The sequence below is a fragment of the Puma concolor genome, chromosome A1 (assembly GCF_028749965.1).
Source record: "Puma concolor isolate L17-30 chromosome A1, mPumCon1.1.hap2, whole genome shotgun sequence".
NCBI classification, from domain to species: domain Eukaryota; kingdom Metazoa; phylum Chordata; class Mammalia; order Carnivora; family Felidae; genus Puma; species Puma concolor.
Window position 1 is genome coordinate 1,033,969 of NC_141667.1, and position 70,484 is coordinate 1,104,452.

At 55.4% G+C, this 70,484-nt stretch overlaps 1 long non-coding RNA gene across 4 annotated transcripts; it reads left to right on the forward strand.

Moving 5' to 3' along the window:
- The first annotated feature begins 216 nt into the window (after positions 1–216).
- LOC147583978 (uncharacterized) lies at positions 217–36,784 on the forward strand. Of its 4 annotated transcripts, none has more exons than XR_015240312.1 (4): positions 217–417; positions 1,934–2,155; positions 3,581–3,766; positions 35,497–36,784. It is a non-coding gene; the product is annotated as an uncharacterized LOC147583978 (long non-coding RNA). The 4 variants fall into 4 exon arrangements; XR_015240316.1 differs by lacking the exon at positions 35,497–36,784 and adding an exon at positions 25,968–26,184; XR_015240318.1 differs by lacking the exon at positions 35,497–36,784 and adding an exon at positions 21,350–22,334.
- Positions 36,785–70,484: the final 33,700 nt, after the last annotated feature.

Consider the following 70,484-nt stretch of genomic DNA (forward strand, 5'->3'; position numbering starts at 1 on the left):
AAGGGCCCTTCCCCTCCCCGCGCCCTCACCTTCCTTAAGACCTTCGGAGACCCCCGCCCCTCCCCCGCGACCTCTCCGCCCCTCCCCCGCGACCTCTCCGCCCCGCCCCGCACAGCCTTTCCGCGGCTGCGCAGTGGCCCTGCGCCGACCCCCACCACCCCACCCTGCGCCGCCGCGGGCTCCTCCTCCCCGCACAGTCCCGCCCCCGTGCCGCCCCTGTCCCCTCGGGTGCGCTCCTCGAGTCAGCCCAGCGGTGTCGCCGTTGCCCTTGGAACCGGGCCACCCGCGCAGCCCCACTTTGGGGGTGTCGTTTCCAGCAGAGACGGGACCCCAGGGTGGGGGAGCGTGAGGTCAGAGAGCGCGTGCGGGGAGAACGGACCTGCGGTCCAGGGCGTCCGCCTGGAGTCAGGGATCAGGGTCAGTCCCGGGGAAGCAGGGTGGGGCTCACAGCCCTTTGCTCCCCGCAGGGGATTGCGGGTCCCTGTGAGCGACGCAGTCCTGGGCAGGTGTCCGCTGGGCAGTGTGTGTCCCACAGCTGCCTCTCAGGTCAGAGCCCTGCCGGCTGGACTGTGGACCCTGCGGGCTGGCGACAGGACAGCCATCTGCCCAAGAAGACAGGAGCCACAGCCACTGTAGGGGAGACACTGCCCATCTGGAGGGGCCTGGGGTGGCTGGACGGTCAGAGCTTCAGCTAAGAAGTTGAGGGTGGCCCAGGGGAGGGAGGACGTCGTTGGCGGAGCCCTGCCGAAGGCCGTAGCCAGGTGGTTGCTGTGTGATGTTTCCAATCTTTAAAAAAGGTATTTGGGGAAATCTTTGTTGGACGCAGTATTCTTTGCATTTGGTGCCCTCTCCCTGCCCGAATTTATTGGGCCGTGGTTGACAAATAACATTAAGCAAGTCACAGATGACAGTATTGCAAACTGGTGACCATAGTAAGGTTGCCTACCATCCACCCGCCCACATAGTCACTGTGAGTGTGTGTGTGTGTGTGGAGAGGACTCTTGGCAACTTCCAAATACGCAAGGCAGTTTGGCTAACTGTAGCCCCCGCAAGGATCCCTGGGTCTCCAGGGCGTAGTCAGCGTAGGCCTGGAGTGCCCGGCTCTGTGGCCAACGACCCCCAGCCTTCCCCTCGCTCGGTTTTTGGCACCTGCTGTCCCGTGTGGGGTTGTCTTTGCCTTCCTTATTCCTCTTTCGTATTTCTTTCAGTTTCTCTCCATCTCCTCACCTATTTTTATTACGAGAACGCTCCCCCTTCCAATGTGAATTGTCTTGTCATTATTTTACTCATTTTTGTGTTCCTTGTATTTTAGCTCATTGCTCGCTTCTGGGATGTTTTCCCTTATTTCTTACGTCCTCGGCAATATGAGCTCATTTCTGAATTGTCTGATTTTGAACGCTCTCGTCCCCACGTGGCGTAACATTCATCTGTGGCATTTACTTGGTTTTGGAGTCGGGAGGTCACAGTTTATATTTGTGGTGTGGGCACGTCTTCACGCGTGTCTTCACCGTCTCTAGGGACGCTGTTGTGTTCTGTGTCCTTTGTCATGTGATGACTCGGTATTCTCATACTGATTTCACCTTGATCCTCTGCTGCTTATGTTTTGTGTAAAACTGATTTCCCTAAACTTTTGGAAGGAGGCATGCCCAGCACTCCTCACTTCACAGAATTCCGTCTCCTGTTTTCCTGCAGTTTGAAAAAACTACAGTGGCCCGAGGCTGCCTGACTCTGTCCCTCCTGTTGCCCCTGACATGGGGGCCCTGTCCTGAAGGAGGGCCCTGGGCATCTATCTGTTTTGCAGTTTGTTTTCTCAAAATGTGTAAGCAAAGAGTGGAAGCCGCCTGAAAGGGACTCTGATTCTTACGGCGTTCTTTTCCAAAAATATGTTCTGATTCTGCATCTTGAGTTCTGTGTCTGGATTGTCACACTGCAGGATCCTGTCATAGACACGTGTACTATTGTGAACGGTGCCTGCCCCGCCCCAGCACACACTAGTTTCTTCATTGGGACACAGCGAAGGACGGTGCCTCTTTTCCCGTGGCCCCTCTTGAGGAGGACTGTCTGCGCTCAGGCTGGATGATCCTCGTGCGGCCCAACAAGTGTGCACGGGAGCTGAGGCCGCGGGCACATTCTGCAGGTGAACAGCGTTCTGCAGGTGAGCGAAGGCCGGCTCTCCTGGCCAACAGGGGAAGCGGTGCACCTGTTCCTCCCTTCCTTTCTGGAGCTGCCCTCTCCCGCCACGTCAGAACCCCTGTCCTGTGCATCCTGTCCCCGCCTGGCCCTCTGTGCTCAGCTGCTTTCCCGTGTGCCGGCCTGGTGAATTATGCCCCGTCACCTGTCCATGGGTCCTGTCCTCACGGATGGGATATGTCCTAAGGATCTAGCCACCATATGCTGGCTTTTCAAGGAGGAACATTCTGGAAGGTGTTAGTAACTTCCTTAAATCTGGGTCAACATACTTAGCAAATTTCCTGAGGACCATTTCCTGGTTGTTTTACTTGTTGGATTTTAACGTGTGTGTGTGTGTGTGTGTGTGTGTGTGTGTGTGTGTATTTAATACTGTATTTTCAATTGGTACATGGTGGTGATTAGGTTCCTGTGTTCAGGTAGCCAATTAGCTGAGAAGTTGGTTTTGTGTGAATTTATTTAAAAGATGCTCTATATTGTAATTAATTGTATTAAATAAATTCGTACAAAGCTTAGTGAAGCCGGAAGACTTACACAGCCATCTGTTCAGGGGAAGTACCCTGTTGATGTCGTAATCCTTTATGGAAATTAGTAATAAAGTAATTACATTGACCTTTCAGGTTAGGTTGCCTTTTTTTAAAGTAAACTTTTATTTTGGAATAGTCTTCGATACACAGAAAACTTTAAAAAAGAACAGACTTCTCATGCCTCTTCTCTCAGGGCCCCGTACACACTTATCACCACTAGGGAACCGGCCTTGGGACATCCGCTAACTGATCTCCTTTGTTCTGATCTTACCAGTTTTTCCAGAATATCTTTTTTCCCCCGTTTTTGGCTCCAGCATCTAATCTGGAATGCCACATTGTATTTAAAATTTTTGTTATTTTTGACGTGGAGTTCTGTGGAAGCATGGGTGAACAGTTAGAAGAGACTTTGTAGAAGAAAGGAAAAGCCCGCTCGGGGCGCTGGCCTCACACCCGGGACGTGACTCTGCCGGTCCCTCCTGAGGCCTGGAGCTCCTGCGACAGCACGGAGATTTCACCTTTTAGCAGAAGAGTGGGTGTGCGTACCATAAACGGTAATCCTGAGCAAGATGTACCCGAAGGTATATCGTGTTTCCCAGGAAGCTGTTCCAGGTTCGCACTGAGGCAAATAAGTCACGCACGCTTAGGGCGGTCACCCTCACGGAGGGGTCTTTGGGGGTGACCTCTGCACGTCTTAGGTAATGCACGGACCCCCTCCCCCATCCATGTGGGCCCCTCTGTGCCTTGGCCCTCGCTTGGCCTTCAGGTTTAAGGGTAAGGATTGAGTCCTACGGAGGCTTTGGCCGTGAGACGGTATCAGCCTGAGAAAGTGATGAGCGGGGCTCCCTTTCCTTCCCCTCAAACCCCAGGTGTCTGCCTTCGCCTTGAGCGAGCAGAATCGGCGTGGCCGGAGGCTGGGACACGCAGCCTCACGGGGGACAGGTGCACGTAGCGGGGAAGCGGACAGCCTGTGGAAATCCTCAGTCTGCTTCCGTCGATCTCGAAACGGAGATGGCTTTGACCCAGCACACAGAGTCACATGGAAAGTTCACCAGGTAAGAACGTAGGTGCCCACCTGGACGTCACGCTCTCTCGGGTGGTGTCTAACAGCCCGAAGGAGAGCTCACCGCGGGCTCAGAGCGGGAGAGGAAGCGGGAGACGGGAATGAGGACGACCGGAGTCCTTTTTTCGTGATGTTCCTGAAGGAAAGGGACGCAGACGATAAATAATACTGAGCGCAACTCCTCACCTACGTGCGCGGCCCCCACGCAGGCGCTGTCCCCGCCCTCCCACCAGCCTGGCACCCAGTGCTTCTAGTCTGCCCCCCCGGGGGCTTATTTGTACGGAAAGGGGCCCTGCACGTGATGGTGAATCTGCTTAGAGACGACGAAGGCTCGACTGGGTGGCAGTTGAAACGTTTGTGACATACTTTGCCGTATTTCCAAACCCGGTGTCACTTGCGTAGTTAATCGTGACGTTGCGCCCTCCGGGAGGAGCGAGGGTTCGCGTCGTTTGTTCGTGAGGAAGAGACACTCCGTCCGGAGAGCCTTCCTGTGTTGCGCTGGGGCGCTCTCTTCCGAACGGCACCTCTGTTGCCCAACCGTCGGAGAACAAAGCACGTTCCTCCCCAGTCGGGAAACAGAGCCGGACTTCATCCTACCCGAGTGTGTTCCCTCTGGGACTAGTGTGATGAGCCGGGTGGTACGATAAGGGTTCCTGGGGTGAATAGGCCTCTCCGATCCCCGAGAGACGGAGAGCAGATGGGCAAAGGGGTCCAGTACCTGGGCACGCGTGGGGTGGACACGGGCTCTCCTGCAGCACTTTGGGGCTCCCCCTCTCAGGTGAGATTTGGCTCCGCAGCAGCCTTGTCCTAGCGCCAAGAGAGCGCTCTGTGTTTGGTGCGGAGAGATAGAGGCTAAGGCGTTTCGTCGCCATATTATTCAATGAACCGCCCAAGCGTGGGCCGTGTGGTTAGAAAAGATAGAGAGGCTTTGAATTCTTCTATAGTGTTGACCAATAATGTCACGGACCCGAGCTAGAAGATTTTCCTGATTTCATGCTTGAAGTACCAGGCACAGCCTTTGGCACCGGCCCCCAAAGCTCCAGCGACTGCCCAGACAGGCTCTGATGCCTCGCGGGTCGAACTGGAGGAAATTTCGTTTCCCGGAGCCAGCAGCAAGCTGGAAAAAGGTAGGGCGGCCAGAGAATCCCGTTCATCGAGCTTCTCTTAAAGCGAAAGCTCGACAGGCTGCTGGTGTCAGTTCACGTGTATCACCCAGCCTTCCTTGTCCCAGGGGCAGCCCCGCGTGTCCCAGGTCGGTGGTTCGGGTGGCCCTGCTGGAGCCGTGTGGATCCCAGCGTTAAAGCGTTGACAGGCGTCTAGGACCGAGGGCGTGTTCCTGCCATTGAGAGTTGAAGCTCTGCTTTCTAGGAGGCTTACTCTTCTCGCTCTTCCGTTCATCAACTTAAAAAAATTTTTAATGTTTATTTTTGAGAGAGACAGAGAGAAAGAGAGAGAGGGAGACAGAGCATGAGCAGGGGAGGGGCAGAGGGAGAGGGAGACACAGAATCCGAAACAGACTCCAGGCTCCGAGCTGCCAGCACAGAGCCCGACCTGGGGCTCGAGCCCACAAACCATGAGATCATGAGCTGAGCCGAAGTCGGAGGCCTAACTGACTGAGCCACCCAGGCGCCCCATTTTTTTTAAAGTAGGCTTCACATCCAGCACAGAGCCCAACGTGGGGCTTGGACTCATGACCCTGGAATCAAGACCTGAGCTGGGATCAAGAGTCAGATGCTGAACTGACTGAGCCTCCCAGGTGCCCTATCCATTTCTCAACTCTTGTCAAATATGTTCCCTCTGGTTATCTTTTTCCCCAATTTATGAAGAAGATCACCCAAATGAGCACTGTATTTTTCTTAGTCTACCCCGGTAGTGTGCCTGTAAATCTCCAGCAATTGGACTTTGGGGAGAAGAAGCATGATTGGTCGTTTTTGCTGAATGCTGTGGTGTAAATACTCCCACCAGGCTGATTCCAAGCCCCCCACGTGCCGTCACCCAGCAGGCAGGCGGCTCACTGCCCCCCAAGAGCCCGCAGGAGCCGCCGTGTTGCACCCGCTCACCACTGTGCTGCTGCTCGAGGGTGAGCCTCCAGGTGAGGGCCTGGCCTGTGACTGCGCCTCCGCCTCCGAGGGACAGATGACCTTTTCTTGTTTATGGTTATGTATTGGGCTTTGTTTTCTAAGAAGGTGCTGATCCTAGAAAGTATGGCTGGGTCCCCCTGGGGGTTGGAAGGACGCCCCACGCTGGTGGTGGCGAGTGATGAACCGTGACCTATTGCTGAGAAATAGTATAACTTTCCTTAGTTCATTCACCGTCATGGAAACGTGTTGTTTTAAAACCACACGCTGGGTCATCGGGACCTAGCGGTAGGGGTCGTGCTCACCAGGATTAAAATCCTAGCTCTCCTTGGCCTGGAGGACATTACGTGAGGTGAGTTCTGAGCCTGAAATGCCACCTCTTTCGGCGTTGTGAGGGTTTGCTGAGATAACATACGCAAAGCTCATCGCCCAGGGCCCGTCGCACACTCCACGCTCAGTAAGAGCTAGTTTGTATCTGAAATCTGCTTTTTTCACAAGGGAGTAGCCGTAGAAATCCTGCAGAACATCTATAAAGGAATGTGAATTCACCCTCCAGGTGCTAATAGTCCAGCAGGGAAGTGACGGTCACCGCGGTGTCCGGGGAAGGCGTCCCGGTGCCATCTGTTGAGTGACTCAGGCAGGCAGGCGCCGAGTGCCTGGCTGCTCAGGGGGACGGGGTCTTATCGGCCGAGAGGGTGATGTGTGCGGCCAGCCGTGAAGCCGGGGTGGTGTTGTCATGTGCGGAGGGGAGACTACGCCATGATAGAGATCGTGAGGTTTGTTTTCCAGAGAGAGATTTGAGGTTTGGCATTTGTTGTATAGAGGCTCCCACGAAAAACCTATTTCCATTTGTTTCACATTGAAGTAGGAGATAAAAAGAAGCTTAGGTAGGAGTTCCTCAAATTGTAAGCATTAAAAAAATTGAGATCAGAAAACAGTATTTTGTGTTTCGAAGATGTATTTTTGTATCATTCAAACGCCGCGGCACACTGTAATTTGAGGTCGACAGTAGCTGAGTGTTGAGTGTTGAGGTCGAACACTCGGGGCCGGGACGGGGCTCGGGCCCAGCTGGATCCGGTGCGGCCACACCTGTTCCCTGGGTCGTCGCCGGCTCAGCTCTCTGCTGTTGCTGACACCTGGCTTTCCTGTGTCACAACCGCATCTGAGTTTCCTGCTCTCTCCCCACTCTCTGCTCTGTCACTTTCCCTGCAGGAATCTAGCAAGACGTCATCTTACCCAGATCTTGGTGTCTTTGTCCAAGAAAGAGAGAGTAGAATCTAACTCATGGGGAGATTTTGTGGACATTAAAAATTTTAAATGGTTGTAGACATTTAAAAGTGCAACATAAACGTTAACGACTATTGATATTGTCATTTTAGACCCTAAAAATAGAGTCAGGACTCATTCTTCTTTTTTTTTTAAGTTTTTTAAATGTTTTATTTATTCTTGAGAGAGAGACAGAGAGAGACAGAGTGAGCAGGGGAGGGGCAGAGACAGAGGGAGACACAGAGTCCGAAGCAGGCTCCAGAGTCTGAGCTGTCAGCACAGAGCCAGACATGGGCCTCGAACCCACAAGCTGTGAGATCATGAGCTTAGCCGAAGTCAGATACTCAACCGACTGAGCCACCCAGGTGCCCTGACTCTCCCTTCTTTTTAATGGAGTTCTTCTGAACTGACCAGGGGAAAATGTCCTTCCTCGATCCCACAGACATACAGTCTCATCAACCTTGAGACACACATCTCTGTTCAGCCAAAGTCCATAGAAGAAGGTCCATAAAGGACTCAGAAATTGGAATCATTGACCATGGATCATAAAATAACAAGTTAAGAAGAGGGTTGGAAATATTTGCAGGGATCAGGAAAAATTTTAAAGTGGCATAACTAATTTGTACAAGAATTAAGTAGAACTTTTAGAAATGATATATTTAAAAAACTGATGCATATAAAAAACCCAATAGATGGGTTTAATATAAAATTAACACAGCGAAAGAGAGAACTAGTAAATTATAAAATAGGCCCCAAATACGCCCCGAGCAGAGAGATAAAAAAGGGAAATACAGAGTAGGTAAGTTTCATTGCGTGACTGAGGAAATGAGAGATGTATTTAATCAAAGCTTCTCAAGCAGGGCTCAGAGGGGTTGGAGCAGAGGAAACGTGTGAGGGGCAGGGGTTCCCAGAACTGCTCGGAGATGCTGGTCTAGAAACTTCAGAATCCCAGCGAAACCCCAACATGGAAATTGCAGAAGGAAAGTGAACTTGACCTGACGAACGGGAAGTCCCCAGACTGAAGCAAGGAAAGAAGAAAACCAGGGCTAAGAAAAGAGCGGCTCCTTGTTGACTTGTGGGTTAACATCAAGAAGCCTGGTAGGTGTGTAATTAGAATACCGGGAAAAGAGGAAGGGCAGAAATATTTGAATAAATAATGACTGAATTTAACTAAATTGAGTACATAGCGACATAAGCTGTGAACTCGTGGAGACAAAAGGACACTAGACAAATAGAGAATTGCAGGTGAAGGTCCCGCCATTCTCGCTGTGGCGGGGTCAGCGGCGCCCCATGGCAGGTGCATGTTTGGCCCGCGGTATTGTCTACCTGGCACTCCAGAGCCGAGACAACAGACCTCAGCCCTGCCCCGTCCACAGGCACGCTCCGTGGAGGAGGGGACACGGACACCTGGCGACAGGTCCCAACACATTTAAATGGATTGAAATCACACAGTATGTGTCCTCTCACCGCAAAATACTGAAGTTAGAAATCAAGAACGAACAGGCATCAGAGAATCCCCAAACAGTTGAGAATTAAGTGATGTGTTTCTAAATAACCATTGTTTCAATGAAGAACTCACAAAGGGCACGAAAAACATTTTGTATGAGTGATAATGAGCGGTTCATGGTCTGCAAGAAAGCAGTGCTTAGATGGAAATTTATAACCTTAAATACCTACATTAGGAAAAAAGAAAAGATTCGAATCAATGCCGAGCTTCCACCTGAAGACTCCGTAAAGGAAAGGTAAATTGAACTGGAAGTAAGCAGAAGGAAGAAATAATAAAGGTAAAATCAGAAATCAATAACACAGCCAGAGAAAATTAATGGCCGTAAAAGTTGTTCTTTGGAAAGGTCAATGAAATGATAAGGCTCGGGTAAACTGATCAAGCAAAGAGGTGGAGAACACAAGTTACCCATCTCAGGAACACAAGAGGGGCCACCGCCACAATGTTTCATAAATTAAATCGATAAGGACACACTGTGGGAAATTACGACAATAAATTAAGCCGCTTCGGTGAAAAGGACAAATGCACAGCCAGGCACGAATCACCAAAGCCGACGGAGAGAAGCGGGAAACACGAGCCGTCCGCGGCTCAGAACAGGTGCGCGCTTTCCAGGTGTTTTCATCGCGGTCTGCAGCTCACAGTCCGCTGCTCTGACTCGAACGACCGTCTTGGCCGCGGTTCTTCGTGTCTACGCTTGAGATCAGACCCCGCCTGACTTGTTTTCCCATTTGTCTGAATCCTGACTCACAGTCAGACCCAGCTCGTTAGATCACACTTTCTCTAAGAGCGTTAGATCAAACAAGGACGCTCTCTCTTCCCGGTGTCCCTCGTCAGAGAGCTTAAAAACGAACTCTCAGGGTAACGTCCAGGAAAACCAGGCTGAGCCAATGTGCGTTACTGCCACAGTGTGGCTGGTGCCCGCGGCGTCTTGTGACCGGCCAGGGGAGATCACGGTGGTGCCCAGGACTGCTTCGACCCATTTATCACCATCTCTTAAAACCTGGCGAAACCGAGGGGGCAAAGCAGGGGGCTTGAGGGGAGCAGCCGCGACAGGGACAGGAGGCCAGCGTCTGCGGGTCATTACCTGGCCTGTTCACGCCCAGGTGCAAAGGCAAGAGACAAGTCTCCTGGCTCTGGCTCCACTCACAGCTTCACAGAATTCGCAGGAAAGCGCCTGGGGAGAGACCCGTTCTGCCCCAATCTTTCACTTCACTGTTTGCTCTGTTTTTGGGCCATCTGCAAAGGCGTTTTCCGTTGATTTTGTGCGTCTCTGAAGAGCTGGAGGAAGCCATACGCAGCCGCCCACTGGAGGACGTGGTTTTGCCGCAGTGTTTCTTGGGGCTTACACTGGGCACTCCACGGGAAGGTTAAACTGCCAGACGTAATTAGCAATGCCTCTTTTAAATTCTGGATGGTTCCAGGGCCTCTTGTGACAGGCTCCGTTGCAGCAGGCTCTTGGCTGTGACATTTCACATCCTAAACATTCTGTGTTCCTTAAGCACTGCATACAAATGACTAAGATTAAGAGAATGTCAAACAAGAAGCGATGTGGGCTTCCAGAAATAGAATGTTGTAGCAAACGTGCGGGCCTTCCCGCCTCTGACTACCTGCACGTGTGTGCGTGTGTGCATGTGTGCGTGAGCGCAGGTGTGTGGTGTTGTGTACAAGTCTGGTGCAGAACTAGCAATAAGCGATTCAGTGAAGTAACCTACTTTCCCCATCATGGCCCCACGACGCCACGGCCATCACACCGTGTCACCCCACGTCCACGCGGCCTGCGGGCTGCCCCTGAGCCTCACCTGTGTCTGCCCGTGACCTGCACAGCTCAGCCTCTGGTTGAGGGGGGAGCAGTCGATGGACGGAGAGGCCGGAGACGGCAGGGTGGGCAGGTGGTGAGCAGCAAGGCCCCGGGGCCGGGCGGCCCGCAGCGGTGGGCCAGCCTTGGGCGGTGGCTCCCTGTGGTCTCCAGGGGTCATCCAACTGCCCATTGGGAAGAGGACAAGGGCTCAGCCTCCGGAAGGGAGCAGCGTCCTTGGGAAGAGAGCGTTGTGTGCGTCCCCAAGCTGGCAGCAGAGCGGTGGAGGGTGGCCGTGGGGCCTGTGGTCACCAAGGGCACGAGAGGGCATTTTCATAGCACTCAAGGTGACGGGGCGAGGAGGCCTCGGTGGAAGAGGCCCAGCTGGCACGTCGCGGCCCACGTCTAGTCTGAACTAGTGCTCCAGGGCCCAGAGCTGTTGTTCGGCGTCAGGGTGGGGGTGTCACAGGGCTGGTGGCCCCCGGGGCTGGGGCCGGGCCGGTTTAGCAGGTGTGCTACTGGACCCCACACTGCACGTTCAGCCCCGAGGGCTTTCCTTTCTCCCTGGACCACAGCTCTCTGACGGCTCAGGACGGACGAGGGCAGAGCCCGGCAGCCGGCAGCAGCGAGCCCCGTTTCCGGGCCTGGCCCGCTCTCCGGGGAGCCCGCCTGGGTGACCGCATTCTCTTAGATGGCCTTGCCGTGCAGCCCGCGCCTCATAAATAACCCACCAGCCACTCTTCTGCTCCATCACCCCAGCCGCAAGCAGAGAGGTGACGTTCCTCCTAGGAGTCCAGGCGAGCTAGACCACAGACAAGCGGCCGGGTGCCGCGCAGGAAGCTTTTAGCGGCACGGCTTCCGGGGGGCACCCTGAGAGCCTGGAGACCTGTGTCCCCTCTGGTTCTGCAGGTGACACGTGGGGCCACGCCGTGCAGCCCCTGAATCACAACGTTTTGTTGGGGGGGCAGTGATTTTCCCCACACACCTCCAATGTGGTTTACTGTACCTGTGTTTAACCTCCCTTGAGGGGACCCAGGGTGGCCCATGAAAGTGACACCGGTCCCCCAAGGGCCCCTTACCCCCTGTGGCTGCGTGCCCGCAGCCCAGTGCGTGGAGTCTGCCCCTTAGAGGGAGTGTCTGCAGCCTCACGAAGAGACACTGGCCAAGAGAGCAGAACATGGCTCTGCAAGGTTTGGGCCTTGACCTCCGTCTCCTGGGGTCACTGGTCACTCACTGGTCTCAGGTCCCCGAAGCCCAGGGACCAAGCCCGCGCCCCCACGGTCCAGGCGGTGCCCCTGCATCTGGGCTGACCTGTGAAGCCACGGACCCACAGGCTCAGTGAGGGAAGCGTGTCAGCCCCTGGGGGCCCCTGGCTCGTCTGTGAGCTCTGCGTTCTCTCCGTCCGTCCCTCCACGGAAACTTCTCTCAGAGCAAAGCCAGGAGGCCATTTTCTCTGCGGGATGTAGGATGTGTTGTCCTAACCTGGGGATCCATCCAGTTTGGGGATCTAAACACTCACTGCATCAACACTGCAAAGCCTAGCGGCCTCGGGGACTGGGGTGGCCAGGCCGTGGCTCCCTGAGACGCACGTGAGGCCAGCCCTCCGGTCCCTGGGTGACGACGCATGGAAGGACTTGAGGAAAACCGGTCAGCCTTCCCACTGCTCCTCGGCTGCCTTCTTTCTTCCGATTCCCTTTTCCGGTCCACCTTCTACCAACCTGTAGAGAAGCCCTAACCCAGCTTGCAAGGCCCCCAGTGTGGGCAGCGTAGGGGAGCAGAACTGCTGGTCTCAATGGGTCGGGCGTCCCGGAAGATGTTAGAACCTGGCATGTGTATTTTCCTCAGACTTCGAGAAGGGTGTGGACGTGCCCAAATGCTAGAATATGACCGCAGCTCTACCGTGGAGGCAGGGAGGCCGACCTTATTCACTCCCATGCGGCGTGGCTGGGTGCGTGTGCATGCCTGTGTGTGCAGTAGCAATGAGGGAGAGGGGCCGCCTGGCTCCCCCTGCACGTGAATTTGCCAGGAAGCCAGTCTGGCTCCAGTCTGGTTCAAGCTTCAGGACCCCCACTCTCACGGCCCCTTCTAAGGCAGTCCCTAATGTTCCGTTCATAATTGTCAGTGCTTCATCTTGAAGAGGGGCCCAAAATGTGTAAGTTTCAAGCCCTGAGAAACCTGGGCCCACCCCGCCTCCAAGTCAAGAGATGCCCGTGGCAGATGAGCTGAGACCACGGCCTCGTGCCGCTGTGAGCTGTGTTGTTACGGCTTTCGAGTGTGTGCTTCACAGATGATACGGATGGGTCCTCAACCTGTCCTGACGGCCTCCACCCTCACCCCGCTGGGAGGCTGGACATCCTGTCACCAGGTGTAGGCGGCTTTCCTCCCCTGTCTACCACCGTGTCCCCCAGCCTTGTATCTTTATAATGAGTCCCTTCGACATGTATCTGTTTCATGACACCTGAAAATTAGTATGTCGTGAGTCCACCGAGAAGAGTGATTCCCAGTCAAGACAGGACCCTCAGTTTCTCTTTTGGAATCTTTGGGTGCCCAGCAAAGACATTGCTAACTTTTATCAATTTATTACTCAATTCGTGGGTCAATAGGCTGTCAACCCACTGAGATAATCTGTGAGAAGAGCAAGGGCCAGGACTGACTGGGAGAAACAGGGATACCACCAGGAAGGAGACAGGTGGCATCACTACAGAGCCTACAAATGTTAACTGGACAATAAGCGAATGTTACAAACAGCTCTTATCCCTACATTCTCTCTGTGTCCCATTGGGCTACATAGCCATCTTCCTGCCAGTACCTGAATTAACTGTTGTAGCTTTGTAGGAAGTCTCCGAATCGAGTAGCTCAAGACCTCCAACTTTGTTCATTTTCTTTAAGATGGCCATGATTTTCCAGATGTTTCGCATTTCGACATAAAGTATAGAATCAGTTTGTTGGTTTCTACAAAAGAATTTGTTGGATTCTGACGGAAACTCCATTCAGTATATAGAGAAATATAGGGAAAAATTAATATCTTAACTTTTTTTTCATTTTGCGGTCTGTAACTGTGTTATATGATTCCATTTATTTAGGTCATCTTTAATGCCTCTCAGCAGTGTTTCGTTTTAAATGAATAGGTTTTGCACATATGCCGTATATTTTGATGCTATTGGTATTGTTTTAATTTCATTTTCCAGTGATTTTGTTGGTAGCATATAGAAATATTCCTAATTGAATTTTCTATGTTGGCCTTGTATCCAGTGGTCTTGCAAATTTAATTCTGATATTGTAGACTGTTTTAGATTTTTTTATGTACATAAACACGTGAGCGATGTCAATTTTGCTACGTTCCAACTTTACATTTATATATGTATTTTTTAATTTAAATTTGTGCTTTCTTTTATTGTTCTGGATAGGGCCCATAGAGCAATTTTTTAATGGAAGTAGTGAGAGCACATTCTTGTCTGTTCCTGACCTCAGGGGGAAACTGTTCAATATTTCACCATTAAAGCTGACGTTAGCTGCTGTAGTGTGTGTGTGTGTGTGTGTGTGTGTAAGGTGCTCTTTAATTAATGAAGTGCTCTCTTTGTATTCCTAGTTTGCTAGGCGTTTGAAACATGAACTAGTATTGAGTTTTATTTTTCTGCATCTGTTGGCTTGATTACATCATTTTCCCCTTTATTTTATTAATATGAAAACTTTTGTTTATATTCCTAAAGTTTTATTATAAACATTTTCAAACATAAAAAATAGGAAGAATTGTATAATGAGCACTCACTGCCTCGGGTATTTTTCTGTATTTGGTCTATCACATGTATATCCATCTCTTTATCCCACCTATCAGTTTATTGTAAATCTTGATGTGTTTCGAAGGAAGTTGACACGCACACACTGGATTCTTAAATATCTTGGTGTGTATATAACTAAGTACAGTCAAATATTTACGTGTCCGGTTTTGTTTTGAGTCAAATGCACAGTTTTTGAGTGCACATGTAGTCATTTTTGACAGATGCGTATGTCTGCACAAAACAGGCCTGTGTCATGAGTCAGAATCCTGTCTCCACCACAGGGGATTCTTCCATTCCCCCTCCAATCAGTACCACCCCCCACGGGCCCCAAGTAATAGTGTTGGGGTTTGTTTTCTCTATAGGACGGTTCAAGTTGTGCTGCAGATCGACTTAGATAGCGTCCTTCGGCGTGTGCTTTTTGTGTTTGGCCACTGTCATTTGAGGTCATGTGTCTGATGTGCATCCGTGGGGTTGTGTCTGTTGGTGACCCATTACTTTTGTTGCCCGGCAGTATTTCTTGTCCTAGTGTATTAATCTGTTGACCCATTCTCCCGTTGCTGGACACCGAGGCTACGTGTCACTTGTTGCCCTCACGAGTGAAGCTACCGCAAACACTCGTGGACACATCCTTTTGTGGATATGTGCTGTCACTGTTCTTTGGTGAATACCTCCGAGTGCATTCCAGGGTCACAGGGTCGTTGTCGGTTTTTTTTATAAGATGTGGTCTGACATTTCCAAAACGATTGTACCAGTCTACTTTCCTGCCAATTCCTTTGCTCTCCAACCTCACGAATGTTCGGTATTGTTGGACATTTTTGTTTTAGCCATTCCGAAGGGGGACTGGTTGTGGTTTGAATTTGCACCTCCTTGATGAGTAATGACACTGACTTGTTATCCGTTCATATACGCTTCAGTGATGCAGATGTTTAACTGGGTGCCATGTTCATTGTGGTCTTTGTTTACAAGCTGCAGATGCTGTTTGTTCTTTATACATTCTGAATGTCGACGCATCGTCAAATATACGTAGTGAACATTTCCTCCCAAAATACAGGTTGACTCTTCATTTGAAAGTTGAGGTTTGGATTACATCTAACTATCCATTTTTAATGGTTATTGCTTCCTGTACTTTGCCTGTCCCCAGGATGTGAAGGCATTCCATGCTGTCTTCTAGAGGCTTTATGGCTTTCACTTTTACATTTAGGTCTGTGATACACCTTGAGTTAATTTCTGTGTATGCTGTGAGGCCAGGCTGGGTTCGTTTTGTGTGTGTGTGGATATACAATTGCTCCTGAACCATGTGTTGAAAAGTCTTTTATTTCCCCGTGAGATTGCTTTAGTCCTTTGTCAAAACTCAAATGTACAGAGAAATGTAGGGCTATTTCTGTGTCTTTCCCCAGCTTCCTTCAACTACTTGCTATTCTGTGCCCGCACCACACTTCCTTGATTACCGTGGGCTTCGGTAAGTCTTGAAGGCAGGCAGTGCAGTCCTGGGACTCCGGTCTTTTTCAGTACTTTGGCTCCTCTAAGTTCTTTGCCCTTTTAAATATAAGTTTTGTAATTAGCCAGTCAATTTCTACAAAGAAGACTGCTGGAATTTTAAGAGGGTATGTATGTATGTATGTATGTATCTTTTTGTTTTTAAGTAGTCTTCATGCCCAGCGTGGAGCCCAACGTGGGGCTTGAACTCACGACCCTGAGATCAAGATCTGCGCTGAGATCAAGAGTCAGATGCTTAACTGATAGAGCCGGCAAGGCACCCCCGAAAGGGTTGTATTTAAAATATGGATATATTTGGGGAGAATCACATCTTCGTTATGTTGAATTTCCTATCTAAAATATTCCTTATCTCTCCATTTGTTTGAGTCCCCTTGAATTTGTCTCAGAAATGTTTTATAGTTTACAATGTGGAAGTTCTGCACATTAACAAAGACACATACCAGAGTGCCTGGGTGGCTCAGTCGGTTGAGCCTCCGACTTCGGCTCAGGTCATGATCTCGTGGTCCGTGAGTTCAAGCCCCGCGTCGGGCTCTGTGCTGACAACTCAGAGCCTGGAGCCTGCTTCGGGTTCTGTGTCTCCCTCTCTCTGCCCCTTCCCCGCCCATGCTCTGTCTCTCTCTGTCTCTCAAAGATGAATAAACGTTAAAAAAATAAAATAAAATAAAATAAAATAAAATAAAATAAAATAAAATAGACACATTCCTAGTATTTGGGGGATTTTTGATGCTATTATAAATGGAAATTTAAAAATTTTATTTTCTAATTGCTGCTAGCATATAAAAACACAGTTGATTCTGTATTTTGACCTTGTATCCTAAGTTCACCTATAATTTCTAGTGGTTGTTTGAACAATAATGCATAATGTTGAATACAAGTGTTGAGGATAAATGTCTTTGCCTTGTTTCTGAACTTAAGGAGAATTTTGTCAAATGCCTTTTATTTTCTTAGCAAAACGATAATCTGTTTTTTCTTTTCTAGTGTGCTAATATGGTGAATCAAGTTAGTTGAATCTTCAATGTTAAACATCTTACATTTCTAGTAACCTCTTGATCATGGTGTATTAACATTCAGTGTTGCTGTTAAATCGATCATTCTTGGTATATCCTTTGTACTTTGCTGGATTTGATTTGCTAATAACTTGTTTATGAGGCATACTGGTCTTTTAGGTTTCCTTTTCTTGTATTATTCTTTGTCAGGGTATGGTATACAGATTGTCCCGGCTTCATTAAATGGGTTGGAAATGTTTTTGTCTGTCTGTATTCTCTGCAGAAGTTTGTATATTATGTTATTATTTCTGTCCAGATTGTTTGGAGGAATTTACCAGTGACGTTATCTGGATCTGGAGTAATTCTGTTAAAGAAAAATAACTGTTTAACACCTTTGATAGATAGAAGTTTTTTGGTATTTTCTATGTTGTCTGTCTCTTTTGGTTAGTGATTTGAAGCAATCTATTTACTTCTAAGCTGCAAAATTAGCGGTCGAAACTTGTTCATAATATCTTTATGCTAACTTCTTAAAGTCTGTAGGGTCCATAGTGATACAGTTTTTTTCCCTTTCAAGCTTTCTAATTTGTGATTTCTTCTTTCTTGTCCACTCTTTATAAGTTTTATTAATTTTGTAAATCTTTTTATAGAATCAATTTTTGACTTTTATTTTTTCTTGCTGCATATCTGTTTTCTGTGTCATTGATCTGTACTACTCATTTTATTATTTGCTTTCTTCTATTATTTTCTTAGGGTTATTTTTCAGGTTTTTCCCTAGTTTTATTAGGAAGAATCTTAGATAATGGATTCTTATTCTTTCCTATTTTTCAATACATGTATTTAAAACTTAAATACATTTTTTAGGTAGTATTTTCACCGCATCTCAAACGCCAATGTGTCTTTTTAAAATTATCTTTCAATTGAAAAGATGTTCTGATTTTCATCGTGATTTCTCTTTTGACCCGTATGTTACTGTTAGGATTCCTGGTTTGCTTATACCAAGCAGAGAACATACTCTGTGTGCATTCAGTTTGTAAATACAGCTTGAGACTTACCTAATGGCCAGATGTGGTCAGTCTGAGCAATTGTCCCATTTACACTGCTTACAAAATCTATATTCTCAAGTCATTGGGTAAAATGTTCAATATATGTCTGTGCTGTGTTCTTGGTTAGTTGTGTATTTATAATCTGCACTTTCACTGATTTTTGGTCTTTTTTTCCAATAAGTTATTGAGACATATGCCTTAAAACTTCTACCCATGATTGTAGGTTGGTCTATTTCTTTATTTGTATATTTTCTTTTCGTATTTTAATCTATGCATACACGTTAAGGTTTTTTTTAAATATCTTCCTGTTATATCCTCATTTATTATTATGAAATATCTCCTTTTACTTTATTCTAAGTTTTTTTAAATGTTTATTCAGTTTTTGAAAGAGAGAGAGAGAGAGAGAGCAGGGGAGGGGCAGAGAGAGAGGGAGACACAGAATCTGAAGCAGGCTCCGGGCTCTGAGCTGTCAGCACAGAGCCTGACACAGGGCTCAAACTCACAGACTACAGGATCATGACCTGAGCCAAAGTTGGACGCTCAGCTGACTGAGGCACCCAGGGGCCCCTCTCCCTTTACTTCTAACAATAACTTTTACCTTAGATCATATTTTAATCATATACTAATATAGTCTCCGTGCCTTTCCTTTCTTTAGTGTTTCTTATTCCCCAGAGTTTTACTTCAGCCCATCTATGTTATTGTATTTACGATATGTCCCTTATAAAGAGCACATATTGGGATTTTTTTCTTTTAAAAAGAACAGTCTGATAGGGACGCCTGGGTGGCTCAGTCGATTAAGCGGCCGACTTTAGCTCAGGTCATGATCTTGCGGTTCGTGAGTTCAAGCTCCACATCGGGCTCCGTGCTGACAGCTCGGAGCCTGGAGCCTGCTTGGGATCCTCTGTCTCCCTCTCTCTCTCTGCCCCTCTCCTGTTCGTGCTCTGTCTCTCTCTCTCTCTCAAAAATAAATAAAAGCATTAAAAGTTTTTTAAAATCAGTTTGACAAACTTTGTCATAATTGAAATATTTAGTCCATTCATATTTAATTTAACTACATTCATAGTTGGGTGGTTTGTCTAATATTTTGTGATTTGCTTTCTGTTCATGCTGTCTATTCTTTGTTCCTTCTTTCCTGCTTTTGTATGAAGCAAGTATTTTATTACTTCCTTTCCCTCCCCTCCTCTACTGACTTTATGGTTATATAATTTTCATTTCCCGATAGTTTAAAATATGTATAGTTGATTTATAAAAGATTACCGTAAATTACTACTTTTACAACTTTCTCAGCAATTGAGGAATCTCACAAAAGATCTCTGTCATGTTTCCCCTCTTGCTTTTTCGCCATTGGTGTTGCATTTTACTTCCTCCTTTGTTAGAAACACTGCAAAATGTCTTTACTGTTGTTGCTGTAAACGATCGATTCCTACCCTGAAATTTATCCTTTCTGGTGCTCTTCATTGCTTCATGTATTTTCATAATCCCTTTCCTTTCCTTCAGCCCCGAATTTTGCTTTATTATGCTTTGTAATACACGTCTGTAGGAGAGGAGTTTTCTGAAATTTTTTGTATGACCACATATTTATTTTGCCTCCACTATTTAAAGAATATTTTGTTGGGTATGGAATTATAGGTCATTTTTCTTGTTTCCATTCAGGACTTAAATAGATGGCATTCCATTGTTTCGTGACTTCCATAGTTTGGGGTGAAAAGTCATTCATTGGTCTTATTTTTCTTCTTTGAAAGTACCATGTCAGTTTTCTCTGGCTGATTTTTAGATTTTTTTCCTTTGTATTTGGTTTTCAACAGTTTTTTTTAATTTTATCTGTTAAAACTTACATCCAAATTAGTTAATATATAGTGTTTTTCAATAGTTTGACTTTAATGTGTCCAGATTTGATTTTCTCTTTTTCTTTTCTTTCTCTCTCTCTCTCTTTTTTTAAGATTTTTATCTTTAAGTGATCTCTACACCCAAATGTGGGGCTCGAACTTACAACCCCAGGATCAAGCTTGCATGTTCCACCAGCTCACCCAGCCAGGCACCCAGGGTTTCTTTTTACTTATTATATTTATGTTCATGGGATTTCTTGTATCTGTATGTTGGTATCATTCGTTTTGAAAAAATCTCAACCACTGTACCTTTAAATATAATTCCATTCTGTCCCTTTCTCCATGTGAATTGGGATTACTTGATAAGTAGCCATTTTAACACACTTTACTGTCCTTTATACTCTGCTCTGTTCTTTTCGTTATTTCTTGTCTCGAGTTTAAGTTATGGTATTTTTTATTGACCTGTCTTTTAATTAAATTAATTGTGTATTTAACTATATTCAGTCTATTATCAAGCCCTCCTAATTAATTCTTAAATTCAGATATTTCAGTTTTCATTTGTAGAATGCCAACTAGATACTTTTGTATAGATTCCTATTTTCTGTTGAAATATCCTGTATCTAACTCATATTATCTATTTGGCTGTTTGCTTTATTATATTTATTAGAGTTATTTAAAAAAATTTTTTAATGTTTATTTTTGAGAGAGAGAGAGAGAGAGACAGAGAGAGAGCAGGGGAGGGGCAGAGAGAGAGGGAGACACAGAATCCGAAGCAGGCCCCAGATTGAGCTGTCAGCACAGAGCCCGGTGTGGGGCTCAAACTCACGAACCACGAGATCGTGACCTGAGCTGAAGTCGGACACTCAACCGACTGAGCCACCCAGGCGCCCCTGGAGTTATTTTTAAGTTTTTGTTTAATAACTTCCAAATCTGAGTAATCTGTAAATATGTTTCTATTTTTTATTATATCTATTAATTTTTTATTATTTTGTTCTGCTTCTCTACATTTATCACAAAATTTGATTGTGTGCTGGACCACATGGTGAAAAGAACTACCAAGTCTAAATTGGATGTTACTCCTCTGCAGGCGGCTCATCCGCTTTCATATTAGGCAAATGGGGTAAAGGCTGATTGCATCCATCCAGCTGGGAATTAACTGGAAATGGGCTTGGACATGTCAGGACAGCCACTCAGTGCTCCTAGTGTCATCTAGATTCCTTGGATCTCGAAATCTGGGGAACATTTTAAAAAGGAGAGCTGCCTTGTTAGCTGTAGTCCCCCACTTCACTGCGACTTTTTCTCCTAAGTGCTGTGCAAATACAGGGAATTTCATTTTACCTGACTGGCCTAGCACTGAAGTTCTAGTTCATCTGCTTCTAAGTGCTTCTACTGCTCTCTAAAATCTTTAAATCTGATTTTTGTCATTTAGTCCAGTTTTTTTTCCTTCTAGATTTATAGTGATATGTACCCTGCTTATATTAAAAAAATTTTTTTTTTGATGTTTTTACTTATTTTTGAGAGAGAGAGAGAGACAGAGTTTGAGCAGATGAGGGGCAGAGAGAGAGAGATTGAGAGAGAGAGAGAGAAAGAGACACAGAATCCGAAGCAGGCTCCAGGCCCTGAGCTGTCAGCACAGAGCCTGACGCAGGGCTTGAACTCACAAACCGTCGGATCATGACCTGAGCAGAAGTCAGATGCTTAACTGACTGAGCCCCCAGGCGCCCCACCCTGCTGATATTTACTACATCTCACTTGGGAGTAAAAGTCCCAATGATGTTTTCAAAAATATACCTTATTCTAGATATATCGACTTCTCCTGATGGAGAGCATTGCTTGCGGCCAATCAGTGGCATCACCCGATGGCGAAAACCCTGTGTTCGTGGAGAGGCACTGGAATCTGGTGGGGGCCGCGTGGAAAGCATGGGGGAGACGGAGACGTCCTGGTTTCCTTTGCCTCCTCCACGCCACCGTGACGCGTCCCAGTCCTGACTGGCTCTCTTGCGTCGTGTTCAGCTGCGGGCGGGAGAGAGTCTGGGAAGACAACGGTGGCGGATTCCAAATGGGGAACGAGGAGAGGTGACGAGATGCCGGAGTGTTTTCACCGCTAGAGCTAGACTCAGAATCAGTGTCTCCGAATAGAAGCGGGGGTGTCCCTCCGGCCTCTGAAGTCCCGAGAGCCACCCCCCCCCCCCCGGCCACCGCCGTGACACTGACCGTGGTCCCCTCGCTCTGCCCGCAGCCTGAGCACGCCCGTTCTGGGCCGTCGGGGCAGGCAGCCGCTGATCTGCACGTTCTGCGCGGTGCCTCCCGAGATGGAAAGACAAGATTCTCCCACACGCCGTGTGTATCTCCTTGCTAAGCGGGTGCAGAGTGGGAGGTCCCCGCCTGGCACCTGTTAGCTGACTGCGCCTTGGGAAGACAAAGGCAGAGCTCAGCACTCAGGCGTCTGTTTGCCTGTGAACTGTGACAGAGACACGGAGAAGCAGTTCCCTGTAATCATCAGCCCAGGGAGAACCATTTGGAGGATGGAAATGCTAACCATCAATCTCCCTGTGCATGCGGTGTCTCTGTTTAATAGCTGATAGAGCGTCTCCAAAGGGCTTTTTTTTGCTCTTTGTTTAAAATGACATATAATGGGCCTGGACTTATCAGTGTCTCTGAATGCGTTTTCTGTGCTCTGTCCCCACGGGGGGATTCAGTCCATTCTAATGGATATGTGTGGGATTGATTTTGAGCTTGGTATAATTTAATCCATCAATTTAACATTAAATGAATATGCAAAGGGAGTCTCTTTGTGGATGAAAAACAGAAGAGGGACATTCTTATTAATTTGAAATGGGCTTGAGAAATGAAAATAGTCTGTTGCTATTAGTATCTGCCACGGGGTCCCACCACCGGCCCTCCAGTAGGCTCTGTGACTGCAGCAGCTAAAAGCATCCACGGCCACTCAGAGACGCTTGTGCAGCAGGGCGGGCTCACGCCCCTCGGGAGTGCACGGATGTGCTTATTCCCACTGCCACGCTCTGGGCTCTCCTGGGTGAGGCAAGCCGGCACCGTGGCTCTGAGCTCTGCAGCGTGGAACCGAATGAGAAGCTCGAATCCAGAGGCTGTTACGGGATCTAAAATCACATCAAATCCGCGGGACTGGATGACGGGGCTGATTGACATCAGATTTCTTTGATCCCAAAGGTGTGTCGGAGGCTTGGGAAAGTGGAATGCTGGCCAATGCGGGGGGAAAACAAAGGCCCTCTCCTGTCCACACAGCAGCCGGGGAGGGGCAGGGAGCCCCCAGCTGCACTCTGATGCTCGGAGGTGAGGGAGACCATGAGTGGGGCTGTGCCCACGATCTAGGGACCTGGCTGTGTCCTTCTCCAGAGGGTTACAGACAAAGCAGCCCCCATCTGGGGAGCCCTGTGGGGCCCCTTCGGTTAAGATCCCCTGACTTGTCCTCAGCAGGGGCAGCGGGACCCGCCTTTCTGTGGCTTTTTACTCTGAGCACGCCGGACCCCTCGAATGCTTTGCACACTCTGGTCGTGAGTTGGACCAAGCAGGGGCAATGTTGCTCACGGAGACAGGCGAGTGTTTCTGGCCTGGGAACCCTTCCACGCGAGCCCTGTTCCGTTTCGACGCGTGCTGCTCTGGGAGCCGCGTCCTGGCTCTCCCCGCGAAGTGTGGCTTTGCCACGGGAGCTGCGCCTCCTCTGGGGCCTTGAGGAGCGTCATCGAATCACCACAGTTCGTGTGGACTGGGTCCTGACCTCACAACAGTAAACAGGACGCACTCGAACCCCGTGCTTGTACAAACCACACTGCACAGATCTGTGCACTCCATTGCCGTGGAGGCAGGACCCTCTCACTGTTCTGGGTCCCTTTAAGAGCCTAGAAGCAGGTGCACGTTCTTGTGTGTTTCTGTACCAATTCCAAAAGGGAGGTTTTTGTTTGCTTTCTGAGAGAAAGCACCCCAGCTTGTGAGAGTTCAGTGCCCATAGGTCCTGTCTCCGCCTCGTGCTCTCGGGACCTGCTCTGACCAGCCCTCAGGGAAGCCACGCAGGGGCACGTGGACCCAGGCGGTCGGCTTCCCTTCTCTGTACCTTGTCTTGCAAGGAGCTCCAGCCTGCCCATGGACGGCGGGATGCCTGCTCGCTGACTCAAAATGAAACGATTTAGGTTTGGAGACGCACGCCCACGCAGGCGGTCAGAGGAGAGTGGGAAACTATGTCCAGGGCTGTGCCAATTTTCTGCTGTCTTAGCTTAGCTGGCAGGTACATGGCATTTGTTTGATGTATAAATTCCACAAAGACAGCGGTCTTGGAGACACCTGCACACGAACCCCCAAATACCCGCCCCCCAAGTCCGCAGAAATAAAGTGAACCGGGCGGAGCCCCCTCTGTGGCCAGCCAGAAGCGAAGGCCAGGCGCTGAGTGAGGCCAGCCGTTTCTAGAAAAACGGGACATCCTGTTTCTCACACAGGCCCCTTTCCCAGGCACGTGCAAGTGGGTTCCAGCACATTCCACGTTGTGCAGTTTGACTGGGCCCGTGTTGATAAGATGGCCAATAAGAAAGATTTCCTTCCCGTGGATCTCTCCGGAGTTTCCCAGGGAAGTGACACGCATCGGTGGTCCGTAAGCTTGCTTAATCGGTGATCGGGGATGCACACTCTATCTACGTGTTTGCGAACAGTCTTAGCAGGTTTCCTCTGCATGGTCCTCGCTGTTGATGGGAAACGATGCAGGTGGCCCCCGTTTACACCCCGTGGCGTGCCGTGCAGAGCAGACTCCCCGATTCCCAGCTGTCTGGAGAAATGCTCACTCTCTCACTCCAGGCCGTGCCTCTGCAAAGCCAAATGTTGCTCAGCTGTTATGGGCGTGTAAATGAGGACACTGCAAAGGAAGGTCCCCTGGGAGCTTCGGAACACAGGGGCTGGAAACACTGGTTTTCGCCGCGGGGCCCCGTGGAGCCCTGGGATGCGGGCAGCGAGGTCCGGGGCCGCTGCCGGTGGGGTCAGTGTGCGCGGGAGGCCATGGGCTGTGCCTCAGCCAAGGGCGGCCACGTGCTGGGAAAAGCCGGGGGGGGGGCCACTCCCTAAGCCAGCGCCCCCGGGGTGGCACCACAGGGAGACGTCCCTGCGGCAGGCGGCAGGAGGCCCCGCGGCCCCAACACAAGCCGGCCTGGCCTGACCGAGCGCGACTCTGCAGAAGCTGCGGAAGGACTAGACACGTGCTAGCGGCACCTTTGACTTACCCTGGTGTTGCCGCGAATGTCCTTTCTTCCCTCGCGGCTGATTGTAAATGGGAGTTCAGAGCACAGCGGGTGTGGTTTAAACCTGGCCGGCAGCGTGGGCTGTGCCCGGGCAGCTGGGGAACACTCACTCCGGGTCGCCCGTCCTGCCGGGTCTGCAGACTCGGAGATGGGGACCAGCCCCTCACAGGCCGGAACCTCTCACATGAAAGGGGGGGCTCTCTCCGGTGCAGGGTGCGGGAGGGAAGCTGGCAAAGGTGACAGGCAGTCTGGGGGGCGTGACCAGTGCCGTGTGCTGGAAGGGGAAGGAGGCTGTGTGCTGGTCCGGGGGCTGTGTGCTGGTCCCAGGGCCCCACGCCCTGTGCTATGGCACCCCTGTCTGGGTGCGCAGGGTGGCAGGGGCGTGCCCAGCACGCTGGGGGCAGCGGCCACTAGCCACAGGCCCCTTGCCCCAGGCACCTGCTGTCCACACAGGGGTCCCGGGGCCCCCCGATCTCAGCACCCTTTCTCCTGCCTCAGAGGGGGGACCTAACCGCTGGTGACATTATTTTCTTCTCTTTACCAAGAGAACGATATGTTACGTTAAGAGAACTCGTGGGAAATGATTTTGGAAGACAAACATTTGAGGGCTAATGCCCGTGGCTCAGTTTCTTGGTTACGTGTGAATGCACGTGCGCATGTGTGTGCGTGCATGTGTGCGTGCGTGTGTGTGCATGTGTGTGCGTGCATGTGTGCATGTGTGCGTGCGGGTGTATATGCATGCATGTGCGTGCATGTGTGTGCATGTGCACTCGTGTGTGTGCGTGTGTGTGTATGTGCGTGCATGTGCGTGCGCGTGTGTGCATGTGTGTGTGTGTGTGTGCGTGTGTATGTGCCTGCGCGTGTGTGGGGCGTCTCAGGGTAACTGTGCGTGTCATGTCTTTCTGGGTGGCGTGCGTGTCAGTCGTGTGTCTCATCACATCTCCGTGTGGATAGCGCGTGTGCATATTCCGCATGTGTTACACATATGGGTTGTGTGTGTCATGCGTCCACCTGTTGTGTGTTATGTGCACGCTGTGTGTCCGTGCAGTCTGTGTGGCTTGTGTGTGCCAGGCGTGCTGTGTGCGTGTGCGGTGTGCCAGAGTGTGGAGTTGGGCAGGGATCTAAAGGGCCAGGCTAACCTGGTGTCTCTCATCGCTGAAGGGCAACCAGAACTTTCTGCCAGTGGGGAAGTGAGCCGTGAAGGCCCGGCTGGGTTCTGCCCAGGTCCTTGCCGGCTGGCAGACGAAACACGGCGCTGGTGGACGAGCTGGGCGTGTGGTTTCGGCTGAGTCCTTCAGGCATGAAATCCAAGGTCAGCAAAAGGCTCGAGGCACTTGGTAGGTTTGTCTCCTGTTGTTTGTTGTTCTAACATGACCGTGGCTCCCCGTCCTCCTCGGAGGGCCGTTACGCACTCGGCAGCTTCTCTGCACAGGCAGATGCGCGTCTGGAGGGAGGGAGGGAGGGCTGAGTCAGGTGGAGTCGCGTCCATCCGTGCTCGTCAGGCCCGGCCCTGCCTCTCTGAGCCCCACGCAGAGGCGGCTGCATCCGGGCAGGCGGGGGGCCGGGGCACTGGAGGGTCGGCAGAAGACAGCGGGGCGGCGGGGGCAGCCGCGCACCCGGCTCACGGTCTCCTCTGCCAAAAGCCTGGTGAGGACCTGCCGGTCAAAGCCCTTTGTCCTCTGCGGCGGGCGTGAGGGGCCCCCAGACGAGGGAGAGGGAAGAGCCTCCCCCTTCCAGTCCTCACTCTCAGGGACAGCTCAGGGACAGCTCAAGACTCCCACCTACTGACAATGCCCCTAGGAGCGTCAGGCGAGTAACACAGGAGTCAGCCCAGAACTCATCTTGCTCGTGTGCCGCAGTGGTGACGGCAGCCCCGGTGTCCCCCGGGGTTCACTCTGGTGGCCCCAACCGGAGGACCTTCTGGCCCCTCGGGGAGGCTGTGAGAGCCCAGGCAAGTGCAGTAGGGTGGACGTCCCCTGTCCCGGGGAGGCGACCCCCGGTCATCCAGCGCCTTCGCGGAGCAGTTCGTCTGCTGTCCTTTCTTCATTCCACCAACCTGGCTCCTCCGCTGAGGCGCACGACGGCCACACTGGCCACGTCCATGTCACTGCCAGATAAACCGGGAACAGAGGTCCTTGTCGTTGCTCTGCAGGGAAGACAGAAGATTTCCAAAGATAACCGTGAAAACTGGCACCAGATCTCACACCCAGAGTCAGAAGGAATGTTGTGTCAGCGTGCCTCTAGCCACTTTTATCTACTTATTCTATTTACTAGTAGACGTACCAGGCAGAATGCCAAAAAGACTTTTAACAGAATAACTGCAGTAATGACTTAGCAACAGAAAACCCTGAAGAAGGACTGGTTCTACACAAGCGAGTCCCGTACAGCTGGAAATTAACCTCTTCTTCCTTTGGAGGGAGAGTGCGCCAATGTCGCAACATTCACTCGTTCCACTGAACCGCCCTACTGAGCAAGTAGGTCTTGACGTGCTTCTGGGAAACTCCATGTGCTTCAAATGTTGAGATGTTCAGAGGGGTTAAAGGGTGCGGTAGCCACGGCTGCAAACAGTGGCATCCAGCGGCCGAGTGGCCACAGTAGTTAATTTTCTGGTGAAGACCACTGACTGAAACGTGTTGGTGCTCGCTCGCATGCTGCTCCTAAAGAAGGAGCGTAAGACGGAGAGAGACCGGAGTTCAAGGGCAGGCAGGCTGTTCTGGGTCACCTGTGAAGACCAAGTAGTAGACGTTCTACTTGCGACAGTTTGAAAGACGACATAAATTGATACACTTTCCTACTTTCAGCCAACTAATCTGCAAACAGCCAACTTATAAGACTGGTGAGAAAAGAAGGAAAATCCTCAGCAGCCAAATGCAGGATGAATCAATCCTCGGAGAGGTAAGCTGGTCTGATTTAGCGGCCACCCTGAGGCATCCGTGTGTCTTACATGGTCTGGAACTTCCGTTTTGATGGCCGTGTGGTGTGAGAGGCCAGGAGTGAGAGCCTGGAAGGTTACACCCCAGTAAGAGGGAGAACCCGATGAAAAAGTTGTCCCACGAGGCAATTTGCAGACTTGACCTTGATTTGGGGAAGCAAGACACCCTTGGAATTTTATTTATTTATTTATTTTTAACTGTTTATTTTTCAGAGAGAGCGACAGAGCACGGGTGGGGGAGGGGCAGAGAGGGAGGGAGACAGAATCTGAAACAGGCTCCAGGCTCCGAGCTGTTAGCACAGAGCCTGACGTGGGGCTCGAACTCACAGAGTGTGAGATCATGACCTGAGCCGAAGTCGGACACTCAACCGACTGAGCCACCCAGGCGTCCCAGGACACCATTGGAATTTTAAACCAGATGCTAATACTCATGCGAGTTTGTGACTTGAATTCTTATACATGTGTGTTTTAAAAATTGCAAGCTTGGAACTTGAAGTGGTCGTGGGCTGTTAGCACCCCCAGGAGCCTGGTACAAACAAAGGAAAATACTCCCGAGGAACGCACCTTCAGCTCATGCCTCCCAGGAAAATTCTGTCTGTCATGAGCTCACGATAGAAAGGAAGCACATAGCAGAGGCATCGCCAGCATGGAGAAGCAGAATTAGAGAAGCAGGGTACAGATACTGAATTATCAGAGAGAACGCATGGGTGTGACATGTTTACGTAAATAAAAGACAATCACTTCTCGGCCTTTTGGCTAACATCAAGTGTTGTAAATAAAAGACGATTTGCAGATGTGAAAAACAAAAAGTCACCAGAAAAACGATGTTTAAAATCACTGAACAGAGACTACTGATTCTGGCCAACACAGAGTAACAAGAAGGAGGTTAAGATGGAAACAACAAAACCCGACCGTGTACACGGAGCAATGGTGTACGGGGCACTGGACGTCGGGGAGGGAAGACAGACCCCTCCAGCTTACCACCCTGAGACGGCTTCCAAGCCGAGATGCGGGGAGGGGGCTCCACGGGCGGCTGGCGGGAGGCACGGAGCTGAGCGTCCACGCGGGCACAAGCACCGAGCCTGCAGGTCGTCTCCAGTTGGCACTGGTGTCCAGCAGAGCGCGGATCAGCTCGTGGGTGTGAGGAGACCGCGTGAGGCCAGAGGAAGAACTTCCGAGGGGATCAGACGTAAAGTGTCTGACATGCTGTGGGGCCAGGGAGACTGCCCGTTCCCGCCGGGCAGAGAGGAAACTCCTGGTTCATGGGGCATCAAGCAGAGCGCAGGGAGGAGTGTTTCCTTGGTAGCCGGGAATAACGGACCCTCGGCGCACGGCACAGGTCCTGCCTCACTCTTCCTAAACACGGAACCCAAAAGGGTCAGTCTGTGTCAACTTAACTTCGTCTTGAACACTGCTCAAGAATATTTATAGAAAGACAAAAATATTTGGCACCCAAGAAAATAAAATTCTCAACTAGTGGTATCCTACTATGGATTGAATTGGGTCCCTAAAAATTGATATGTTGAACTTCTGTGGTTTCTCTTTGTTGTTAATATGGTGACTTAGGTGCATTTCTAATGGGAGACTGAGCTTGTGATACTGACGTGAACTTGGTCATCATGACATTTTATCTCCTTTATATATTGCTGAGGTTAACTTGCTAAAATTTTGTTTAGAAGTTTTACATCCAGGTTAATGAGAAACCTTTTTGTGTAGTTTTCTCGTAAGGCTTTGTGTGGTTTTAGGATCGGGGTAATGACAAGCCTCTGAGATGAGATGGGGAAAAATTCTCTCCTCTTCAATTTTCTGAAAGAATTTGTGTAGAAATAGTGTAATCTCTTTCTTAAAGACTTGATAGAAGTCACCAAGGAAGCCATTCCAGAAGACCGTGGAAGTTTATTAAGAAGTTAAACATATACCCACCAACTTATCCAATCATTTCATTTCTAGGTATTTATCCCAGAGAAACGAGAGCATAAGTCCGTCCAAAAACTTGTATGTAACTATTCTGAACAACTTTATCTGTGTAGACCGAACTGGAAACACACCAAACGTCCATCAGTAAGTGAAGGCACACACAAACCGAGGATATGTCATCATCTTGATGGTGATAATGGTTTCATGGTCCCATTCTTCCGTCAAACCATTCAAATCGTACACTTAAACACATACAGTTTATCATAGGTCAGTTATTTTTCAGTAAAGCTGCTATAAGATAAAACATAGTGTGAAGCTTATTTTTATGGACAAAAACGGAAAGCAACAAGGGTACTGGAAACAAAACAGCCATATATACTTCTATAAACGTTGAAATGTAACAGTAGATATAAAACCTTGATAGGTGACTTAAGTAGCAGAGAAGACACAGATAAAGAAATAGTAGAAGACGAATCTGAAAAAATTACCTAGAATCCAACAGAGTCAAATAAATAAAAAGATGTGGAATAGAGTTTGGCAGATGTTGAAGCTGGAGTAAGAAGTCCTAATATGTTACCTAGTTGGAGTTCACAAAGTAGATCATTGATCACCGACAGGATGAGGGAGAGTCAGTATGCAGAGGGTTAATAGAGAATTATCTAAACTTGGTGAAAATCATGAATCCTTAGCACAGGAAGCACAAATTCCAAGCAAAGTATCTAAAAAGAACCCTGCAGGTAAATGTAATCCAGTGACATTTGAAGACAAGTAGATCTTCAACGACACATACTTTCAAGATCTATTGACCTATCATAATTGACCTGCTATAAACCAAAGAGCGAGGCCGACACCTAACTTCTCCACCGTAAATATGGAAGCCAGGAGACAATGGAACTACATCTTCAAAGTGCTGACACTAAATAATTGTTGCCTTTTCTTGTATACCCAGAAAAGCAACTTTTCAAGAAGTTTTCAAGTTTCATCTTAAGGGTAAGAAATGTTTTCAGACAAATGTGAGTAATGAGGTGAAAGCCCGAGTTGCCTTCCTGGAGGTGGTTTTCTCAGTCTCCATGTTCACCGTTGCTGTTCCATCGTTCAGTCCCCCAGTGTTGCTTGGTATCTCTTTTTCCTTCTGCCCTAATACGGTGCACCCCAGAGACCTTACACTCTGAACTCCTTGATGTATCTCACTTGCATCATCTGTGGGTAAAGAATGAAAAGAGAGGAGTATTTCAAGAATGTGCTAGATATTGTGAGTGTTCTTCCCGAACCCTCTACCTCAGTACTTCTGTGTCTTAGAGAAACATTTCCCCCCCCGGGGAAAATTAAGGGTATCAAAATGGGACTCCCTTAATCCCCCCAGATGAGCTAAATGCACCCAAATTGTTTTCCATCTGTTTGCACCCTTTCTTCTGAGTTCAGAGAAAGAATTGCAAAATGTGTTTAAGGCTGGCATCTCCTTTCCTCACACATACTTCTCCTTGTCTCCTGTATTTCTAACCTCTCTCTCGGGACAGAAGTCCCACCTCTCCCTCTACCTCTAGAGATTTTCCTGCTCCTGTCTTCTCGGTCAAGCCCTACACATCTTTCAAGACTACGTCTCAGGGTCCATTTGCCTATCACGGCTTTTGGAGCATCTCCCCTTAGGCTGGAATGGTGTCTACACTGTGGACCCACTGCCCCTGTGCAGACCTGGGTCGCGGCTTCTATGCTCCTATCTACGTGCGTACCTTTGCTCATCTGTCCATTCAGCTCAGCCAGTCGAGGCTTCCTTTGGACAAGAACCACGTGCTTTTCTCTGCACGCTGGATGCCTCACACGACGTCTGACATTGATTGGTTACTAACTAGATGTCCGGGGAATGTGGGGATAAGTTAATGAGCATTTCCCCCTCGATTACTCACATCTAAGTTTCTGTACTGATGTGTGATGAGGCACCCGGACCAGGGTGTGAGAGGGTATGGAAGGAACAGGAGACTCCATCAAGGGAGGACACGATGCTGGGGCTGTTTCGGACGAAGAGAGCTCCAGGTGGCTGGCGAGCCTTGCTCGGATTCTGGTGGGACGTCACGGGGGGTGTGAGCATTCATGCGGTCTCTCGGCAGGAGTTGGGTCGGAGCTGTTAGCCTGCCACGGTGGATTGGATGGCTTCTGAGGCCTCCACCCAAGACGAGAGTGGATGAATGTTACCGGATGCTTCCGGCACTTGTTCCGTCCACTGCTCGTAGACCTCCAGGAAGGCTGCAGGGCCTTTCTAACGAAGCCCCTTTCGTGAAGGCCCTCCGTCGGGTCGGCCTCACCCCATCACTGGCGCAGGAGCCGGTCCTGCTGGGTCCCCTGCCCCTGTGCCCACGCCTTCTGGCTGCCCTGACCCTGTGGGACGTGCCTCGTCCATTCTGGAGCTTTGCTTGGAACTCATCCAGAGATGTCCAGGGGGAAGGATGCAAATTGGAGACTTGATGTTCAGGCTCTTTAGCTGGGAGGAGACTTGAATGTGTCCCCAAATGAAAGGGGATGTTTTACAAAGCGGCAAGTTCCCCACAACTGGAAGTGTCCAAGTAGGGAATAGGCAACCATTTTCCGTAAGTGCTTGAGAGAACGGGGTTTGACCTCGTGCCAACCCCTCCTACTGCCAAGATTCTGAGTTCCAGTTGGTTTAGACACCTGCTGCTGTAGGTCAATCAGGTTGCCATCTCGTGTGTGTATCCTCGAGTGTGCTAGCTCCTTCTCCGTTGCTCAAAGAAAGCCCCAGATGCACCGCCATCACCACCCCTCCCCCGCCGTCTGCCATGTGGTGTTCGGCCCTCCTTTAGACCCCTTGTTGTGTCTTACTCAATTTTGTAGGTCCACTGCCTGCCTCAGAGCGAGGCACATCGTAGACCCTCAATAAATCCTGGGCTGGGAGGGGAGCGGAGTTGGGGGAGGGGAAGAGAAATCCGTGAGCCCCAGCGTCCAACAGCAAACCTAGTTCAGCTGAGAGGCAGTAGCTGCTTCTGGCGTATCCTTTGCCATCACTTACTGGAGGGACAGGCTTTTGGGGACAATTATATAAAACCTTACTTCCTTCTGTATTACTCTCCTGCCATTCCTAATAAGCTATATTTTAATTTAAAATGGCAATTTACAGTGAAATTCATTTACAATGACACAATCCATTGTGATCACAATGCCATAAATTTTATGTTTTAAGTAATTTTTAATGCTTGTAGCAGCTGGCTCTCTGAAGTGTGGAAATAGCTAACATTTTTCACCTTGTGCAGCCAAGGGAAAAAAAAAAATCTCTGCCCTTTAATTATATAACCACCAAAGACAGCATGCAGTGAGCAGAGCAAAATAATTGCAAAATACAAAATGATTGGCCTCAGAACATAGCCAAGACCTTAAGTGTAAACATGTAAGTGCCCAGGTTATAGCAGGTAGAGCCTGGAGCAAAATGTGTAGACTCCGCATTCACAAGCTGCCGTAATTTTGTCAAATTGATTAAAAAGGAAGTGTTACGAGGGAGACGGAATTCTAGAAGGAGTGGCCTCTAACCAAAAGGAGCCACATCCACAGGGCCGGGCCAGAGGGTTATTTCTGTTTGGGGATGTCGGAAGTGCTCACACATTCTGGGCTTCTGGGATAGATCACGTGCCAGACCTGAGCGCAGTGATGGGAGGTCGCCTGTGCCCTCCCTCTGTCCCCTGCCCCGAGTGCAGTGATGGAGATCTCCTGTGCCCTCCCCTGTCCCCTGTCCTGAGTCCAGTGATGAAGATCACCTGTGGCCTGCAGCTGCCCCCAGGCCTCCTAGGGAATTATGGGAAGATAAATTTGCATAAACCTGTGTGCTCCCCCTCCCACTGGCATCCTCCTCTAGGGACACAGACTAAGGGGAACGGAGTAAGGAGCCTGAGAAAGCCTTGCTGACCCCCGTGATGAGTTTTGTGCAACTTCTCAGTCTCTCTGTGTCTGTTTCTATCGACCCCACTTTTCCCTTCCCCCTCATTTGGGTACCATGTTGGGAAGTATGCAGTTTTCCTGGTTTGCCCACCGAGTCCTGGGCTAGGTTCCCCATGGTGGTTTCGCCCTGGCGACTGGGCTCTGGTTCCTCTGCTCGCTGAGTGGGAGGTGTCCTGTGTCCGAGGGTGTAGACGACCCTCCGCAGTCCAGGGGAAACATGGTGTGAGCCACGTGTGCAACTTGAGCCAGAAGAAACGGGCGAAGTCATTGCATAATACATTTTATGTCACCCAGCGCATCCAAAGTATTCGGCACATACTGACTAGACAACTACTACTGAGAGTTTACTTCCGTTCTTTCCTGTCTGAGGTCGGAGCGGCACCTCTGGGTTCGGACCAGGTGAGTTTCAAAGGGTCCAGGGAGCGTGGGCTCCCGCTGCCATATTGATGGTGCCGGTCTAGACCCGGGAGCTGCAGATGCTTCAGACTCAAGTGGCTTCAGACCAACCCCGAGCCGGTTGAGTAAATGGGACCTACAGCAGACTATTTCCCGGCGAGGCAGGCAGGTACCCTTGTGACCCTCGTGGTTTGGGTGTGGAGCTCATGCGCCCTGCGCGAGGGTCTGGGTGAGGGTCTCCCGGGGTGGCGGGGGAGGGGGCGAAAGGGGGGGGTCAGGACTGGTCCGATTTCATCCTGCTGGAGACCCCTCCTCCTCACTCTGCACACGCCTGACCCCGCCTGTGGGGGGGGGGGGCGGGGAGGGGCCCGCCGACCCTCCCCCATCCTGGAGCCCCTCGGCAGGTGCACGCCGTGCTTCCCAGCCTCACTCACTCCCCTCTCGGGGCTCTGGGCACCTCCGGGTGCAGGCTCCGCTGACCTTCTGCCTGGCTCCGCCCCCAGATCCCAGGGCTTCGCTCACCTGCTGGCCTGACTCCTCCCGCCCCACCCAGACCTGCCCCGGGGCAGCGAGCTGGTCTGGAAGGCTAGGGGGAGGGGGGAATGCCCAGGGGGCCCTCGGCAAGGCTTTCCCGTTCAGTTCCTACTGAGAAGTGTCTGCTCACTGGGAGGTGGGCGAAGGCGGCTGGTGGGGGTCACGCTGGAGGTGGAGCCCCAGAACCTTGGGGAGGAAAACCAGGCTGTAATCAAGCAAAACGGGTCTGAAATGATCCGCGGACTCCACCCCAGCCCCTCGCTCCCCCAAAGGCCCCTCTCTCCGTCTGGGGGATGTGAGCCCGAGGTTTTGCAGGAAAACGTTTAAGCATGACTGCTGTGTAGCCGGCAACGGCATCGGATCCTGACCCCTGGGTCCGGGACTCCCGGCCTCCAGAACCCGGTAGAAGCAGGGGGTCTCTGTTGCCGAAGCGCCTGGGTAATTAGGTATATTCAGGGTTGAGCCGGGCAGGGTTTGAGGTCAGGATCAAGGGGAGGAAAATGAACTTCTCTGGCCCAGCACTTCCCACAGAAGAGCGGTTTACATCAGGATACGGGGCCCTGCCTCCGTTCTCCTCACATCCCGTGTGGGGCCAGCCCCAGGCTCCACCTTGGGGTTCCGGATGCAGCCGCCTCCCGGCTCTGCGGGCCTCTCTCAGGACAGGGCGCCGCGGCGGCCGAGGCCCAGGCCCAGGGGACCACGACGGGGTGGCCGGGACTCCGGGGAGAGCTTGGCCCACAGAGGTCCGGGTGCTTCAGATCCTGAGACCACATCTACCCCGCCCTTCGAGGCCGGCAAACATTCCACGACAGGGGCCTTTCCAGAGGCAAGAAAGAAGTAACTCTGGGAGACAGCTTGGACTTTTGAGGAGCTTTCCTACCAGGGTGGGGTGAAAAACTGAAAATTACTCTGAGGCATGCGCTGTAAACTCTGCCTATCTTGCGTGTCCTGACAGAACCTTTTTGGTTCTAGGACATTTATTTGGACGCTTTACAGTCTGAGCGCCAGCGGGAGGGATGGAACCCAACAGCTGAGTTCCCCGCACGCAGCCCCGGGCCGGACGGAAAAAGCGGAGGCGTCACCACGGCCACTGCAGGTGCCTGTCCTTCCCGGGCCTGTACGGAGCCCACTGCTCTGGTCTGTCAAGCGGTTGGTCACCCCAAACCTCCACCCCCGCTGGGGGCCACGCTCTTCTTACCATTTGATTCATGTGGCCTGTGCTTCTCGGTCCCCAGCCAATGTGCTGGACAGGCCACAGGTGCTGTAAAATCTTTGCGCGTGCACAGGGAGTGGGGTGCCTGCATTCACTCGTGGCGGACCCCGTGGCTGCCGTGGACATGAACTAGGAACTGAGTGCCGGGCCAGGGCAGGGGGTGCCGTGGGCGCGGTGTGCCTGCTTCCTGGCCTAGTCTGGGCTGTCAGTCCCCTCTGGAACGCTCGGGGCCCAAGGGCAAAGCCCTGTCACAGCTGTGACACACTCTGTGAGTAGTGATGGGAATAGATGAGTCGGAACGGCCTCTCTAGAGCGACCATCACTTTATTGGAGATGAATAAAAAATAGACTTTTTAAAGGATTTTTTTTTTTTTTAATAAAAGAACACTGTGTAGACGTGCACCTTTGGAGGCAGGACCAGGAGACCCCTTCCGTGTTACACGGGCCGGTCGGTTCTCCCATTTGTCATTGATATATGTGGCATGAAAATACAGAACGCATGCATAACATAAAGGCTGCGTAAATATACATTAAGGAGAAGCGGTTCCCTTATCTGCATTTGCAGGGTCGCCAGATCCATCAATACGGGTGCAGCCCGGCTCTGGGTCCCGGTCCCGGGGGCCGTGGGCAGGTGGGACCCATGCGTCGTGCAGTCAAATGCAGCCGGCTTCCATTTAGAAATTCCTATTGTGGGGCAGGGGCAAAGTATCTATAATAATTTTAAGGACATTTCCCAAATGTTTATTTAGATAAAAGATGGGTAACAGTAAAACTCGGGAACCTGCAGCCTGATAACAGGTTTTATTAATGACCTGCCATACGCCAGGGCTGGATAATTAAAGTTTTTCCCCCCAAAGGAAGAGAGTGGACAAATTTATTTGATGGTTTGATAACCAGGGACACTGGTTGAAAACTATTGATATAATCGGAGCTCATTCGATTTGCTCAAGACAGCCACTCCTATCAGCTAATTTCACCTGTGCATAGTTAATTATCCTCCGAATGCATATGGGCGAGCCATTAATAAAATTTGACTATGTCATAGTCTCTTTGTCGCCACGTGTGCCTTCTATCTCCTGCATCTCCTTCGTCTTTCGCCCCCTTTTTTCGTTTTCAAAATTCCTTTCCATTCTCTCTTAAAAAAAAAAAAAAAAGGAGCGAGGGAAGACGGATGCGGCGGCGCAGGGGCGCGCGTGGAGGGCGCTGGAGCGGCCCCGCAGCTGCGCCCCTGCTGACGCCCGGCCCTGCGGCCCCGCAGCCTTCGGAGTGTGTGCAGGCCCCGGGCGGCGGCCGCACCCGGAGCTCTGGGCGGGGCTGGGGGCCGCGGGGGGGCCCCCCCAGGAAGCCCTGAGCGTGTCACCCGCCCACGCACCTGAACTTGTCGAGGCCTGGTGTATCTTCCTCCGGTCATGGCCCTGAGCAAGTCAGTTAATTTCTCTGATTTCCCATTTTCTCGGATGTAAAATGGGGTTGATAATATCTACTTTCAGTGAACATGTGGGCTGCAAAAGCGACAGATGTAAAAGGCATGTTGGAAGACACCCCTAGAGAAGGGAGGCCCCAGAGGCCAGGGAGGGCAGGGGAGGAGGGAAGGGGGGAAGAAGCTGAGGGGAAGACGGGGGAGGGGAGAGGAGAGGAGGAGGGAGAAGGGAGGGGGGAGAGGGGGAGAGAGGAGGGGCCGTCAGCACCCCCCACTGGAACCACCTGGACTCTGCCCCCGTGGCCCCCAGCCAAGTCCAAGGTCCACGGTGGCCTGACCTGGTCACCCTCCCGGCCCTACCTCAAGGTGGGTTGGCCCTGCTGGAGATCCTGTACCCCAGCCCGGCCTGCCGGGTCATGGGGTGATGGCACTGGCTTCCCTGGTCACTGGACAGCACGGCCCCAGGATGGCCGTCGCGGCCCCCTCATTTGCCCTTCTCCCCAGGTGCGGCACCTCCGACTCTCTCACTCGTCCTGCTCAGACCCTGCCCCACCATTGGAGGGTCCCCTCGGTGACCTGCCATCCGGGCCCACTAGCCTCCTGCTTCTACTCCTGCCTGGGAGCCTCCTGCCGGTCCCCACAGCCGCCGGAGGGATGCTGGCCGATCCACCCCAGAGCTGGTCACTCCCTTGCCGAGCGCTGCAGAGGCTCCCACAGCACCTGGGATAAAATCCACACCCCTTGCCCCGGCCCATGGGGTCTCCCAGGCCCCACTGACCCTCAGTCCCTGTCGCCCCATGCCCTCCCCTCCCTGCTTTGCGGCCCCCTCGGCAGCCCCAGGGCCTCTGCTTGGCCACTGCCTGGTGTGCTCTCCCACCCAGACCGGCACACCCCGCCTTCCTCCCGCTCAGGTCTCCCCTGATTCTTCGTGGAGGGACCACAGTTCCAGCACCCCTCACCGTCCCCCACCACACATCATATGCTTGTTACTCCCAACCTTTCCTTCCCACGTTCTTGTGACTTCTTTGCTCATGTCTGCACCCTGGGGGGTGAGGAGGGGCTCAGACATCTGGCTCTTGGCAGTGTTCCTGCACAGAGTTAGCACCCCAAAAGCACACGCTGAGGAATGAACATCCTTTTGTGGGGATGCCTTACTGCACGAACCGTGGGTGGAATTTGCACCTGCCGATCAAGCTGACCTGGGTGAGAGAGTCCAAGATGCCCGAGGCCCTTCTACAACAGGGCCCCCGCACCTGTTTCCCCCGGACCTGCATGGGGGAATCCCATAGACGTGTTCTCGCGGGGCTTCCCAGAGCCTGCGGGTCCCCTGCAGAAGGCGGTGGTGGAGGGGGCACAGGTGGGGGATGCCTTGGCCTGTTTTGAGTTTCTTGTTCTGGGCCAAGTCCCTGGGACGTGGAGTCTCCCTGGACCACATGTTCCTAAAAGATGATGTTCTCAGTTTGAGCTTGGAGGTCCCACTGCCATCTGGGGCTAGAGATGAGGGGTTAGGGGCCCTGGGGTGGGGGTTGGCTGGGAGGAAAGCTGATAGGCCCCCTTGGGCTGCTGCAGGCTCGGGGTGAGCCACGTCCTCGGCCACGGCCCGCCCTCTGGTGGGGGTGGGGATGTGGGGCCCGGGTCTCTGGAGCCCCTGGAATCAGACAGGTGGCAGCTGGCGGGACCTGAGCTTGCCAGCAGAAGGCCTTCCAGGTCCTCACGCGAAGGGCCGTAGGTCCACAGTGGACGCCCCAGTCTGTAAACCAGGAGCCAGAGAGTGGGCGTGGGGCCTGGGGGTTCTGGTGGGACCTGGGGAGGGGGCCGGGCCTGGATTGCAGGGTTCTCTGTGATATTGCAGTGATACCCGGGTCAAGAAGGCCGTGAAGGCCATGCCTGGTGTTGCTCGTGGGGACCGTGCTGGCTGGAGCGTGGGGAGAAAGGCTGCAGCCTGCCCGTAGCCGGGCAGGGGGTAGAGCGTGGGTGAAATCCAGCAGAGGGAGAGGCTGAGATCTGGAGCCCGGGAAGTCTCGTTACCGTGATGTTGGTCGTGGGTGCGGGAACACGGGCGCGGGCCAGAGTCCTCTAGCCGTCTACGACCGCAGTGGGGCATTAGCCCCCTGCCGGCCTCGGGAGTGGCTGGTCTGGTGGACCGTGGGCATCAGATGCCACACACGGGTGGCCAAGGGGCCGCTACCGGAAAGCACGCAGGGCGGGTAGAGATGAGAGGGTGCCCCCTCCAACCGACCGTATGAGGTATTTACGGTCGGCTCCTCAAGCCCAAGGGCTTTGTTCTCTGTGTGATGAGAATGACAGCCTCAGCCTCCCGTGGTCTCTGCCCTCGTGCAGACACGTGGCCTGTGTGTGTGCAAGCACGCATGCCACTCACAGCTCCACGCACCTGGGGCTGTTCGGGGGAGGGGCTGCTGCAGAAGGCAGGGTGCTTCCGGCGTGTGCTACCCACTGTGTGTCAGATGCGTTCCGGGCAGGGGCGCTCGGAGGTGAGCAGAACAGGACACCTCTACTCAGGGGAACGACAGCCCCCAGCAGGGCCAAGATTCCGATGGCTCTCGCCCTGTAACAGATCGCCGAGTCTGGGGGCTGCAGACAACCACCACTGGGATCTGGGTGTCAGCAGGTGGCTGGAGGGGTAGGAGTTCCCACACTAGAGTCCCCACAGCAATAATTTGGCAGCCACCTGTGGAAAGAAGTGCCTTTGAGCACACTTCAGGATCAAGGTTGGGACCCGAGAAACCCCAGACCAGGGGAAGTTGTTTTGAGAAGGGATGTCTACACTTGGATGGCAGTCCCAGCCCCAAACCTGGGAACCGCCCCATCCCCTTTGGAGATCAGCTACATTTGACCAGGGCCCTGGGGGCAGTGGTACCTGCCCGAAGTCCTGAGCCTGCCTCCTGCTCCTCCTAGTGACAGTCCAGGAACAGTCCTCTCCACCTAGGGACCTGCTGGGAAGTGTTCCCGTCCATGGCCCTGGAGGCAGCTCAGCCGTGATCCAAGGGCAATCCTTGGTCTGCGTAGGAACCTGCCCAAGGACATGACAGGATTCCTTCAGGGGACCAGGTGGGCACCACTTCTTCCATAAGCATGGTAACAGGCCTGTTGTTCACAGACCAAACTTGAGATTGAAGTAGACACTTGTCCCAGCAACAGCCCTGCTGACCGAGGACCTGGAGGCAGTTCTGTTCGCCCTGGGACCAGAGAGGGTCCCTACCCTCCCTAGTCTCTGGTGACAAACATGGAAGAGGAGTCATTACAACAGATACCACAGAAATACAAAGGATCATAAGAGACAACCATGAACAATTATATGCCAACAAATCAAATAACCTAAAATAAATGGATAAATTCCTAGAAACACACAACCCACCAAGACTGGATCAGAATGGACTAGAAAATCTGAACAAATAGAAGGCAAGGAGATTGGAGCAGTAATCAAAAACCTCCCAGCCAGGAAAACCCAGGACATGGATGGCTTCATGTTGCACCAAACATTTAAAGAAGAGTTCATGCCAATCACTCTCAAACTCTTCCAAATAATTGAAGAGGAGAGAACACTTCCAAACTTACTTTATGAGACCTGCATTATGCTCATTCCTAGCCAGACAAGGACACTACAAGGAAAGAGAATTATAGGGCAATATCCCTGTAATGGATGCAAAAATCCTCAACTAAATACTAGCAAATCAAGACTAATAGGACATACGAGGGATCATACACCATGATCAAGTGGGATTCATCCCTGGGATGCGAAGATGGGTTCAACATGCAGAAATCAATCAAGGTGATCCACGACATTGGCAGAATGCAACATTTATAAAAAGCATTTGACAAAATTAAACATCCTTTCATGATAAAAACTCCACAAATTAGGTATAGAAAGAATGTACCCCAATATAATAAACACAGAGATGACCGCCCACAACTTACATCATCCTCGATGATGACAAGTTGGAAGCTTTTGCTCCAGAATCAGGAACAAGGCAAGGATGCCCACTCTCACCACTTTCATTCAGCACAGTACTGGAAGTCCTGGCTACAGCAATTAGGCAAGAAAAAGTAAAATCAGAAAGGAAAAAGGAATACGTCACTATTTGTAGATGACATTGCCTTACATATAGAAAATTCTCTAATAAACCGATCCTATAAAGTTGCAGGACACAAAATGAACACATAAAATCAGTTGTGTTTGTATATAGTAAGAACAAACCATCTGAAAAAGAAATTAAGAAAATGATCCCATTTACAATAGCATCAAAATGAACAAAATACTTAGGAAAACATTTAGCCAAGGAGGTAAAAGATCTGAACACTGAAAGCTACAAGACATGGATGGAAGAATGAATGAATGGAGGGATAGCCCATGTTCATGGATTGGAAGAATTAATATTGTTAAACTGTCCATCCTACCCAAAGCAATCTTTTCATAGGAATAGAAAAAGAAATCCTAAAATTTGTAGGTAACCTCAAAAGAACTCACATAGGCAAAACCATATTGAGAAAGAACAGAATTGGGGGCACCACAGCTCTTGATTTCTTGAACCATATTTCAAGTCTATAGTAATCAAAACAGTGTGATGCTGGCATAAAAACAACCACGTAGACCAACAGAACAGAAAGCTCAGAAATAACCGCCCCCCCCCCCCCCCCGCCCACCACACACACACAATAGGCAACTAATCTTTGACGAGAGACCCAAGAGCTCTCCATGGGGAAAGGACAGTCTTTTCAATAAATGGTGCTGGGAAAACTGAATGTCTACATGCAGAAGAATGGAATTGTATCCTTATGCCATTCATAAGAATTAATTCAAAATCGATTAAAGATTGAAATGTAAGACGTGAAACCATAAAACTCCTAAAAGAAAGCTTAGGGGAAAAGCTCCTTGACCTTGGTCTTAGCAGTAGATCTTCAGTGCTCCCCCCCCACACATGCACGACGGTAACTGGGCGAGGTGGTGGGTGTGTAAATTAACTGGGTCACGGTAATCACATCACCATATATACATAGGCCAAATCATCACATTACACCTCAAGTATGTACAATGTGTATTTGTCAGTCACACCTCGGTGAATCTGCAAAACCACGTCCATTCGTCACTCGTGATTCCCTGGATGCCATGTTGGTCTGGACTCCGTGGGGCTCAGGGGGGTCCTGGTGTGGGTGTGAGTTCCAGCTGTGGCTGAGCTTGTGGGTTTGGGGCCCTGGCTGGCACACCCAGCTGGCCAGGCCCTGGGCGTGTGGCTTCTGATCACGAGAGATTTCCGGAGGGAGGCCCTTGAGATTTCCACCCCTTCTCCTGGAACGCAGGGGGCCTCCCTGCTGGTGGTGGGCTGCAGGTCATGAGGACGTGCAAGCAGCCTGAGGCCACGGGGCGGGGACAGAGGCCTCCAGTCCACACCCGGTGTCACCTTTTGAGGCATGTGGGTGAACGCCCCTGGATGTGGGTCCTCCAGACCCGTCAAGACCTAGAGGGACTGCATCCCCCACGTCTCATCTGCAGCCTCACGAGGGGCCCGAGACAGAACCTGCCAGCCTAGCTGTCTCCACATCCGGACCCAGAGAAATGATGTGAGGAAGTTACAGGCTTCGTGTTGACAAGTTCTGGGTAATTTGTCATGCTGCAAGGACAACTGGTCAACCCTGCAGCCATCCGGGCACCACTGTGCACGGTCTCTAAGTCACAGCGAGGCACTTTCTGATCCCCTGAACTATCCTTCCCGGGTCCTGAGAAAATTGTTATAAAAGCTGTGCATTAGGGCACAGAAAGTCAAAGAAGCAACAGTGCATTTTGTACCCAGAGTGTGTTCCCCGGACAGCCTGGGTGCCGGACGGGGTGCGCTTTGACACGTCCATTGGCACCTGGCTCCCCGACCATTCCTGCGGAGCGGCTTGGGGGACGGTGGCCAGGTGAGTGCAGGTCCCCCGGCCTCTGGCCTCCCCACATCCGGGGCTGTGCGCCATGGCCCTCATGGGAAGAGGGGTGCCCAGCTCAGGAACTGTTCATAACTGGTTGCCCTCTCCTTGTTCTGCCAAGCTTCAGGGCCATCTCACGTACGGGTTGGGTAAGATACAGAACACGTGGTTGAGTTTGAGTTTCAGTTAATGAATTTTTTTGTTTTTTTAGTATAAGTATGTCCCATGCAGTATTTGGGACATACGTATACCAAAAAATCATTTGCTGTTTATCTGGGGCCCGTCTTCTTGCTGCTCTTGGTTTCTCTACAGCTGGCAAGTCTCTCTCACACACACACACACACACACACACACACACACACACACACACACACGAGTGGAGAGGGAGCCTGCACGCCTCTGCCCTATCCTTGCAGAGGAACAGCAGGAGCCCTGCTGTGGGGCATTCAGCACCGAGAGGGGCCATGTACCCAGGGTGCACAGCGTTCCTCCAGGCCACGGGCTGACAACTTAGAAGTGCTGTTAAGAAGGCCCAGGGTCTCACTAGACAACTGTGGGCTCAGGGATGAGTGTGTGGATCACCTGCGGGGCCGGCCCCTGCACCCCTCCGTGGCCGACCCGCTGGACATAGCAGTTGGTCCGGGGAAACCAGCGTGCGGTCCCCGTGCCCTTGTGCTCACCCTCTCTCCGTGACCTTGACCCGGCCCCTCCCGGGCCTCACCTGAAAAGGGAGAGGCCGGTCGGGTGACCTGTGATAGCCCCGTGTGTTCTCTGATCTCCCGTGTAAGGGGACTTTCATCGGAGGTGCTGTTTAGGGAAATGGCGATGTTCTCGTGGCCCAGGCAAGCGTATTTGCGCTCGTCGTGGCTGCGAGGGACCCGAGTTTCTTCCGGTTGGCTGCACTGTTCTGTGGCTTCTAACACCCAAGCACAGTGAGGATAAGTCACGGCTTCTCACTGGTTCGGGTTCGGTCAGTGACCTGGTTCCCGTGTCCCTGGCTTTCGTTTCCAGGCGAACGTGTGCTTCCGCTGCCTCTAACGTAGACACGAGGGTCCCTGGAACAGACTGACACTGAGCCGTGCTTCCTTTATTTTCCAGAAGCAAGAAGAATTTTACACTTACTATCTGAAGATTTCTCCTTTCCCTTTGGGTTTTATTTCCCTCAGCCACACCCAGGGTTTCGTGTTCCCTGCACGTAGCAGAGGGTTACGAATTCTCCTCAGTTATGTGTTCCCTGATTCCAGCAAGGGTCCTCACGGACGGGACTGGTCAGTTCCCCCTTCCGCCTGTCCTTTCGTCCCGGAGACGGACGCAGCTCATCCTGGGACGTCCGGCCACGTGACAGACAGCGGCCGGCGGGATGGGACCGCGGCGGCGTGCTCCTGCGGCCTGGGGGACGTGGCCCCGGCTGGCCCTGGCTCGGCAGCCTTTAGGGATCCACCCCAGCAGAAGGGGTGCACCTCTCCTTCTCCAAACTCTGTTCAGACCAAAAGGAGGCCTGGTGTGCAGCCCGAGTGGGGCTCACTGGTGACTGTCACCAGAGAGACCGAAGTGCTGAAATACTTGTATGTCCTGGCCATGGGTAGGCGTCCGTGTGGGGAGGATGGTGGGCCCTGCCCCGAGCAGAGCTGTGACTCCTGGAGGAAACCTGGATGCCTTTCAGGGCCACACAGAAGCGACCCGGGCCCTGCGGCAGGGAACGGTCGCATGCTGGCCAAGCCGCGGCAGGTTCCTGAGGCTGACAGGGGTTGGGGGGCCGGACTAGTGAGCGATGGGGGCGAGGGCTCAGGGTGGTCCTGCTGCCCGGACCCCGTCCCCCTTCTGGTGCCGACACTGCCATTAGCACCGCCCAGCGAGGAAGCCCTGTGTTCTGGGCCAGATTTTGTCCTCCCGGAAATACGTGCCAGAGTCCTAACCTCCAGGACACCTGACTGTGACCTCATTTGGAATGAGGGTCTTCACAGAGGTAATTAAGTCAAAGTAAGGTTGTAGGGTGGGTCTTGATCCAATATGACTGACCCAGAGACACACACACACGGAGAAGACGCGACAGTAACACGGTGAAGTGTCTACACGCCCAGGAAGGCCTGGGGTTGCCGGGACCCCCACAATCTGGGGGAGATTCTCCCTCGTGGCACAAATCTGTGACACCTTGGTCTTGGACTGCTGAGCCATGGTGCTGTGCACCCAGGACACTCTGGCCGTGGGGCTGCAGTCTGGGGACACCGCATCCGTGTGTGGCCCTGTGCTGGGCAGGTCCTCAGGTGCTCAAGGAGACAAGACTCCCGCCTGCCCGTGCTCTGCGCTCTGTGTGGCCATGTTTACAGATGAAGCCGTGGGGACGCCAGGTCCTTCCCGGTACATGGCGATCACTCCAAAAAGACAAAGATGCAGCATCGGCCACCCTGAGGGAGCCCCCCTTGCCGGAGAGACGGTGGTCCCATGAGAAGTCTGCCGTGATCTTTTCTGGAGGAAACCGAAAAGCGAGGCCCCTTCATCCCCTGATGGACCTGAGCAGCAATCAGCCCGGGCGGCGGAGAAGGTTTCCTGAGTCCCGGCATCGTAGACTCACCAGCAGGGTTTGGTGCGAGTGTCCAGCTCTGGGCCCTCCTGACCCGGTGACTGAGAGGCACAGAGAAGGTCGTCGGCCCCATGGCCAGAGTGAGCACCGGGATCAGGCACTCTCTCTCTGGCCGGGGAGGGCCCCTCCCCTGCCGTCCGTCCCTTCCAGACAGGACTGGGGGCACGGCGCTGTGTCCTGTCTCCTGGTTCTGGGTCCCTCCTGGGCTGACGCTGGGCGGCCAGGCCCGCTGCGCCCTCCCCGTGGTCGGCCCCGGAAGTCTGTCCTCAGCCGGCCCGGGGCCTGAGCTGCCACAGAGTTACATCCAGCAGACCATCCTTTCCCGGAGATCTGGCTCTTCTGGGCTTGGGGACAGCTGGTTTTGTCATCAAGACGTCTACTGTTTTCAGAAAGCTTCTAACTCTGTTTACACGTTCACCGTGTCCTTGAGCTGGGCGCTTTCTCTGATTTTCAATGAGAGATTCGGCAAAACAATTTGCTGACCCAGTCACCGCCTGGCTATTTCATCCAGCAAACATTCCCTCTGTGAGCACCCACTGATTAGGACTTATGCACACGGCAGTGAGGGTACGGGGTGAACGAGGCCAAGAAGGGCCTGCCCCCATGGGGTTGAGGATCTGACTTTGTCTAAGGGGCAAGGGACCCAGCAGACAAGGACAGAGGCCCCGGGGCCCCCGGAGGGACTGCTGTGCACAAGAAGCTCCTGGGTGCCCAGAAGTTCCCCGAATGTCCCCTGCGGACAGTGCCGGAAGCCTTGGTGGCCGAGGCAGCCCGAAAATGGAATCTGTTGAGGTAGCTACCACAGCCTCCCACCAGGGCAGCGGGAGGCTGAGACGCACCGCCTTTGAGAAAGCCAATGAGGGTGGGGGTCTGGACTGTGTCCCCCGAAATGCACATGTTGGCGTCTTTTACTTTTTTGGAAACAGGGTGCTTTCAGGAGAAGATGGGGTCACACTGGAGCAGGTGGGCCCTAACCCAACAGGGCCGGTGACCTCATAAGAAGGGCAAGTCTGGGGCAGGCTCACTTGGAAGGCGCCCCGTGACGTGGGGGCAGAGGTGGGGACACTGAGCTGGAGAGACGCAAGGACCAGAGTCCCCTCCCCGCCTTGGGGACCAACCCTGCCTCACGTCCATGCCGGGGAGGACAGACTTGCTTTGTGCGGCCGCCCCACCTGCCTGGCTGCGGTCAGAGTGCGGGAAAGGGAAAAACGCTTAACACGAGGAGGGTCTCCGGACCTGCTGAAGAGTCAGACCTGAAGTTTGCGTGCTCGTTATGAAAATTCTGGTAAATGAGCCGATTTCCCATTGCCGTTCTTCTGGAAATGGCTGAGGGCGGAGTGGGGGGTGTCCCTGGAACCCCCCCCCCCCCCCCCCCCGCGCAGCCGTGGCTCTGGGCCCGTCCTGTGTCCCACCGGGAGTCTCACTGACCCCATCCTCCAGGCAAAGCCCCAGGGACTGTGTATCAGTCAAAGTCAGCCAAATCTGGAAATGAAAGCCCAGCACGAAGACTGCCCTGTCCCTCCCGGGTCGAGGCGGCTGGGAACAGGTGTCTCCTCCAGAGTGGAGCCAGGTAAGGGGCACCGTTGCCCACCTGAGGGGACGCTTACCAAAGGCCGGGTCCAGAGACACGTCTCAGGCGCCCCCCGGACTAACGGCCCCAGGGAGAGCGACCTCGGGGCACTTGGGGGAGAGAGGGCTTTCCTGCCCACCTCTCCTCCGGACCACCACCCCTCGGGCTGCTACGGGGCACGGGTCGTGGAAGCAGCCCCCGGGCAGGCCTTCCTCTTCCAGGAAGAAGCCCCTGGGCCTCGAGGGCAGTGACTTGGACGGATGGTCCCGGCCCCTCCCAACCATGCCCGGCCGGGCCAGCGGCAGACCGCAGCCAAGCGTCCTCCGGGGCACCCCGTGCGCCCCGCGTCTGCACAGAGCAGGCCCGCAGTGAGCGGCGGCCGGTGGGAGGCTGGCGCCCGTCCCTGTCCGCCCCGCCCCTCCCCTCCCCCCGGTGGGGGATGTGCGGGAGCAGGCTGCCCAGATTAGGATCTCGGCTCCTTACAAGATGTATGAACGCGCGGGGCTCCCTGCTGGGGCGCGATTCTCCTGGCCCATTAGCGGGGTATCCGTCACGGAGCCGTATCTCCCTCTGGAGGGCGGGGAACGGCCATCCTGGCCCGCGGTGTGCGGCCCCCGCGTGTCGCGCGATCCATCCCCGGGCGCCGCTGCTGACAGCGCATTGGGACGTGCGGCTCCCCGCGGCCCTGGCGCCTGGGGGGTCAGGGAAAGGAGCCGCGTGTCCTGGGAGGTGGCAGCACAGGCCTTGGGAGGGAAGCGTGGCTGAGTGGCCCGGCAAGGGGAGGACGGTCAGTCTGACGCCCGTGGGCACCCTGGGGGCCGTGGGCCGGGAAGAACGTGCTGTGTTTTCTCTCCGTGTTGAGTAGCGGGCGGCCTCCCGCACCCCCGCTCTGCCTCCGTCCTCACGGGCCTTCCCCCGTGGGCCTGCGTCTCCCCTTTTCGGAGCCTCGCAAAGACACCATCGTTGGATTTAAGGCCTACCCGAAACCGATCTCATTTCCAACTTCTTACCTCAATCACGTCTGGAAAGACCGTATTTCCCAACAAGGCCACGTTCACAGGGCGTCAGGACTTGAACACATGTTTTTGGGGACACGACTCAGCCCACTGCAATGCTTTAAGGGCACTGGCCTCTGCTTCTGGTGCTGGCCGTGGGCCTGCGGACTTGTGACCGTCACCCCTGCTATTGGGACACCGAGTTTACGCTCTGGCCAAACGGAGCACCGGCAGTAACGAAGCAGGATTGGCCCCCTTTCTCGTCCCCGACACTCGACCAACCCAGGTCGTCTCTGGGTGACTTCCGGGCCCTCAGCGCTTCCCCTCAGCTGTCGGCTCACCCAGCGGGGAGCCCCTCCCGGCCGCACCGCCAACAGGACCGTGTCCCGGCCCCTTGGGTGCCGTGGGCCTTTGGGTTTGCGGCTCTCACTGTCCAAGGTAATGCCGCACACCCCTGGCTGCCGTCTGTCCCCGAGACACCGTGGGCTCCCCAAGAAGGTCAGCTCTGGGCGCAGGCGCCCCTGCCTGCCACCCCCGAGCTGCCGCGTCCTGGAGGCTCCGTGGAGGAAGCTCTCCCTCCCCACGCTGCCAGATGCCCTGCGGACAGGCCACGTACGGAGGACAAGAGGTCAGGCCCACCCACCACGGATCTGTGAGCCCCTCCAGCAGCTACGGCAGGAGCCTGGAAGCGACTCCTGCCTGCAGAACCTCCCAGGATGCGGCCTGGCCCCCGCGGTCAGTGGGGACCCTGGGCTGGCGGGCCTGGTGAAGCCACACTGCTTCCGGACCACAGAAGGGCAGCCTGCCGGAAGCCACCCAGTTCTGGAGTGACTTACCCGGCAGCACCAGGTGACTGAAGCCTTGTGTTTTGCGGGCCCGGGGTATCCGTCCTGCTCCGGCGGTCACTGTGGCCACAACACGCGGCCCTGTTTTATTTCCCGCTTTGTACGTGGAAACCCCACGAGGGGACATGTTTGGGGGACACGCCAGGAGTCACAGGCCGGATACAGATCGTGGTCCCGTGGCCTGCGTATCCGTGTGGGAGGCGTGCGAGCGACCTCTCCGAGCCCCGCTTCCCCTGGCTGGCTGGGCCCCGCTCACCTCGGTCTTCTCTGCGAGGAGGACCCGGAAGGTGCCGTCCCGGGGCGGGGGGGCATCCCCGAGGCCCTCCCGGCAGTCGACCCGCTGGTCCGTCCGTGTCCCGGGAAGAGTTAAGACAGCTATTGGCAGACGAGGAAAGACAAGGAGCGCCAACGGACGGACAGACTCCCACGGCTCCCTGCGGGCCGCTGTGACCACACGCATCTCACACGCACTGTGCGCGTAGGGTTTACGCCCACAGCACACATACGCGATACAGCCACGCAGGCCCTTCTGCCCACCCTGCTCCCCCTTTCCTGTCGCCACTGCCCTGGTGTCTGGACACCGGCCAAATCTGGTCTAGTTTGCTCCTTTGAGGAGAATCCAGGCTGCGTTGTGACCCTGCCGTCTTCCTGGGCCCTTCCCGGTGGTGGCGCGTGGGGGGTGTCCGGGCAGCGGCTCTGGGGGCGCGCGTGGGGCGCTGGGACGAACGACTGTGGGCGGGGGCGGCGGGGCCGGGCCGGATCGGGTGTGGCGTCTTTCGTGATCCAGTCTCTGCAAGTGTCAGTGTCCCTCACACCAGGTTCTGGGGAGCCGCCACCTTGGGGACAGGGTCCCTCCCCGGCTGCCGGCCGTCTGCTCACTCCAGCATCTGGGTGTCTGCTCCCTCCGCCCACAGGCTCGCTGGGCAGGACCTCCCTCCTCAGCCTCCTTGGGCACACACCTGGGCTGCGGGGCTCAGCTCCACACTGACTGCCCCTCGCCAGCGGGGGGCTTGCCCAGACCAGGTGCTGTTGGAGTGGGCAGTGGACAGGGAGGCCTTCGTGTCCACCCGTGACCTGCGTGCGGGTGGTGGCCCCACAGACGGTCCCACCCGTGGCCCCGGCTTCTCCCGGAACTTGGAACGAGGCCACCGTGACCTGGCGTTTCCGTTCGAGGACGCTCAGCCACACACACGGCTTTGATGGGCAGAACTCGCTTTGTGTTCAATAAAAGACGACACAAGAGATCATTAGAGTAACGATGTCAGATTGAATGTGCTTCTGTGTGCGAGAGTTGGGCCCCTTTAGGAATCTTGCAATTTGCTTTGTCTTGCTAGAAACAGTGTGGTCCCCAAAGACCCTGGCACGAAGGCCATTACAAAACGTAATTCATATTGCATAAGTTCAGGGTGTTCTGCACAACGGCAGAGGCAGGCAACGGTGCAGTATTTATGCTCTGCTGTGGACAAGGCATGTATGAGTCATGCGGGTCCCAGGGCCCTGCAGCCAGGCGCTCACTCAGGACGTGCTCGGCCTTCGCGGTTAAAGCCGAAGGGGGTCGGCTTCTTGGACACACGGGGCGCGCTGCTTCCCTGGGCCGCTGCAGGACGGCGAGAACGAGGCCAGCGCCTCCTTGTTTCACACCCCACGCTTGTCATCTGTCTGGAGACCGGGCCTGGCTTTGCCTCATTGCTGTCTGGGGCCTGCGGACGGGACAGGAAACACGGGAGCACGGGGACACGCCACATGCAGAGAGCTGACGAATGACTTGTTAGAACGTGAAGGAAGGAGGCGGACGGCCCAGGAGAAAATGCGCCACAGACTCACGGGACGGCTCCCAGGGCAGGACGGCAGCCGCCCAGAAAGCGGAGCACCCTCATGAGCCACCAGGAGACGCAAATCAGTATCACGGGGAGCTGCGGGCCCCGCCAGCGGGACGGGGAGTGGTGCCAGGCTGCTCTTGGGGTGACACAGAGCCAGCAGGTGGCAGGAGGACGTAGGCGTGGAGCCAGCTGTGCAACACGTCCCCCAGGTGTGAAGCTGGGCGTCAGCACGATTCTGCATCAATACGGGGTCACACACCCTGCCTGGAGGGGAGGTCCAGGCCCTCCCCCCAGCCCCCACCCCTGCCCTGAAGCTTCTGGACAGGCCCCTGCTGGGCGGGGGTGGCGGTCACCAAAGCTAGGTGACAAAAGCCATCCCGAAGGCTCACAGTGTCACCCGCCTGGTCCACGGTGCCCACTCCAAGGGGAACCAAGTCCTGGGTGACAGCCGTAGGCTGTGCACAAGCCTTCACACGCGGTGCACACACTTCACACGCCGTGCACACGCCTTCACACGCACGATGCAAGAGGGAACATGGGGAGGCTCAAACAAAGATCAGGAACGGTCTCCTAGGGGGTTTGGGATGTCCTATTAGACGGTTGGCTCCGGAATCATTTGTGCTTTGTACAAAGAATAAAATTAAAGCAAAATGAAGAAAATGCAATCCCGAAAATTGAAAACAAGCTAAAACAAAAGAACCTAATTATGTATCAAGTTGGTGACAAAACCCCAGGGAGAAAAGCATTATTTCAAGACTTGAGAACACAGTACTTTGTTCATTCTCCGTGGGAAATATTGTAGGGAGATTATCTTAGGGAAGGAGCAAGAGAGGCCAGCCAGCCCTTCAGAAATGGGGGAGAGAATGGGGGGGGGGAGGGAGGAGGGGAGAGACAGAAGGGAGGGAGGAGGGGAAGGAGGGGGTTAAGGAGAGGAGGTGGGGGAGGGGAAGGAGAGAAGGAGGGTAGGGGGAGGCCAGGGAGAGTAGGGGGAGGGTAGGGAGCTGGCTAAAGAGGAGAGGAGGTGGGGGGGAGGAAGAGAGGGGAGGGAAAGGGCAGGGAGAGCAGGGGGAGGGAGGAGGCGAAGGAGGAGAGGAGGTGGGGGAGGGGAAGGAGAGTAGGAGGGTAGGGGGAGGGCAGGGAGAGTAGGGGGAGGGTAGGGAGCTGGCTAAAGAGGAGAGGAGGTGGGGGGGAGGAAGAGAGGGGAGGGAAAGGGCAGGGAGAGCAGGGGGAGGGAGGAGGCGAAGGAGGAGAGGAGGTGGGGGAGGGGAAGGAGAGAAGGAGGGTAGGGGGAGGGCAGGGAGAGTAGGGGGAGGGTAGGGAGCTGGCTAAAGAGGAGAGGAGGTGGGGGGTTGGAAGAGAGGGGAGGGAGAGGGCAGGGAGAGCAGGGGGAGGGAGGAGGCGAAGGAGGAGAGGAGGTGGGGGAGGGGAAGGAGCTGGGGGGAGAGCAGGAGGGGCTAGTGTGCTTCCAGGAGGCCCCGTTGTGGCCCTGGCGGTGCCTGCCTCCGCCTCTCCACGCCTCCCCCTCCCGGCGCCGCCACCTGCGGCCCCTGCCCTGGTGGCCCAGGGACGTGGGAAGCCGCGAGGGCAGGGGCCCCTGGGCGAGGAGCCGCGTGGGTGCGGACAAGGGCGCAGGGAGGGAGGGAAGGGCCTCACGGGGAGGGTGCCCAGGGCCCTTGGGGGCCTCTTTCAGGGGCCTGACACCTCGCGGTCAGCCGAGGGCGCTGGCCGCCCCGCAGGACGTTGGGGGTCGGGGTCCGTTCCTCTGAAGGCCAGCGGGACCCCGGGGCCCGAGGGGGCGGGGCTGCGGCAGGTGTCCGCCCCACCGGATTGGCGCGTGCGCGGTGTGTGGTTTCTAGGTGAAGGGGCGACTGTAATCGGTGTCCGTGACCTCGGAGGGGAGCCGGGTCCGGGAGGGGATGGGGGTGAAGCCGAGGCCCGGGGCTTTTCTTTGCCCTTTTAGATGAGGCTGTGGCATCTTGAAGATATTTACCTAATTCTAAGGAAACCTAACAGTCCAACCCCTGAAAATGGAAAGCCAGGCTCCCTGAGGTCTCACTGTTCGTTCGGTCCTAGGCGCAACCACCCTTCCACGGCAGCAGCACCGGCAGGTGACCGCAGCAGGCGGGAGGACAGGCTGGGGCCGCGACAGTCTGGAAACTCCAGCGGTGCTGCGAGCTGTGGGCGCAGGAGGGGTCTCCTCCGGAAAGCTGCGCCGTGTCTCGAGAGTGTGGGGGCCAGAGGAGCATGACAGGCACCCTGTCACCAAGACCCCATTGGCTAGGGGGGCCCGAGTGCTGAGCGTTGCCGTTTCTGGGGGGCTGGTCACCGAGAGAAGCCGGAAGGTTCGGGGGCCGTGTCCCCCTTGCCTTGGCTGTGGGGACCACCCAGAGAGGCCGTGCCCGGTCCTGCTGTCGGTGAACCGTCGATGGCACTTGCAGCTGGGGATGAGGTCCCCAGAACCTTCCGCTGGGTGCAAGCGGAGGGGGCCGCAGGCCTGGGCGCCGTGGGCCACGTGCCCACCCCATCCTGGGGTAGCTCTCGGCACCCACCCGGACAGAGGGAGCTCGGGGCAGCGTCACCACAGGTGCCCCTTGCTTCTCCCGGCCATGGGTCCCCGTGCCGTGCCAACCTGTGGATGGCCACTTGGCTAGCTTGCTTTCCAAACAGCAGACAGAGCCTGGCCCCTGGCACACACGTGCCCGCGTGGTTTTCCCAGCTCCTCTCTGCTGCAGACCCCTCCCCCTCGTGCCACCTGGCTCTCCTCTCTCCCGCCTGAGGGGTCCGTCCCAAGTCGGGCTAGTGTCCCCCAGAGAGAGAGGACTGTGTTTTCCTCGACAGAGAAGTCTGCTTCTGACCTGGTTTTCTCCCTCCATTTGATTTTTGTTTTGCTTTTGTTCACTGTTTTATTATTTATTTAAAAAAAAATTTTTTTTTCAACATTTTTAATTTATTTTTGGGACAGAGAGAGACAGAGCATGAACGGGGGAGGGGCAGAGAGAGAGGGAGACACAGGATCGGAAACAGGCTCCAGGCTCCAAGCCATCAGCCCAGAGCCCGACGCGGGGCTCGAACTCACGGACCGCGAGATCGTGACCTGGCTGAAGTCGGACGCTTAACTGACTGCGCCACCCAGGCGCCCCTTGTTCGCTGTTTTAATTACCAAAGCAGGGCGTGCCCCTCGTGGCAAGTCGAACTGCGTAATGAGAATGTCAGCCCTCCCTCCCAGCCTCCAGAGGTGCGATGGTAGGAGTCAGGTTATTACCTGTCTACGCTTGTGCAAACGTGCACTTCAAATTACACAAGTGAGCGTTGGCTGTCTTGTTACTTTTATTTTTATTTTTTAAATGTTTATTTTTGAGAGGGGCGCCTGGGTGGCGCAGTCGGTTAAGCGTCCGACTTCAGCCAGGTCACGATCTCGCGGTCCGTGAGTTCGAGCCCCGCGTCGGGCTCTGGGCTGATGGCTCAGAGCCTGGAGCCTGTTTCCAATTCTGTGTCTCCCTCTCTCTCTGCCCCTCCCCCGTTCATGCTCTGTCTCTCTCTGTCCCAAAAATAAATAAACGTTGAAAAAAAAAATTAAAAAAAAAAGTTTATTTTTGAGAGAGGGGGACAGAGCACGAGCAGGGGAGGGGCAGAGAGAGAGGGAGACACAGAATCCGAAGCGGGCTCCAGGCTCCCGTCAGCACAGGGCCCGACGCGGGGCTGGAACCCACGGACCGTGAGATCATGACCTGAGCTGAAGCATCTGTCACGACCTGAGAGATGCTTAACCGACTGAGCCACGCAGACGCCGCTGTCTTGTCACTTTTAAACAGAACCAGAGGCTTACCGCGCCCACTGCTCGGGAAAGTCCCTCTCTCTTAATGCACCTGGCAGGCTGCTTCTGAGTTGGACTCCCCCCCACCCCCGCCACACAGCTAACACACTAGGGGCCTGTCCGCGTGTCACAAACACGGGAACAGCCATTGCGTGTGCTTTACCACAGCCTCCGGAGAGCGGACTGTCGCGCTGGCCTGACACTCTGCGGGAATGGAACGGCCGTGTCAGGAGCCGTTCACCTCTGCAGGGGACGCGCACCGTGTTCTACTCGCCTTCCGCCATGGGAGCGTAGGCCGGGGCTTCAAGTTGTTACCAGTTCAAACCCTTGACTGTGTGTCATCGCTTGGGGCCCCTGAGCGGCTTGGTTGGTTGAGTGTCAGACTCTGGATTTTGGCTCGGGTCACGATCTCGGGGTCGTGGGATCGAGCCCCGCATCTGTGCTGAGAGTGGGGAGCCTGCCTGGGATTCTCTCTCTCCCTCTTTGCCGCTCCCTCAATAAATAAAACATTTGAAGATGTCGCGTTTATAAGTTAGTCTTTCCACGTGATGGATACCCCCAGAGCGTGAGCGGGCGTGAAGCACATTCACTTCTCAGCAGACACAGCTTTCTCAAAGGTGGTTTGGATTCGCGCCTCGGCCAGAGACGTGAAGGGCACCAATGCCCCCGCGCCCCTCGGCGCCCGTGAGCAAGTGTGCGGTCGGGCGGCCGATCGCCAAGGCAGGAGGGGGTCTCTGCTTCCGCCACCGTCTGCTTCCCCTCACCCCCTCCTCGGCTCTGGGGCCCCCCTCGCCAGTGGCGGGCTCCCGTCTTCACTGTTCTCCCACCGATTGCTCGGCTCTTCCTAAGGAAGAAGGGCGAGGGCTTGTCTAGGAGGGAGAGCGACCTTTGTCCGTCGCGCGGCCCTCCGGTCCCCTCACTACCCGTGTTTCTGCAGCGTGGCCTTGCCGTGCAGGAACACACAACTTGTTAAAGTAAACGGTATCTGACGTTCCTTTAAGAGTTGGGGTCTTAAGAAAAATTCTCCCAACTTCCAGCTTATAAGAAATTACCATCAAATTTCCTTCTAATGATTTTATTGTTTTATCTGTAACCTAATCTTGCGGTGGCCCCCTCTTCCCCGTAGAGACTGTGTGAAGGCTGGTGCCCGTGTTCTCCCGGAGAGGAGCTCAGGCGGGCACTGCCACCCCCTCCCAGGTCCAGACACTCAGCCTGACGGACCCTCGTCCCCAGTGTGCTGGGAGCCCGTGTACGTGCCTGCAGGCCCCCCCTTCCCACGTGCACACACGGCACCTGGACCCCCGGCTATCAGGAAACCAGCCGTGTAGAGGGTAGGATGTGTTAAACCAGCAGCAGGTGACTCTAGAGAACAAATAATTCCCAGATCTGAAACGTTACTAAGAGTGTTTTAATTAGTATCTACAGTTTATACATTTATAAAAGTTTTTTAAAAGTCAATTCCCAGCAAAAACAAACAGAGAATGATTTTCTAAAAAGGAAGAGAAAAAGAAGAAACCTACTAGAAACTAAAACTATGATTGCCGTCCTCCGTGCCCTCCACGCCCTCCACGCGGTCCCAACAAGGCACGTAACACAAGGCAAGTCAGCAGTGTGGACGTGGCTCCAAACCGCATCAGAGGGATCCTTCAGCACAGGAGACAACAGGTGCTGGCGAGGATGAGGAGAAAGGGGACCGTCCTGTACTGTTGGTGGGAATGCAGACTGGTGCAGAGATTGTGGAGAAGAGTTGGAGGGTCCTCAAAAAGTTAAAGATAGAACTACTCGGGGCGCCTGGGTGGCTCAGTCGGTTGAGTGTCCGACTTCGGCTCAGGTCATGATTTCGCGGTTCGTGAGTTCGAGCCCCGCGTCGGGCTCTGTGCCGACAGCTCGGAGCCTGGAACCTGCTTCGGATTCTGTGTCTCATTCTCTCTCTGCTCCTCCCCCACTTGTTCTCTGTCTCTCTCTGTCTCTAAAAAATAAATAAGAATGTAAAACAATAAAAGGATAGAACTGCTCTAGGACCCAGCAATTGCCCTACTGGATATTTACGCAAAGGATGCAAAAATACCGATTTGCAGGGACATGTGCACCCCAATGTTTATAGCAGCACGGTCGACAGTAGCCAAATTAGGGAAGGAGCCCAAGTGTCCACTGACTGATGAATGGATAAAGAAGATGTGTATATACACAATGGAATACTACTCGGCAATCAAAAAGGATGAAATCTTGCCATTTGCCACGATGTGGGTGGGGCTACAGAACGTTCTGCAAAGTGAAATAAGTGAGAGAAGGACACACCCCCTATGATCTCACTCACATGTGGCATTTAGGAAAGAAAAGAATGAGCCCAGGGAGGAAGGGGTGTGCAGGGCGTGGGGAGGCAAACCTGGCTTCAGCCTCACAGCCTGTGGGGGTCAGACGGGGCGCCCCGAACCCTCGCGGGCCCGGGGGGAGGCCGGCGCTGAGCGCGGTGCACGTGGTGAGGTCACGGTGGAAACGCCCTGCCCCGCGTCCCCCACGACTGGCCCTCCGGGGAGCTCACCCCGGGGCTCACGCAGGCCTCAGAACGTCCCAGGCTGTGACTTCTGCCCCGGCCCCCTGATCAGCAGCAGCCTGGGGGCGCAGGTACGGTGGGTCTGGGCAGCCCCCGAGTGGGGGAAGGGGCGTTGCCACAGCGGAGGGGCCGCCGGGTGAGCCGGAAGCATGCGGAAAGGGCCCTCCCTGCTGACCGCAGGGGTGCGGGTGTGAAGGGGTGAGTGTGGAGCACAGCAGGGCGCCGGCCTCCTGTGTGTTTATTTCTTGCACAAAGACCTCGTCAGGTAGGAATTCAGCAGGACCCTTCCCTGTTGAGGATCCCCAAGCGGGTGGTCCCCACGTGGCAGGTGGTGGACACGGCCAGCCGCCAGCCTGCCTGCGTCCAGGGCGGCCGCCCCCGCTCCCAGTGGCTGACAGGCTGCCCGTGGCGCCAGCGCTTGGGGCCCGGCAGGGACTTCCACCTGACCAGCCTCGAATATCCGGGAATCGTTCTGTCGGGAGGTTTGGGGCCCGGGAAGGGAGGCCCGAGTTGGACGGGCCAGCCAGGCTGGTCCTCCCTGCAGGTGCTGGTGCCCCAGGTGTGGACGTGACGCCCGGAGATGCAGTCCTGGTTTTGTCTCTTGGACAGTGGCCCGGCGGGCACGTCTGTGGCCCCCTGAGCCCCGTGCTGGCCGTGGGTCCGTGTAGGGACCATCACCGGCTACCTGCACGTCCGTCCCGGCCTCTGGCCCCGAGTGCTGGTGAAGGGCAGCACGCGGCTCCTCTGGGAAGGAGGCCACCCGGCTGTCGCCCCGCCCTCTCCCGTTTCCTCGCATCATGTCCCTGACGGCGGAGGCCTCTGTGGGCACCGGGCGCCGAGGCCCGCTCTCCTCCCGTGGACGGGGTGCACACGGCTCTTTCTGCAGGCGTGGGCACTTCTGGATCTGCTGCTCGCTGAGAGCCTGTAGCCCCTGCCCTGAGGAGCGGAACTGACGACTGGGGACCACGACACGGGGCCACGGGTGAGGCCCGGACCCCGTAGCCCAGCTCTGGCGGGAGACGGCGAGCTCGCCCCCGGGGACGAGGCGAGGAGGGAGGACGGGGAGCAGCCGGGCCCTCGCGGGGGCTCCCCTGCGCCAGGCGGCTCCGGGAGGAAGATCCCGTCCCCAGGCTCACGCGCCGCGGGGTCCCCGGGGAACCCCGGTGTCCGTAGAGGGCAGTGTCGGTACACTGACGGGAGGCTGCGGCCCAGAATCACGTTTGTTCTTACTTAGCAGAAAACTATGCCATGAATTTGCCATTATACAACGAAATCAACGTGTCTTTTTTATTACGAATGTCACAGAGCCAATTACTAGCGTTTGTGTCACAGCTCTGTGTGCGGCTCCTCTTGGAACAAACAACACCCGCTCCCCGCCGCGGGAAGAGCGTGTTTGCGACGCGACTGAGTGGCTGAAAAGTTGAGCCATGCTGGCGGGCGGGAGAGCCGTGACGCACACGCGGGACCGACGGAGGCGGAGGGGCGGCCGTGGCGGGGGCCCTGTCGCGGTGCCGCGTGCCAGCCCGTCCTTTCCCCCGATGCCACCGCGGCCACCGGGCCACCCCGGGCTGAGGCGAGCGTGGCTGCGGCGCACGTGCGGTAGGCACGGCCCCGACCGCGGTGTCCGCTGTGAGGGCGTCGGCGGCTCTGCGGGTGTCGTGGGCCAGTCTGTTCACCGAAAACCACATCCGACCCGCCACGTCAGCTTAGTCTCTCACGGGAAGTTGAGGTGCCAGACAGAAGCGTGCGTAACGGGAAGGAAGATGCTCTCAGCCGGGAAGCTACAAGGCACTGGGGCTGCCTCCTCGGGGTCCTGCGGCCTCTGCGGGACCCTCGCTGTCTGGCTGCTGGGTTTCTGAGCTCTGCTGCGGCCCCAGAGTCGCCGGCGTCTTTCCCGGACCGCTCCCCGCCCGGCCACCTTCCCGCTCGGGCTCTCCACCTGGCCAGTGTCACTGCCACGTTCGTATCCGTTATCAACGCAGATTTTGCCCCAGAGTCACAGGTGCGGGTCAGAGGGTCGGCTGCTTGTTCTGAGTCCGGCCCTGGGCCCGTCTGTCTGCGGCCATCATCTGCCTGAGTCCTCTCAAGAGGCTTCCTGGGGGCCCTCCCCTCCGGGCGCGTGCTCCCGCTTCTCTGTGCTCAGTCGGAGGGATGTGTGTCCTCGTCCTTCTTCCCCCTATGGGCCCTGGGCTCTTGTCCCGTCCGCGTCTGACCAGACACCCGGGGCCTGACCGGTTTACAGAAGGAGGAATAAATCGCAAAATGGATGAACAAGCGTTCGGCATTTCCGTACACGGGCCTGCGTGGTTTGCTGTCTTTACGGGGAGCAGGTCCCACGGAGGAACAGGGCGAAACTCGGTGAGGCCATGGCACGGCCCCCTCGCCTCCCGACACAGGTGCCGCGTGCATCCACGTGGGCTCATTCTCCTTGTCCGTGGCCGGGACAGGTCAGGGAGACGCCGCTGGGTCAGGGGCGCCTTCCGGGCGTCACATCGGGCTGACGGCTGGACAAGGACCAGCAGACCCCACCCCCGAGCCCTTGCTCCAGTCTGTTGCCTCGCCATCTTGGGAGTGAGGAAGGTCAGTGCTTTCGCCACCTTTTCCTGACTCTGGTGTGTCAAAGACCCCCCGTGACTGATCAAGCAGAACGTTCTGGGCACACAGGACCCGTAAGCCGGTTCCTGTGCTCAGTGACTTAAAGGCCACCTCTCTCCATCTCTCAGTCTTTCCCTCGTCCTTGGTTCCTCATGGTTGCAAGATGGCTTCTGGAGCTCCAGGCGTGGCCACGTTGCCCCATGATGGCCAATTTATGTGTTAACTCAGGTAGGTCACGGTGCCCATTTGTTGAGTCAGACGTCAGTCTGGATGTTGCCACGAAGGTAATTTATTTTTAGATGTGATTAGCATTTAACCCAGTAGATTTTGAGTAAAACACATTAGCCTTCATAATGTGGTGGGCCTCATCCAATCAGTTGAAGCCCTTAAGAGCAAACACAGGTTTCTCCTCAGGACTGTAACATAGAAGGTCTGCCTGAGTTTCTGGCCCACGAGCCTGCCCTACACGTTTAGAGTCAGGACCGCAACCTCCATTCTTCCTTGAATTTCCAGCTTGCCGGCCTGATCTACAGATCTCAGACCCACCCCCGTAATCACGTGAGCCAACTGCTCGAAATCGGTCTACCCGTGTGCGTATTTACAAAAACCAACGTGCACGCTGTCGGCTCTGGTTCTCTGGAGAAGTCTGACTCCTACGGCTCCGAGGACAATTCTGCTCCCTCCCAGCAGGCCAGAACCGGGTCACGTGGCCACTCGCTCTGCAGACAGGTCAGGAACCTGGGCGTCTCGGCTGCCCTGCTTCTGAGCTGGAGGAAGAAGAGCCGGACGGTCCGCTGGGTTCTCTGCCGTTGTCTGCAGTCCAGGTGCGCTGGGACCACAGAGGACCGGAGTCAGAATCGTCCCCGCCCCTCCCGGGACGCGTGCCCAGGATCAGTCCTGCACATCAGTGAGAAATCACAGGTTGGAGCCCAACGTGCAGACCTGGAGGTCCGCCCCAGGCTGTTTCAGGGTCAGGTGTCTTCTGGGTGCTCGGGTCCCTAGGGAAAAAGCAAGCTTTCCCATTATTTATTAGTCCCTAAAATTCAGTTTCTGTTCACTTGCACACGATCACGGCAAGATGAGGTCGACACAGTTTAAAAGTCTTTGTGCTCCCAGAGCGGTGGCTTCCTCCCGTGCCGCCGGGTTAGAAGGGTGATAGGACAATTTTACGAAAAAAATTCTTGATTGAATTGGAGACTCATGCCTAATTAAATCCGTTGTGTTTCTAGGTCCATAATAATTTACCTGCATAAATAAAATAAAATAAAATAAAATAAAATAAAATAAAATAAAATAAAATAAAATACACAGGTAAACGGAATATGCAAAGTTGACTTAGTGTGGTATCACCAATGAACAGGAAGTCCAAGCTCTCTAAACAAGAAGAAAATACGGCCTTTTTCAAAAAAGGTGCCGCGTCCTACACGCCGAATGTTGATTAAAATTCTGAAAAATCAGATGGCTTGAAAGGGCAGCCTTAAATTTATCTTTCTTCTGAAGCAGAAAAACAGGTGTCTGTTAGCCAAGGATGTCATTTTGTTTGGGAGTGAGAAGAAATGATGGAAAACCCCCATCAGGCAGCGGCAAAACGGCGGAAATGGAATCTCGTGCGGACAGAAGCTGCACCGGACCAACCTCGGGAGCCGACCGAGCCGCGGGCGGGGGCGGATTCGCTGGGGTTTGTGCAGAACTAGAAGCGTCCGTCGCGAGCTACTGGAGCTTCCGTGGCCCCGGGCTGTGAGCGGGAGGGAGGACCTACCTGCAGCTGGCGAGGGCCTCGGGGATGACGAGTCAGGACCGCGGCAGGAAGGACCACGGAAAAGTGGAAGCACGTGCGCATTTTCAGCTGGTTGCCTGGATTTCGTGGGTCTCGCCCGTGATGCCGGGGGCAGGTCCCTGACCCGGTGGGGGACGTGCAGGTGGCAGCAGAGACTCGGGAAGGGGTGTCTGGGCTCCTGCGGACCACCCACGTGGAGGCGGGCACGGGGGCCCGTCCAGCCCCGCCGAGGCGTGCAGGTAAGAAGCCCGATGGGGTGACGGGAGCCAGGAGGTGGGGTGTGTGTGTTAAATCGGGGAACGGTGCCCACGTTTGGGCTTGGAGGCTGGAGCGTGAACCGGACTCTTCCCCGCTGGCTGTCCAGCATCAGCTCAGACACTCAGAGGGGTGACCGGGAAGCCGACAGCCACAGAAAGCCCCGCGGGCCTGGGGAGGGGGACAGGACAGCGGTCTGCCTGCAGGAGCGGGTGCCGTCTGGGCTGGAGCTGGGCCCCTTGGCACGGGGGCCTCCGAGCTCGCTGTCCCAGGGCAGAACCGAGTTCCCAGCCAGGAGTGGGGGTGGCATCGAGCCTGTGGGCAGCCGGCACTGAGTGGCGAGCACATCTCCCACCAGGTCAGGGACCTGCCCCTGACGGGCGAGACCCACGAAATCTGCCTCCTTGTTCCTGACGTGCGGGCGGGGGGTGGGGGTGGGGGTGGGGCCCTGTGCCGCTGCCCAGACCTCAGCGACCACCCTCAGAGAGGCCGCCTAACAACCCGGGGAACCCGCCACGTCCACGGTAATGAGTTTGGGTCGGGCCAGAGCACCACGAAGGCACCTCGTCCCTCCTGCAGTGGTCCGATGGCCCGTTAGGCCAGCAGGGCCTGAGCGCAGGTCCATTGGCCGGGTCAGGCCAGCAGGGGCATCAGTGGGGACCGGGGGCATCAGCGGGGACTGGGGCGTCAGTGGAGACTGGGGCATTATTGGGGACCAGGGGCATCAGCAGGGACCGGGAGTGTCATCGGAGGCCAGGGCGTCAGCCGGGATGGCCAGGCTTGGCCGGGGGCGTCAGCGGGGCTGTTCAGTCCCCACGCAGACACGACTGTGGTCCGGGTCCCACAGCTGAGCCTGTAGGCGGACCCTACACCCACGGCGCTGGACCCCACGGAGGACCCTGCCCAGGCCTCAGCCTTCCCTTCCCTGGACTCCCACCTCCTGAATTGTCCCGCTGGAGCCCCCGCCACACGTGGCCAGCTCACAGCCAGAAGACCCCCGCCCAGGGACGTGGAGCCCTCGTGCACCACAGGGGAGAAGGTGAGGGGGCGGCCACGGTGGAAAGCAGGCTGGGGGGGCCTCAAAGGCTAAGCGGAGTTAGCGTGTGGCCCAGTGAGCGCACTCATAGGGCTAGACCCGGGAGGACTGAATACGGAGTCTCGAATGAGCGTGTGTCTGTCCATTGACGGAGGTTGGGTAAGCGGCTGCCGGCGTCTGCCTGTCTGTGGCCGTATCACCCACGATGTATCGTGGGGCACCATCTGCCATAAGGGGCGGTGCAGCCGTGGTGGGTGCCACAGTGTGGATGTCCTGCAGACCACACACGTGCAAGGGGCCAGACACGGAGGTCACGTGCTGATTCTTTTGACGTGAAGTGTCCACACTGAGTAAATTCAGTGATGGAACACAAGTCAGTGATTTTGGGGGTGGGAGGAGGGTTGGGGATCAACTCCCAGGGCTCCCTCCTGGGAGGGAGGAATGTTCCAGAACTAGACGGAAGTGGTGGTTGCGCCACACTGTGGACACGCTAAATGCCACGCAGTTGCTCGCTTGAGAGCAACTGCTTTTATCTGCGTGAATCTCACCTCTGCTGGAAGAAGAGAAAGGATGCTCCGCCCAGTGCCCCTGAGACCCCGCTCCCCCCCTCGCTGCCAGTGCCAGATGCATGTGGCTCGGCCCCGAGCGCACGGTGTGGCGGCGCTCCGTATCCCCAGGCGTGGCGGGTCACAGACCACGAGGTCCGAGGGAGCCCCGGCCACCGGCAAGGACGGCGGTCCGCGCCCGGGGCAGGGGGGTGGGCGGGGGCGGGGAGAGAACTCCTGTGCCCGGTGCCCAGCCCTCTGGGCTCCCGGGTGAGGACGGGCACCAGACTGAGGGCGGGCGGGCGGCAAGCCGGCTCTGTCTGCACGTGTCGTTCTACGGGAAATGTTTGGTGCCATGTCTGGGCCTGTGGCCGGGGCGCGTCTGGCTCGTGTCGCGTCTCTTTAACTGTGAGGCACACGCTCTGATCTCCCGGCTAGCACGGAGGGGACCCTGGCCTCTGCCTGGTCGCTGGAATGGAACCGGCCGTTGGGGGGCACGAGGGTGGGGGTCCACGGGCTGGTCCGCAGCCCGTCACATCCTGGAGGGAGGCTCTGGGACCTTTGCCTCCGTCCCCCGCTTCTCACGGGCCACTATTTCCTCTGTGTTTCCTGAAGCCCCACAGGCCTTTCTGGTGTCAGGTCCCCCAGGGTTTCCTGGCAGACCCGAGCTCACTGGTCTGGAGCCTCGGGCACTGGACCTGGAGGGTCCGGAACCCCCGTAGCTGCGGCTCTCACATCTTTGCTCACCCAGCGCCTACCCACCCGGACTGTCTGGGGTCCGCCTCTGCCCTTTCCCTGGGGAGGCCGCACCTGGGTGAGCGCCCCCCACCCCCCGCCCGTTCCCGAGCGTCCTCTCCCTCCGCCCCATTTGTGGACGCGGTGGGGCAGGACGAGGAGGGCAATGGCACCCGTACCCCCTTTACCTGGGGCCTCTGAGCACAGAGTCGTCTCCTCCAGGGCCCTCCCGGAGAACCGGGGGCATGGTGCCCACTGTGACCGCGGACCTCGCCAAGCAGGATGCCCGGAGCCCGTGGACACGCCGTGCCTGGCTGTGCTGGACGGGCCACTCCTTTCACTGGAACGGAAAGGATGATGTTAGGCTGAACTGAGCGGCCCCGAAATTGATAGGCGATGCCCTAATCTGGTGTGACTTGTTGGAGAGGGGCCGTTCAGGAGGTACCTGAGGGAAGATGGGGCCACGAGGGGGGCCCTTGTCCAATCCAACCGGTGTCTTTGTAAGAAGAGGAGATCAGGACACAGACAGGCACAGAGGGACGTCCGTGGGGGAGCACAGTGAGAAGCAGCAGTCCACACGCCGTGGAGAGAGGCCCCTGGAGAATCCCCCCGGAATCTCGATCCCGGCCGTGCAGCCCGCAGGACGGAGGGATCGTGGATGTCTGTTGTTCAAACCTCTGGATCTGTGGTATTTCTTATGGCCGAGCTAGTCAGGACAGACCGGGACTTGTGAAGAGGGTGAGGTCAGGGCGGCGGCTGGGGCGCCTCGGCGTCAGGAGACCCAGCTTCTGGCCGGGCTGGGGGCACCGAGCCTGGGCTGGGCCAGGGCAGAGCGCCCCCGAGCAGCCCCGTGGCCCGAGCTCCGCAGCTGCTGGGTGACCACGGCCACGGTGGCCCCGCGGTGGTGCCGTCCAGCCTCGCCAGAGACTGTCTGTCCACTGCCGTCCGTCCCACGTGAGCCCCTGGTCTCCGAGAGGGCAGGGTGCGTGGGTACATAGACACAGGTGCGTGCACGTGCGTGCACGTGGTGCGTGGGTGAGCGCGTGTGTCTGCGTGCACGTGTGCGCGCGTGGGTGCGTGACGCAGGGGTCGTCTGTGGCATTGTCCCAGGAGGCAGTGAGGGTCCAGCTCTCGTGCCCCCGTCCGCAGGGGCAGCGTCTGGGGTCTTGGAGCGGGGCAGGGTGCTGCCTCCGCTCCCGCGAGCCCCCCGGTGCCCGTACCCCCAGACGCGCGGAGGAATTCGGCCGGCGCCGCTGGTGGTAGCCAGTCCCCTGCATCTGCTTGTTTCTCCCGAAAGAAAGCTTCTGTTTGGTTCTAATGAGTAGCTTTTCCTAAAGAGAAACAGTAGGAGCAGCGGAAACGCAAGTGGGTTCTGTAAACTTGTAATCACATGTGTCAAACACCGGGCAGCATTTTCCCTCTAAAATAGACGCGGTGCGAAATAACACGGGCCTGCGTAGGGAACGGTGTTTCCTCTGACAGAAGTTAATTCTAAACTAAGTATTCCCTGAAAGAAAAGCGGGGGAAACATTTTTACATGTCTATCATTTGTCCTCGGAGGATACAAAGCAAATATGTTTTTTAACGCGTGACACCTGCATTATTCCAGTGGCCTCGGGCTATGTGCTGTTTCCAGTTTGCAGAATTGGAGAAGCAAACAGCCCTGCATTAAGAGGAACACACGGTACAGGCTAATCATAACCGCGCAAAAATCAGAGGCCGCCCGTGGAGGAAAGGGGCCGGGAGCCGGTGGGGGGGGAGGGTGGGGGCGGTAGGGGGGTCGGGGGGGCAGGGCTGGGGAGCTGGGAGCCGGGGGCGGGAGCTGGGGGACTGGGAGTTTGGGGGCCGGGCCGGGGGACTGGGAGCCAGGGGCCAGGAGCTGGGGGACTGGGATGTAGGGGGCTGGGCCGGGGGACTGGGAGCCCGGGGGGGCTGGGAGTTTGGGGGCCAGGCCAGGGGACTGGGAGCCGGGGGCCGGGAGCTGGGGGACTGGGACTTGGGGGGCCGGCCTGGGGGACTGGGAGCTGGGGGGCCGGGAGCTGGGGGACTGGGAGTGGGGGGCCGGGAGCTGGGGGACTGGGAGCCAGGGGCTGGGAGTTGGGGGAGTGGGATGTAGAGGGCTGGGCCGGGGGACTGGGAGCCCGGGGGGGGGGGGCTGGGAGTTGGGGGGCCAGGCCAGGGGACTGGGAGCCGGGGGCCAGGAGCTGGGGGACTGGGACTTGGGGGGCCGGCCCGGGGGACTGGGAGCTGGGGGGCTGGGAGCTGGGGGACTGGGAGTGGGGGGCCGGGAGCTGGGGGACTGGGACGTAGGGGGCTGGGCCGGGGGACTGGGAGTTGGGGGGCCAGGCCGGGGGACTGGGAGCCAGGGGCCGGGAGCTGGGGGACTGGGACTTGGGGGGCCGGCCCGGGGGACTGGGAGCTGGGGGGCTGGGAGCTGGGGGACTGGGAGTGGGGGGCCGGGAGCTGGGGGACTGGGACGTAGGGGGCTGGGCCGGGGGACTGGGAGTTGGGGGGCCAGGCCGGGGGACTGGGAGCCGGGGGCCGGGAGCTGGGGGACTGGGACTTGGGGGCCGGCCCGGGGGACTGGGAGCTGGGGGTGGTCGGGAGCCAGGGAGGGAGAAGCCAGAAGCAGCAAACAGTGGGCACCCACAACAGCACACGTGAGCAAATACTCCACTGGCCGGAAGCTCATTTCAGAACTTCTCAGGATTTCCCAGAGACGTTGGGTTTAAATTTTGAAGGGCGGCCCTGGGAAGGCACAAGGCATTTCGTCAGTAGCCCGTTTTCCGGAAAGAATGGATTCAGGCTGGGGGCCCAGAAACCACTCCGGGGCTGATCTGGGGACCGCCATCCGGCCTCCCCCTGAGCACAGACGGCACGCGCTGCACAGACCTTCAGGGTGACAGGGTCTGGCTCTGGAGGGCAGTGTTCAGAACATGGTGCTGATGCTCCCCTGGCCTCGCCCCTCCTCACCTCTGCCGGCCCCGCTGCTGCCCAGGACCTTCCTGCTGTGTGCCTGGCAGAAATCCCTCGGGCTGGTCCTCGCTGGCCTCCAGAATGCCCCCCACCCCAGACCACTCCGGGGCGGGCGACTGGCTCGCCGTGCACAGACAGGAACCCCGGGCCCATCGGGGGAGCCCCCAGCTGTGCACGAGGCCCACGGGGGCGCTGGAGCCCCAGGCTGGGGCTCCCCCCTCCATCCCACCCTCTCCGGGACCCGGCAGCCTCCCTAGATTCTCAGCGGCTGCCCCTGGACCACTGGGGTTTACGGCGGCTGTGAGCGTCAGCCCGGACCTTGATCCTAACCTGTGCTCACCGCTCAGGCAGAGGGAACTCCCCATGGAGGATTCCAGACTGCTCCCCTCCCGTCTTCTTTCCCAGGACTTTTAAGCAGCCCTCACCCACCCCCAGCAAGTAACCGTGGGCGTTACCGGCCCCCACGAGCTCCCACGATCCACACCGCTTCCCGCAGGGATGGCGTCCCCGGCTTTCTCCCTGTCTTTCCAGTGCACATACACGCAGCACAACAAAGGACCCCTCCAGGCCGTGGCCGGCCACCGCTTCCCCCTCCAGGCCGTGGCCTGGCCGCCACTCAGCTATCCGTCCTCAGTCCTAGGACAACCACTCTCAACTCCTTCCAAATGGGCCATCTGATCCCAGTTTGGGACATGCCCACGGGGGACACCGCAGTCATCCCAGTGAGGGCCTGGGGCTGGGCAGTAGACCTGGGTGAGCCCGTGGGGGCCCCGGGAGCCGGCTTCCCGCATACCCCGTGGGGTATCGGGAAACCAGTTGGCAGGTTCCCTCCGTTTCACAATTCAGATGGGCGCCTGCAAATGCCCCAGGTGTGCAACCCACACGCGTGCACCACGCCACACGTGTGTGCACGCCCCACCACAACGCGTGTGCACATACACACCATGCCACACGTGTGTGCACACATGCACACCGCACCACAACGCGTGTGTGCACACGCATGCACGCACACGTGCTCTGTCCTAAAGGAGACCCAGCAGGTCCCTGCAAGCCCAGTCCCTGCCCCTGGGGGTGACCATGTCCCCCAAGTCCCTGCGGACGATTGTGAGGTCTGTGCCCGGCGCCCCCAGTGCTCCCTGGAAAGGCCATGGCTCTGGCCAGCTCTGCTGATACGAACACGTGTTCTAGAACGAGGCCTCTAAAGCAGTCGCCCCTCTGCTGTAGTTGGTAGTGACCAGAGTCCCTGGTGCCGCCCCTTGTCCTGTGTGGACAGGCGCACGAGGGAGGCCGGGGGACTTGTTCATAAGGGGAATTTGGGCCCGTGAGGCAGCCTTTTATGAGTCTGGAGGCTCCAAGTTTGGCCCCGTGCACCTGCTCCGCGGGTTAACGCACTCACCTATAAATAATGGTGCTGACAGGTCCCCTGTCAGCACCACTGATGGACGGTCCCTTCTCCTGCCATTACAGCCTTGTGACTGTGGGAAAATTAATTTAAGTGGTAGTTAATTTCTAATGAATTCCACTCAAGCGGTTAATGTGGTCCTCGGTGTTATGGTAACCTTCATGGATCATTGCATTATGTAAATAAATTCTACTTTACGCTGGTTTATTAAAAAAGAGAGTGAGATTGGGGAGTCTGGCTAAATCCCGTCTGCACGCGCGCACAGCGGACTCGCGGCAGGGACGCCCTTAAATGGGGAAGAAACGGAACATCCATCAGTCTCCGGGAGTGCAGAGCCACTCCCTTTCACCTGCCCCGCCGACCACACTGCCTGCTTCCCCGGCTCCGGATAAGCATCTCCAAATTCACTCTGTTGTGGCATTAGAAGGAAAAGGAGGAGAAGTTTTGCCTCAAAATCCGTGTGAATTTGGTAACAAACCTTAAAGCGCGTCTTTCCTGAAACCCCGTGTGAGGACAAGGCCGGGGCGTGTTCGCTCGGGGGCCGGTGGGGGGAGAGTCGGCAGGCTCGGCCCGGTAGGGCTGGCCTGGACGCACTCGCTCGCTGAGCCCCAGGGGCTGGCCGTGCACAGGGGTGGTGGCCCCCACGGCCAGCACCCCAGGGACGCTCTGTGTTCACTCCCACGACCCTGGGTAACCCGTCTCTGCTTCTTAGCTCGGCCGCCGTGACCGCACCACACGTCTTTCTCTGAGGTCCGGAGGCTGGACGTCCCTGGGTCCCCTCTGGGTCCCCTTCTGGGCTTGCAGACGCACCTGCTCCTGTCCTCACCCCAGGGGGTGGGCGGGTTCGTGGGGGTCTCTCCAGGCGAGGGCACTGATCACATCCGGCCACGGCCCCGCCCTTGCCACCTCCCGATGTGTCACCCTGGGCTCTCTCTGTGGGCACTGGGCGCTGGCTGCGTCCTGCTGTCCGTACCTTCCCCTGTGCGCCTGCCCCCGTGGGGGGCCACGTCAGGAATGGGCAGGACAGACGTCCCGAGCCGCACCACTAGGCCGCCCCACCGCTCTGAGGGCCTGACGCTTTCTTCTCCGGAATCTCTCTGGCGCCTGGGCTGAGACGCTGGGCTTCGTCTCGCACTGCCGTCTGGAGCCTCGTGAAGTTGTGGACCAGGAGTGGCCGCCGTGGCCTGCCCTGCTGCGGCCTTGACAACGACCAGCACCTGGGGGTGATCCAGCAGTGCAGAAGGGAGCTCGGCACGCCCACAGCCACAGCTCACAGACATGCATGAGCGTGCGTGCTGAGGGCAGCCCCGCTGGCCCACACCCCCACGTGGGCGCCTCACGGAGGCCCCTCTCCCCCCACCGAGGCCGTCGTGTCTCCGCTGGCCTCGGGTTTGACTCCCAGGCAACGGGCAGACTGGAGGTGTGTGCTCAGTGTCCGGATCACGGTTGGGTCAGCGTCCACGATGGCCCTGCGGCCAGAAGCTGGAGCCCACTGAGCACCGCCCCTGACAACAACCTCGAGAGCCAGCAGCCCACCCGACACCCCCGGGAGCCCCCTGCCCCGTTTGCGGCCTGTAGCCCAGCAGGACACGGTGGGCAAGAGTGCCCTCCTGCTCCCTCCACCGTGGCCACTCCTGAGTCTCCCACGTTATCCCAGCAAGAAGGTCAAGAAGGTCTGCAGGGGTGCCCGGCTGGCTCGGTCGGCGGAGCGAGTGACTCTGGACCTGCAGGGCGTGGGTTTAAGCCCCACGCCGGGCGCGGAGCCCGCGGATACGATATGAACGTGAGCGGGTGTGGCACGGAGTGTGGGCCCCACCAGCCTCCCCCACGCCTCTCTGCGCCTGCCCTGCTCCCCGCTCTCCACAGACCGCCCTTCCTGTCCTCACACCTGGGCTGGTCACCTGG